This window comes from Oncorhynchus mykiss, chromosome 3 (genome assembly GCF_057628025.1).
Source record: "Oncorhynchus mykiss isolate SJ-2025 chromosome 3, ASM5762802v1, whole genome shotgun sequence".
NCBI classification, from domain to species: domain Eukaryota; kingdom Metazoa; phylum Chordata; class Actinopteri; order Salmoniformes; family Salmonidae; genus Oncorhynchus; species Oncorhynchus mykiss.
This window is the reverse complement of record NC_143024.1, coordinates 37647056-37719144: the sequence shown is the minus strand read 5'-3', so window position 1 is coordinate 37719144 and position 72089 is coordinate 37647056. Positions and strand designations below refer to the sequence as shown.

At 41.5% G+C, this 72089-nt stretch overlaps 2 protein-coding genes across 2 annotated transcripts; both read left to right on the top strand.

Moving 5' to 3' along the window:
• The first annotated feature begins 11871 nt into the window (after positions 1-11871).
• LOC110515986 (homeobox protein MOX-2) lies at positions 11872-25478 on the top strand. Its single transcript, XM_021594668.3, has 4 exons — positions 11872-12021; positions 14766-15667; positions 20636-20808; positions 24619-25478. The coding sequence occupies exons 2-4, from the start codon at positions 15121-15123 to the stop codon at positions 24835-24837; spliced, it is 939 nt and encodes a 312-aa protein (XP_021450343.2). The 5' UTR covers positions 11872-12021; positions 14766-15120; the 3' UTR covers positions 24838-25478.
• Positions 25479-26882: 1404 nt separating this feature from the next.
• On the top strand, positions 26883-66625 carry LOC110515972 (alkylglycerol monooxygenase). Its single transcript, XM_021594663.3, has 13 exons — positions 26883-27206; positions 30100-30230; positions 30554-30705; positions 39192-39295; positions 40208-40303; positions 41669-41735; positions 41855-41920; positions 42003-42082; positions 44234-44368; positions 45271-45387; positions 48817-48899; positions 49189-49291; positions 66011-66625. The coding sequence occupies exons 1-13, from the start codon at positions 27087-27089 to the stop codon at positions 66089-66091; spliced, it is 1335 nt and encodes a 444-aa protein (XP_021450338.2). The 5' UTR covers positions 26883-27086; the 3' UTR covers positions 66092-66625.
• Positions 66626-72089: the final 5464 nt, after the last annotated feature.

Below are 72089 nucleotides of genomic sequence, written 5' to 3'. Positions count from 1 at the left end.
ATTTGTACAGAACTGAAAACACGAGAGCAGAACATGCCTCAGGGCCTGAGCATATTCCAACTGCAGTGTTGTGAAAGATTGCAACCATTCCCCAGATGAAACCCTCAAAGCCTAAAGCGACATACTTTGTTATCATGGCATGGCATCATGATTTGAATTGTTTTGGGAAGAAACGACTAGTAACACACGGTTCCAGCCATCCACCCAGCCACCACGCTGTGCAGCGGAACGTCTTCGGAGAGCTCCTCTCTCAGTAGTCCTCATGGAAAACACTCTCCCTTTGGCAGCTTCCAGCGTCTCCCCGAAATGATTTACGACTCCGAATCAGTCGTACTGTTCACTTCCCCTGAGGGGAGTCTCCAGACGTCGCTCTGACTTTCCTTCTGCTGTCACGTCCCATTTAGATAGACAGCTCTGGGGTGGATGTGTCTCACTGCGTGAATGTTTTGTATCATTTAAACCCACAAGAGTTACCAATGAATCAACTTCAAGCAGTTGAAGATCCATTGATATTTATTATCTTTTCTATCTAGCTTTTGGATAATGTATTTGAGCAATTTTGAGATATATATTAGAGCCATGACTTCTCAGGCTTGTTCTAGGAGTTTGGCCCCTGCTATATGCAATGTATCATTCCATAATGACTCCATGTTGTTTTTCTTGCTGGGTAGACAACTTCAGATAATTCCAAAACTTGCGCAAGACGAGAGTTCCAGCGGCTGTACTTCAGAGACTTCAGTACGCATCCGGACCGACTGCCTCTTTTCTCCTCTTTCCCTTATTCCTTACAAATGAAGTCTGAGTAGCAGGCCATGCTCGAGTGAAATTTATTGATCTGCAACAGTCCCTGCGCATCTAATTGGCTGTTTTGGAGTTAACCCCGGTAGTGATGGTTCTCTCAGCTGGGCCCAAATGTCTTCCCGGCCACAGCAGCGCAGCCTGTGGTGCTTTTGGTCTGGGTGTGCACTTTTCATAGAACCCGGCCGTAAATCTCAATTGCTCTCGTACTTTTAACATCTCCATTACCCTGGCTGTTTTGTCAGCACACCATTGGGTGTAACAGAATCCTGTCTAACCGACATTTAAGTCATTTCCTACCCTTAAGGCCAGATATTACGGTGCGGCGGCCAGCGAAGGTACTGTAGCGGGTTGGCGGATTGGAGGATGGAGCCCAGGCAGCAGAATGGCAAAATGGGGACCCGGTTATAATCTAATTAAAGAGAGAGAGAGGGAAAGAGGCCCCAGAGGCACACAGGGCTGGCCAGCGCCAGGAGTGTTCCCCCAAACTGCACCGCAAAATACAATGTGGTAATGTCTCCAGGCCTAATTCTTCCGGAGGAGAGAAAAAAGGACCCTTTCCTGCTGCAGACGCTGACGGCCACATCCCACGCTCTGACATCAGAGAGGGAGAGAGACAGAGCGAGAGGGAAAGAGAGAGAGAGAGACAGAGCGAGAGAGAGAGAGAGGGAAAGAGAGAAAGAGAAGGAAGAGAAACAGAGGGAGAGTGAAATAGGGAGAGAGAAAAAGGACAGAAATAGAGGGAGAGGGACCAGAGATGATTTATGCCCTGCTGTGCAGACACCAAAATAAATCTGGGGACTTACACAGACAGGCTGGCCATAAAGAACAGGATAATTTCAGACGTTTTCATTTTTTAAACCCCAAATGAGCTAACTTCTCCTCCGTCGACGTCAAAGCTAAGGGTTTTGTTTTATGTCACTAGAGACATTACATGATATTGTTTCCATCCTGGGGGGGGGGGACTTACTCTATAGTTGGATGATATATGGGGCTCCTTACTCTCCTGGAGCTCATCTGGGGAGCTCCACAGTTAATTATTAGGTCTGCCGTCGTGAGAACTTTGTTAACAGTGTGTGGGCAGGCTTGTTAAAAATGCTACTAATTTGAGGGGTAGAAGTTATCGCATCACGCCTCTCTTTGCCATCAGATTACATTAGCCCGTGGGTTATATGTCAGTCGCCACTCACACATGCGCACACACACACACACACACACACACACACACACACACACACACACACACACACACACACACACACACACACACATATACACATTTGCACGTGTACACACATGCTAAGACTCACACACACTTGCATGCAGGTCTGCATACACACACATGGACTTCCAGGTGACAAAGGGCTATGATACACTTCACTCATTCAGTTCACGCCGAGATCAATTTCACTGTGGCGATTCCACTTGCATGTGTCTGGTGTGCACCTTTTAGAAGGGAGAGGGATCAGTTTCAGTTTAAGTGAACCTGATGTTGACTGTTAAAAGGACCGTGAACTGTGACCTTTGATAGCTGCAGCGAACACGTGTGCAGACGAGGAACCACTTTACATGGGCACAAAGGATTGGGGTCAATTCCATTTCATGAATTGTGTTTTCTATGTGTATATTGAATTTCAATTCAAGAGGTGAATTGGCTGAATTAGAAATGGAATTGACCCCAACCCCGCATAAATAAGCATAAATGTCCATTGAAAATGAGTCATATTTGTGAAGTAAAGTATCAACACAGCCTTTCAGTACACACAAAGGGTGGCCTATGAGACTCCCTCTCCAGTTGACCCAAACCTTGCCCCCTCCTCACCTTTCCTACATTTCTGATTAATTTCCAGCCACCAGATGCTCTGGCAAAACTCGTAAATGGCCAAACCCATAAACTCACAGCTCTATTTCTCCAACAGCTCTTTCTTGTGGAGAGCGCCAAGAGTGTCAGCCGGCATGTCCCTTCAGCATGGGATGCCCCAAATACGAATTCTGAACAAAGTGTTTACAGTAGAATGCTACACTGATGTGATCTAGATGTACTTCCTGTTTACTCTACCAGCGCTGCTGGAGCATTTGTTAGTCAGAATTCTGATCATATTGATTATCGCATGCCACCGCAAAATGGAGCCCACGTGTAAACCGCTGGAGCAGTGTGTGTGTGTGTGTGTGTGTACCAGCCTCGGTGTGAAAACCAAGGTTGGTGTGTGTTCAAGACTGTGTGTTTGCAAGTACGAGTCTGTGTGTGTATTCCAGCCTGTGTGCGTACTGTGTTTGCCTGCTGTGTGTTCTGACTCCAACCCTCTGTGTAGTGCAATTAGCACGTAGTAATCAGCTCTATAAAATGGCAATCTGGTTTAAGGTAAACAGATGGGGTTGTATGATACAGTCGATTAAGAAAGAAAATGGTGCTTGGTGCAGTGTTTGATCAGCAGGCCCTCAGCAGAACAGTTATTTACACGACTTACCACAACTATGGCAGTGTCGCTCAGTGTTAGGCATTTTAATACCAGGAGGCAATCTTTTAATATGGTTTATTTATCGAGGAGAAAGGGAAATGACGTGTTGATTGCTGAACAACAAGACTGACGTGCGTGAAGATGAGTGATATGTGAGAATGTTCCTGTAAATGCTCGGTGTTCTTTCATCTTGAATTGAGAGATGTGTGTTACCTCAATAACTACACTGGGGGACATTGTACATGTGGGAAAAGTAGTTCCATGTCTGTCAAACGTGTTTAGAGGATGTCAAAGCTCATGCTTTGTAAAATACCATAAATATGCAATGTATACGTTGTATAAATACATATATTCAAATGATGCTGAAGTTGAAGTTAAAGCAGTTACTAGTGACGTTGAGACAGTATGTATAAGAGCCTTATAGGCCTAAAGGAGCTAACAAGTGTAGGGGGACAGATATAAACATTACAACCCACAGTCTGTCTTCATACTTGCCAACAGAATTAGGGGGATTTTTCCCCACTTGATCTGGGACTTCTCTGGCAATGCATGGTGCTTTGGTGCGTCAGTGTGGGTCATTCAATATCAACAACTATAATTAGTAAGCGTAAACAGCTGGGGGAAGACACTGAGGAAGCACTGAATCAAAACTAGTCGAAGGAGAGGAGTTTATTTCTTCAAAGAGGTGTGAGGAATTTGTTAAGACAATGTGTGATTCAGGAACAGTCAGCGACAGGGCCGGCTCTAGGCATAAGCAACATATGCGATCGCTTAGGGACCCCGGCCACTAGAGGGCCCTTGACTCAACTTACTGTTGACAGTTAGTTTGTTAGTTTGTTAGTTAGTTTGGTTGTGCTTCAGCAGATTTTCTCTTATTTTTTTCAGTCATTAGTCTCAGCGGGGACATCAATAACCGGATGTTACAGTTTTCAGGGGAAATGGAAGAGAGAGCTTGAGTGAGAGTGACTAACAAAATCAATGGGGCCCCCTGGAGGTCAGGGCCCCTTGACACGTGCCCGGTCATATTCGGCCATTACTACAACGTATTTGTACATTAAAAAGGAGTGACTCCATCTTAACTCCTCCTCCGCATTTACTGGATTGGTTGAACAGTGCAGAAGAGAACCTCCCCCTACAGTTTTTGACCATACATAATGTGGGTGGGGGGGGGGTCTAGTTTCAGGCATTTATTTTACGCCTGCTACGTCAGGTTAGTCTGTCACTTACAGTCACTCAATTAGCCATGTCAGCTAACAATTTTTAGAATGGTAAGTTAGTCTAGCAAGTTAGTCTAGCATGCAGGGCACGTTTCCAGGGGCACTGACCTCCAGGGGGACCCACTCTCACTCAGATATCATTAACATGGCATACATAAGTCATGGCAAAATGTGTAGAACTGCAGAAAACTTGCTTTAAAATTGCAAAAATGTCTCACTGCCTCCCTGGAAAAATTTGTAGAATTACATGAAATTTGTCAAAACATTATATTATAATTTCTATCCGCACCATGGCAAAATGTGTAGAATTGCATTAAATGTACTTTAAAACTTGCCGCGTACATAGATAATCACTTAGGGCCTCTAAAAGGCTAGAGCCAACCCTGGTCAGGGATATACTAACCCAAAAAGTTTTGAAAACATTTTCACATTTATGAACTAAATGTTTTTTATTCATTGCTTACAGTATGAATGATTGATTTACCATTGTTTTCTAATAGCCCCATACAAACAATTAATGGTGAACTAATGTGGGTATTAATTCATAGGTAAACAAACTACGTAGGCTACAATGTTTTTACATTTTGCAGAGGAGAAACACACTTTTGAAAGAATAGTCTCAAATACAATACTGTCCCATCCCACGCTTCTTCCTGAGTGAAGTTGTTCTGTCCTCTCTCCCAGATTGACAACATCCCTATTGTTTCCTATTGGATGACTAATAGCTGCAGCTTTCACGCTACAGGGAGTTTTCAATTCCTTCTTGAGTCTGTCCAACTCCCCCACTCATTTTCTTTAAATCGGCACACCCTGTCTTTCTGTTCCAGCTTCTTACTTCCTGCACTCTCCATCTCTCTTTACTTATACTTTTGTTTTCTCTCTCTCTCCTTCCTCAGTGTCAATTTTCCATCACAGACTTGCTGTGACATTGGTTCCTTCGCAGGTCTCCCTCAGTGCTTCTGTTTGTGCAGATGGATTATGTGTCACAGGAAGTCCCTCCCCCTTCCTTCTTCTCTGTCTTCTAATCAAGCCCCAGGGAGGTCTGGAAATCCCTGGAACTGATGCTGTTCTCCTTCCCGTACAAACCTCCTCCCCCCCTTCACTCTTCAGTCCCAACGAGCTAGCCCGATTCAACCCCCAACCTCCCTCCCAGCTCCTGCACACTGCACTGTCACCTGACGACTACAAACAAAAGACAGGATATAGGTCCATGTCTTACTGTACATTTCTCTTCCACAGATGTCATGGGGATGCATTTGATTCTTACATTGTGAATGACATGCCCCTGTATTCAATCCCATGTATTTCATGTTCAACTAATACATAAAGAGTAAAACATGTTTGATGTCCAGGGTTAATTAAGCTACTGTATGATCTAAAGGATTCGGATAGACGCAGGACCAGAATGTGTTTTCTCAAACACCAAATCACAAAACAATAAAACATCAGAGTCTTTTACAATCTGAGACTGTGCTGGACGATCTCCAAACGAGCCTCCATAACATCACCTGTGCTCTTTATTAAGCCAGTAGTTCTCAAACCGCTGCTCGGGGACCCCCTGGCGCATCACAATTCTGTCGCAGCTCTGAACTAGCTCACCTGAATCCCCTATTCAAGGGATTCATGTTTGTTGACAAGTTGAGTCAGGTGTGCTAGCTCCAGAATAGATTAAATACATGGAACGACTGGGGGTCCCAGAGGAGAGGTTTGAGTACCACTGCTCTAAGCCCTCACTATCAGCGTTGGTGTCTGAAATGAAATCGCCCCTCTTACAGTATGTCTCAATATCCTCCTATTGTCCTAGACGGCTGGTCATGCGTCATCTCCACACCGCGTGGACTCAGTAAACGGGTGAAGCCAGCTACTAGATACTCCTGATTGGGAAGACATGGGATTGTTCTGGAGGAAAGAAGGGAAATGCTTGGGAACTCCACTTCCCAGCTTGAGAGGAGACAGAGAGGATAATGGCTCCCCGGAGACCAGCCAATGACCTCACTGAGTGCAAAATATGCGAAGGTCACAGAGTTCCTATTGGGCCGCTGCTAAATCTGACTGACACCGGGCAGCAATAACCCTTGACTTCAGATCTGCTCTGCACACACTAATAATAGATGAATAAATGTCAAGAAAATATGTCTGAACTTTAAAAAAATGTTTACTTGGCAACATGGTCTCATCAGATTATGTGAGAATATGGATATTTAATCATTGAAATTATGTCACTTTCAGCTTCATGGGTGACATACTACAGTATGGTTAATACAGTATGTCAACAATCTGAAATAATTCTAATGACAATCTGTAGTTGTAGCCATTCTTTTAAAATGTTTTGGAGTCATCAATCTAATGATTGCTGGTAAGGGATGGGTAAAAAAAAACGTTGATACTTTCCCATCTGGTACGTTGTCCAGTATATGATAATTACCATAAATAAAACTATAATGATGATTGTGATTACCATCTCTGATTGCTATTAGTATCGTGTTCCCCTTAATATGCTTGTGTAATGTAAGTGAGATCAGCATAACCCCATCGGCACCAGAGGTCAAGTATGCGTTAGCATTACTCATAGCTACAGGTCAGTTGGGATCACTTGAAGCATGACTGTAGCTATTCCCCCCCCACCCCCTCCCCAACACTTACCAGTAGAGGTCAGCGTTCACATAGCATAGCATAACATACCTCCCCACCATGAGAGAGTTGAGAGTCCCAGACCATGGTATTGTTTAAACCACTTGGAAACACCTTCACCGATCACTAACAATTCAATGGATTTTGATAGTTGCATTGGACCTGCCACTGACAGGGTGGTATGGTATGGCAACGCCCTGAGAGCAGATCAATGGTGGAGACTGGAGAGCTAGAATAATGTGCTAGGTCGAGCTAATGAGGTTCGACAAACACTTTGACACGTTGAGTGTTAGTCAGAGCTTTGAGTCTGTGACTAGCGGGAGAATCTAGCGCTCTGGGAATATGCCAGACACCCCCAGGAACCTAAAGAGAGAAGGAAGCCGTTAAATCCCAAAACGTTGAGCTCACTCTTCTGAATGTTTTGTTTTGTTGGAACAGCATGTTGTACTGGATGATCAGAGGGATGCTGAAGTAATGGAAGTGGCCCAATGCTGTTTCCAAGCTGCTGGAGTGAATGAGATTTGTGGGGGTCAGTAACAAATTGTGAAAAAAGCCAAGGGTGAGGCAATCGCAAAAACACTAAGGCCTAATGGCACTGAAGGCATCATTCACAGATTGGAGTCTGGACCAACTCAATGCCTTCTGGCACCCATTCACATCTGAAGTATGAAGCCTTCCAGGGCTCACCAAGTGTGGGGGGCAACATGGTGGAGGGCATTTACAAATGTAGCTAGGAGGAAAGTGGCTTTGCGCTATAGTAATGCGTATGGAACCCGCCAACCTGGGACTTTGGGTGTTGGTGTTTCTTTTTCATTTTTTATTTTTCATTTCACCTTTATTTAACCAGGTAGGCCAGTTGAGAACAAGTTCTCATTTACAACTGTAACCTGGCCAAGATAAAGCAAAGCAGTTCGACACATACAACAACACAGATTTATACATGGAATAAACAAACATACAGTCAATAATACAGTACAAAAAGTCTATTTCTCAGTGTGTGCAAATGAGGTAGGATACTAGGTTGTACTAGGTCCAGATCTAAATGGAGTTTTAGTGGGTGAACCTGAGCTGTTTGAGGTGTGGTCTGCCTGGTGCTAGGCACTGCTCATTACCACACGAGTCTGCAGCCGTGCAGCCAGCCGGGCTCTGTCGCCCTGTTCTGAGAACCTAGCAGGACCATCACGCTATCCACAGCTCCAAGCACCACCTGCTGTCAATAATTGTTCAATCAATAGACAATGGCCACCTCACTATTACCGCCTTCATTTCTCTGTAGTACAGGGATATAGGCATGAATCAGAATTTGTTAGCTGAATTTTGATTTCCATGCATTTTAGATGTTAATTATAGCTTCTGAAAAACTATATGAATTCAACTAAAACCAGAATCTCTAGCAGATAGATAGGTAAGCTACAATGAATGTGTATAAAAACCAAAAAAACATTAGATTTCTTGGATTTATTAAGCGATCATTATTTTGGTGGCAGGTTTAAAAATCCTAGTCATCATAGTTATCATGGTCATCATAGTCAACATAGTCATAATAGTTATCACAGTTATCAAAGTCATCATAGTTATCATAGTCACCATAGTTATCAAAGTCATCATAGTCATCATACTCATCATAGTCATCATAGTCATCATAGTTATCATAGTCATCCTAGTTATCAAAGTCATCATAGTCATCATAGTTAGACATGTCTATTGAATTCCTAACAAGATATGAGATCAAATTTCTTTACATAATGCAATCAAAAGTAATAAAACAAAGCTATGTTACATTTCATTACATTTTATCCAGAGCGACCTTCACTCAGTATATTTGGCAGTTCATATTTACAGCATGATAGATATTGCCTTAACTATGCAAGGTCATTCAGTAATAAACATTAGCTTTATTGTACAGTACTTACTCAAAAGAGAAAATATACAGCATATTCAAGTGCAACCAACATCCCACAAAATTCAACAAGACCATTGCAATCCTATTCAACATATCAGTGTACACCGAGTGTACAAAACATTAGGAATGCTTGCTCTTTCCATGACATATCAGGAGAATCCAGGTGAAAGCTAGGATTCCTTATTGACATCACTTGTTAAATCCAATTCAATCAGTGTGGATGAAGGAGAGGAAACAGGTTAAAGAAGGATTTTCAAGCCTTGAGACAACTGAGACATGGATTGTGTATGTATGTGTGTCATTCAGAGGGTGAATGAGCAAGACAAAAGATTTAAGTGCCTTTGAACGGGGTATGGTAATCGGTGGCAGGCGTACCTGAGTGTGTCAAGAACTGCAACACTGCTGAGTTTTTAACGCTCAACAGTTTCCCATATTTGTCAAGAATAGTCCACCACCCAAAGGACATCCAGACAACTTTACACAACTGTGGGAAGCATTGGAGTCAACATGGGCCAGAATCCCTACGGAACGCTTTCAACACCTTGTAGAGTCCATGCCCTGACGAATTTAGGCTGTTCTGAGGGCAAAAGGAAAGTGTTCCTAATGTTTTTTTACACTCAGTGTATGCTGAAACACAACAGCAGCTTCAAAATACTGCATAAATAAGTTCATAAATAAGATAATAATGTAGAAAAAAGTCTAACTCTATATTTATAAGGCATAGATGACAAGATAGGTTTTTGGATAAGTACTTTTTATTTTAAAGATATCCACAAAATGCTGAGTGTAAAGAGACAACAGTTAGTGCCTAAGAGCACCATATACATGTACATCGTTTTCACGTCCGCAAGTATTTTCCTGACAACGGTCATAAATCTAAAGCTGAAATTCAAAGTAAAATAAGCAGTGATTAACATTTCCCTGCCACAGTCACCAGGATTTCCCCCACACAATAATTTCAACAGGACAAGCTTTTAAATGCCAAACTTTATTGTGAGGAATATATAGGATTTTTTTTACGGTCAAGAAAGGAATGCATTTCCTTTGTATTTTAAATGAGCATATGTATGGTGTAGCTAAATTATGTTCAAGTAAATATTTTGCTACCAGTTGTTTTGTGAAGTAGGACATGAAACAGCTTGGTGTTTAAACACTACAGCAGAGACCATGTGAAAAACAAGATTTAAATAAGAATTGTATTAAGTTGGATTCAATCAATTTTACACACTAAATATTGTCTTTTATTGCTGTCGAATAATTCATTAAATTAAGTAATTAACAACCTCATTAATATTCAATTCGCCTATGGACATGAAAGAAGCATAATTACATCCATCTAATAATTATGGTTGTGTATAAATTGCTGTCCCTCCTAATCAGTTCTTAAATATGGATGATATGACAAATCAGGTTTGAAAAATCACAATAAGTGTTTTCTCATTAAAACGTATCCAACTTGCCACGAATGAGAAAACAACTGTCAATATACGCCCTTTATATTTCTCGCCCGATACTTATATTCATGTATTCATTTGACATGTGTTGGATTACTGCTTGTTGTATTTTAACAAACATACAAGTGTGAGCCTGCTTGTGCTTAATGCGTCATATTCCAAGGTTTAAACCAGATTACATATGTGTATATTTATGCATCCTGATTGAAAGTTTTTATGCTGTACTATCAAAAACTCGATATCTGTCAGAAAAACTCTTTCTGACTAAAGCACTACATTAAAACTCAGCTAAGTAAGAGGCAGATGATCAAGTGAAAAGAAAGAGCTCATGGTGATAGCCGGGCCTCCGTTACACATTCGATTTTTCATCTAATGTTAAGAACAAACGCATAATTATTCTTCAGTCAAATACATTTGACTTAAAATATTCAGTTAGTATGGTCAGTTATACACAAACACTAAATTGCCACATCAATTTGTATACAAGACAAAACAGACACAAAAAAAAAACTGCAAAAGGATTTGACAAAAGTTTTTTTTTTGTACACTTCTTCTACTGATTAGATTTTGGGAACCCATCAGATCTACAGTCAGACCAAGGTCTTCATTGAATTTTTCTGTCCGTTAATCCCCAACGGGGGAAATGGGATTGCACCAGCCAATACATACAACACCAATAACTACACAATAAATACACACAGACTGAAAGCACTATACTATAATTTCATTGTGTTTTTTTGTTGTTGTTACACATCATCCTCTGTCTATAACCTCATTGTTTGGACGTATTGGGCCTCTCTGACTGACAGGGACAGGTTGGATGACTAGCAGCAGGTCTCTATCTAATGTCTACAGCACTGTGCCATCCTGGCCTTGCTCTATCTGCCCTGTCACTGCTAAAGCCTCATTAAACACGCTCCAAATTGGTGCCATTTTCCCGGCTTAATCTGTAACATCACTGACCCGGGGCTCCTAGTCACAGCAGAAAATCTGTGGATTACCCATCACCCCACCACCATCCCCACCTGTGGGGGGGTTTTGACTCATATCACGGCGGCTCGAGCAACACACCACACGAGGGGCAACAAGAGTAGAATTCACTGAGACACTCTCGCCACAGGGTACTAATGCTGCGAACAGAATGTCCAGAGAGTGAAACCACGTGTATTAACACCCGAAGGAGAGCTGAATAAACATCTAGCTTTCATACACTGCTATTAGCCTTCATTTGAAAGGTGAACAGTAGAAGGTTCAAGCTCACCTAAGGAGTTTGTAGACACGGTGCTGCTCCCTTCGAAAGGCACGGTAGGAATGGGGAGAGCGATAGCGCCCAAGTTACAGCCTGCCCCCTCTCTATCTGCTAAAGTCATTTTCTCTCAAAGTGTAATTAGTTTCCTTGCTCAGGCAGGCCTGCATACATGTGGCACAGCCGGCTGCAGTAGCATAGTCTCTGAAGCTCTGGTGTGTGTGGTACTGACCATGATGCCTAAGCAATAAGCATTAGCCGTACATCAGGTGAACACATGCAGCTATTGGAATATCTTGATTGATCGAAAAAGGTTGGATTGTTTTATTTTGCTAATTTAATAGTCTAATGTCATTTGGTCTGTTAATTTGTCATTTGTAAATTCATGAGCCACTTATAATTTCTGATTCTTGCGGTGAGATTTGAATTTATTGATCTAATTTGGAATATAATGGTATAATTTTTTGTGTGTAGGCAAATCATTATTTGTAAAAAAAATTGCACACAAAAATTCAAAAGTTATCAAAATTAGACTTAAATCTGATTGTAGGCTTATTTGTGTTTTATCACCCCTTCATGCTACTAAATTTAAATAATCAATGATTGGATTCAGCTTTCATCCAATTTAATCTGTTAAATATATGTTAGATACAACAAACTATTATAGAGCTAAAAAAAATGTTATGTATATATCTGATTATGACAAACTTAATACTTTTAATACTTCTGTCTCACTGAAATAGGACATAAGATAAGAGAAATACCTTCTCCTCTAGGTATTTTCATGCTTTATAAACTCCTACTGGTCATATTATACTCTATAGTATATAGTAGTATCATCATCGCCTCTGTAAAGATAATATAGGATCTTTATATTTAGCTATTTTTAAAAGCTAATGTTTACATATATATACATACAGTACCAGTCCAAAGTTTGGACACACCTACTCATTCAAGTTTTTTTTAAATTGAATTACTATTTTCAACATTGTAGAGCAATAGTGAATACATCAAAACTAGGAAATAACACATAACACCAAAAACTGTTAAACAAATCAAAATATATTTTATATTTGAGATTCTTCCAAGTAGTCACCCTTTGCCTTGATGACAGCTTTGCATTCTCTCAACCAGCTTCATGAGATAGTTACCTGGAATAGTTTTCCAACAGTCTTGAAAGAGTTCGCACATATGCTGAGCACTTGTTGGCTGCTTTTACTCTGCGGTCCAACTCATCCCAAACCATCTCAATTGGGTTGAAGTCAGGTGATTGTGGAGGCCAGGTCATCTGATGCAGTACTCCATCACTCTCCTTCTTGGTCAAATAGCTCGTACACAGCATGGAGGTGTGTTTTGGGTCATTGTCCTGTTGAAAAACAAATGAGACTCCCACTAAGTGCAAACCAGATGGGATAGCGTATTGCTGCAGAATGCTGTGGTAGCCATGCTGGTTAAGTGTGCCTTGAATTCTAAATAAATCACTGACAGTGTCACCAGAAAAGCACCCCCACACCTCCTCCTCCTTGCTTCACAGTGCGAAACACACATGCGGAGATCATCCGTTCAACTACTCATCAGACCAAAGGACAGATTTCCACCGGTTTAATGTCCATTGCTCGTGTTTCTTCACCCAAGCAAGTCTCTTCTTATTATTGGTGTCCTTTCGTAGTGGTTTCTTTGGAGCAATTCGACCATGAAGGCCTGAATCACGCATTCTCCTCTGAACAGTTGATGTTGAGATGTGTCTGTTACTTGAACTCTGTGAAGCATTTATTTGGACTGCAATTTCTGAGGCTGGTAACTCTAATGAACTTATCCTTTGCCTCAGAGGTAACTCTGGGTCTTCTTTTCCTGTGGCAGTCCTCATGAGAGCCAGTTTCATCATAGCCCTTGATGGTTTTTGAGACTGCACTTGAAAAAACTTTGGTGGACTGTCGTTTCTCTTTGCTTATTTGAGCTGTTCTTTTACCAAATAGGGCTATATTCTGTATACCACCCCTACCTTGTCCCAACACAACTGATTGGCTCAAAAATGTACTTTCTACAAGGCACACCTGTTAATTGAAATGCATTCCAGGTGACTTCCTCATGAAGCTGGTTGAGAAAATGCCAAGACTGTGCAAAGCTGTCATCAAGGCAAAGGTTGGCTACTTTGAAGAACCTCAAATATAAAGTATAGTTTGATTTGTTTAGCAGTTTTTTGCTCACAACTTGATTCCATGTATTATTTCATCGTTTTTTTTCTCAAATCTCAAATATATTTAGATTTTTTTAACAGTTTTTTGGTTAATACTTGATTCCATATGTGTTATTTCATAGTTTTTTTTCTCTCAAATATAAAATATATTTGGATTTGTTTAACACTTTTTTGGTAACTACATGATTCCATATGTGTTATTTCATAGTTTTGATGTCTTCACTATTATTCTACAATGAAGAAAAGAGTAAAAATAAAGAAAGACCCTTGGATGAGTAGGTGTGTCCAAACTTTTGACCGGTACTGTATATATATATATATATATATATATATATATATATATATATATATATATATATATATATATTATGTGGTAAAACGTTTTTTGGTGTATACCAACTACGCATACAGAGGTATACTAGTATGAGATGGCTTTGCAAAGGAAACAAAGCAACACGTGCTTTAACATAACTAACCTCACAACGATATCAACAAAGGTAAGAGAATACATATCGAGCTATCCCTGGACACCCATCTCTTATGGTGAGTATGAAATGGTACAACCCTATCACATAACACCATCATCATCTTAAACATTATGGATTATTTTTCTAAGAAGAAAAGGGGCCACCAGGAGACAGACAGCAAAAGTCGAAAAAATAAATGGCCTTCTTTCCTGAGACACCAGCCATTTTAATAGAGCTGCCATGCTTTTTGGAGGGCGATCATATGCATGTGGTCAGTAGTACGCAGTCTGTGACCCAGCCTCCCTCTCACGTTACAGCCTATTTATAACGTTCCCTCTGCCGGCTCCCCTCTTACTGCAGTTCTTTGGAACCACCTTTCCCTCCACTCCACAGGTCTCCAGTCTCCTCTCTCTCCTGTCATCTGAGAATCTCTCCGGCAGCTTATCTAGGGTTCACTGTTTATCCTGCGCAGCCTGGCAACTGTCCGCATGCCCAGGATTATTACTGGAGCCCCCTTTCAACACACACACGGACATACACACAACTTTTTTATCGAACTCTTATCAAGGAGACGAATTTGGGGTGAGCTAAGGAAAGAGCACAAGTTGTGGATTTTGGATCTTCTGTGTTTTGTTTGACCCTTTTTTTTTATATATATATATTTTTAACTTAGTTGGCTTACTTTTTTGTTACGTTTCATTTTTTGTCCCCCTCCTTATCTTTCTGGAGGGCTGTGTGTTTGCATGCGATGGATCACACACTCTTTGGCTGCCTCCGCAGCCCCCATGCCACTGTGCAGGCCCTGCACCCTGCCTTCACCCAGTCTCCGCTGACTCTCCACGGACGCACGGACCACGTCTCCTACCCTGACCTGGCCTCTTCCACCGCCACCTCCTCTCCTTCGGCCTGCATCATCTCCGGCTATCCCGGTGACGAGGGCCTGTTCGGTGGGCATCACCACCATCACCGTGGGCATCACCCGGCACAGCAACAGCAGCATCACCCGCCTCAGCACCAGGCTGGCTGGCACATTCCACAGATGCCCTCTCCTGGCAATGCGAGCTCCCGCCACAACCTCTGCCACCCCCACCCCCACTCTCACTCGGCCCAGGACAGTGCCCTCGCACCCCCAGACCTAGGCACCCCTGGCAGGAACAGTCTCTGTTCCAGCACCCCCAACCTGGGCAGCAGCACCCCCACAGGGGCCAATTGTGTGCCTGCAGACTTTGGAAGACAGACACTGTCACCTGCTGAGGCAGAGAAGAGAAATGGCAAGAGGAAAAGTGACAGCTCAGGTAAGACCAGAGGAAAGATCAACTTTTTGGTTGACATTTATTTTTATTTGTCTTTTTTCTTCCTTATTTTGTGAGCCGCATGTAAAAATGGGTTGAGTATAATGTTGCACAACTTAACTGGGAAACTAAAGCTACATATCTTTATCTTATTCATAAGTTGTCATACATTTGAAATACTAAACATGATATAATACACTTGCAGAGTATTTATTCAAGATGGGCATAACTTAACTGTACCTTAATGGTGTGGTTTCAAGAATGCCATAATCACTCAGACTTCTAAGGCTTTCCGTGGAGATGGATTGAGGGAAGTTTATGTTTCATTTGATGTTTATATTGTCTGAAGAGAGGTTTGTAGATGTTGGCTGACATGAACAGGGGCAATTACAGTATGTTGACTAAAGGGGAGAGCAAAGGCTAAATCCCATCGGTTTCATTTCGACACATTTTTAGGGGGCAGAAAATGAGGCTCACTGTAAAATATTAATGTCATGGATTGTAAAAGACTACACCAGTGCTTTGCATGACAATAAACACCCGAGAAGATTTAGGCTTTTCTTACTGTGGAGTGCGCTTAGTTCCAGGATTATTGTTGATGCAGTCATTTTTATAAATTGCACTGACTAAAAGAGACTGGGAAGTTGAATCAATAAATATATTCAATTGAACGATTTGAGTTACAGTGGCATTATGTATACCATTTGATATACAGTTTAATAGATTTGTTGCAATGTTAATAGTCTTTAAATAATTTTAATTTTTTTTTAAACATAACTTTCAAACGTCCAGAAAAACGTACTCTCTATTTCCTACCAGTTTGTTCAATGGTCCTAAAACATGTATGAACTATACAACCAACCTTACACATTTTTACTGCTAAGTATTTGGTGCTTCGCTCCTAAACATCTCAAATGAAGATCACTTTGTCAGTCACTATTGAGCCGTTATTAATATACAACGTTAGAAAGAGAAGTTTTTCCAGCATTACAACAACACACGTGAAATTATGGTCTAATTGCATTGAGAAGGTTTGGAATAATGAGTTACTTACCTCAAGTAGATACTGTACAGGCGTGACTTTCATAATCATTGAGATTTCCTACGTTTGTGAAAAGGACCATGGACTTTATACACAGCAAGTGTAGAAATATCGACAAAATATAAACAATACAAATATGGTAATTTATTACATTAAGATAACTGGAACATACATTTCTACATTATTACATAGCCTAGCAGTGTATTTATAACTCTGAATATACCAATATCTCTTTAATATATCAACTTTTTACTATTCAACCTTTCTAATCGATATTAGGCACTTTGTAAGTGTTAAAGTGTTTTTTTGAAGGGAAGATTTTGTTGTCAACGTATTAGTAGGGACGGATCGGTTTCCCATGGAAACGTTATACCGGGTCACTGGAATGTCATCCTGCAGCACTGGGCCTGGACGGACCTCTGTCTGTTTCAACACCCTCAGTGTGGGTCACCTGGCTGTGGTTCTGTACACACCACTTGAATACTTGATTGATATTTCCCTATGTGGTCAGTGCCCTGTTTCGCTTGACTCACACAGGATACTGTTTGCCACTTCAGTCATGGATCCCTTCTGACACATGACTCATTCAAACAGACGATGAAACATTTTCACAAAATCACAGGGACTTAAACTACTTAAGTGTGCAATTACATGTGTATTCTTTCTGTTTGAAATGAATGGACAGCATAGAGACAGACATATAAAATAGGTTTCTTTATCATTTTTCAGAAGCTTATAACAATCCTATTTAAAAAAAAAAAGTAGTTACCAAAATAAGGACTCATGGTATTTGGATGTAGAGGAATATCAAAAAGATGCATAGAAATGATTAACACACCTGACTATGCAAATCGTTGTACAAGTAGCAGCACCACGCTGAAATTGCCAGAGAAACGACAGAAAGTTACTAAACTAAGAGAGCGCAACTTCGAAGGCAGTCACTACTATTTATAATACTGCTCTTGTTTTGACCATACTAACCTCTCATATATTCACACATTTAGAACTCCATCCTCTATTTCCTGTTCTCCTTGGTCAAATCATTTGGAAACTAACACTTGGCCCCCAAGCTCCATTTCAATTCCCTAGTTCCAATGGTTATTGCAGCCTCATTACGTGGGCCTTACATTCTCTTCACGCTAACACCAATCATGCTGATTATTGAGCGTAGTTAGCTTATCCAATCAGCTGTCCAAATAGCATCGTGTTGCCAATTCGATGAGATAGGCCTGATTGGGTTTCACCATCTGGATTGAAACCTGAGTAAAATCAGCCTGTGAAACTTTACATTAGATACGAAAACAATAATAAAACACTTGAAACCAGATTTCCATGCAAAACATTCTCCTGGTCAAGAAATACAAATCATTTAGTGTGATTTTTCCCTAAAGGTGGACTGCACTGTCACGTGATGAGTGGTCCGGCTGATATTTGGGTGTCTGGTTTCCGTGAAACCTGCTAATTTCAAGGGTCCCACCTGGAGGGAATATGGCCGTGCCGTTTGGTGTAACCTGGGCTGGCCTCTTGGAGTATTCTGGAACTCTGAGGGAGTTAGGGGTTAACCTGGCAGATTTTAAAGTTTGGGAACACTTTAGCCCGCAGGTATAGTGCTTTATACATTATGTTATGCACATCGACATAATGTCTAACAATAAGGCTTATAATGTTCCATATCACTATGACTCAACGTTTTTACTGACTCAAAAATGGCTGTTTTTTTGTTGTCAGGATCATTATATAATTATATGACATTGGTAGAGGGTCATCATACATGCTCATGTCAAGTCTCCTACTGTGTATTATAGGTGAATTATAATGCAGTATACATGTAGGCTTTAAGTAAAGTGTAACCAAAACATATTTGGAAAGTGCTAATAGATTTTAAACATGAAGTAATAGTAATTGCTTGAATCCTGTTTTGTTATTGTGGAGTGTATTTTTGAGTGCTGCCGTAGCAAGTGATGCTCAGGGACTAACTCAGTCATGGCTTTGCCATTTTCGTTATTGACGCTGAGGTTATTTTTGGTAGATCTAGCATTACACTATTCTATGTCACAGTGAAATTGTGTTTGCCCTAGATAAGAATCCTCAACAAAATCTACAAAATGATTGGCCAATGAACTGGAAATGTCACACCGAAAGGAGTGAAAAGTATAACCATTTCATTTTGAAATCTCTGTCAGAAACGTCGGCATGGACACCAACATTATTTTTGAAAAGGTTCCCTGATCTGGCTTCAGACCATTTGGGAGCCCTAAAACAACCCAGTGTCTGGGCTCTGTATTTTCCTCCCATTATTCCCTTTTGTGTGGAGAGATGAAAGTTCCAGCAAGGACCTAATTGCTGTGGTGTAGTGGCTGTGTCGTAAAACCTTGGGACTCTTTTTAAATCGGCTTTGCGCTGGTCTCCAGCAGCTGGCCATGTTATTCTTTATTCTTACACAATGGCTGTGTTTACCAGAGAGTAAATACATCTAAGAGGTATGTTTGAATGAGGCCTGCTCTCTGGCACACCGACAGTTGGTCAACCCTGGTGAAATGACAGACATGTTGAGACATTTTCTATTCACCATACAATGATGCACAGAATTTCAGCTACTTTACCACACTGTAAGGAAAGTCTTATACTTTATGTTGGAATAACTAGATTATATATTTGCAGTGTATTCCTGTCATGGATGCCAGTTGCGCACTATGACATATCACCATGTGCTTGGAATTTTCCTTTCCTTTTTCCCACAATATCAATGATGAATGGCTTTTTGCAAACAAAAGTTGCATAATTTTCCATTCTTCTATATTTTCTATGACACGAAAAGAAGAGTAAGAGAAAGGAAGCTTTTTTTCTGTGAGAAAATATTTTGAAAGAGACACTCTTTCAGTAAGAACTTCTCGGAGTGTCTCCAGTGACGTGGCAAAGTGGGGTGCCTGGTCTGGTCCTGGCCTGTAAACTCCCAGCCTATTTACAGTTTGGATTTGGGACCGCCTGTTGGGATTAACGCGACTGCAGAACAGAACCGCAGATGAATTAGCATGCAATCGCTGTTGCCTTGAAGTGCAATGTGCAACTGAAGCATATCCAAAAGGCTTAACCACAAAGTCTGGTCACAATAGGAAAGTTTGGGAACCAAATTAACAAAACATGTTCCTTCTGAGAAACAGTGAAAAATAAAAATGTAACAATATCTTCTCCTGAGGTTGGATTTTTAATCCACATTGGTTGTGGATTATTTCCTCCCATCACTCCAGTTAATCAACAGGTGGTAGACTTGCATATCTTTGCAAAAAAGGGACCTGCATTGCTTCATGTTCATCTGGGGAATCGTAACAGTTTGTCCTTATGTGTATGAGATCATAATCATAGGTCAAATCCAGACTGACATACGTGCGTGCTACTCTCCCTGTAGTCCATCTCATAGTCTAGCCATTCTCAGTAAGTTAAAAAGTTTGATAACATTGTTCAAAATCAAACAACACCAAATCTAAATGAGAGATTGGAAAAATACGCTTATAAAATTGAGGTAAATAAACTGAGGAAATATAGTTTCTCAAATCCTGCAGCGCTGTTTCGTTCCATATTAAAACTACAAGGGTAGCAGCCGATTCCATTAACAGTAAGACAAATGAACTCCACATTGTAAAGAGTAGGAGCCAGCCCACTGTGTGTGTGAGAGCACAGCTGCCAGAAACAGGCACATGTGTAGACGCTTCTGGGTCCTCCCAGCCACTTACAGTGTGCATAAACAATGCCGCAACAATAAAAGGTGATTGGCAGCTCCCATTGTTTCCCATACCTGACTCCTTCTCTCCTCTGCCTGTATTTGTGTCTCTGGCTCACACCTGCCATATAGTACTCTTTTTATCATTATTTTCTTTGAGTATAAATCTCCCTGACTGGAAAGAAAAAATGAGTGCCGTGTTTGATTTCAGAGTCCCAAGACGGGAATTACAAGTCAGATGTGAGCAGCAAACCCAGGAAGGAGCGGACGGCGTTCACCAAAGAGCAAATCCGTGACCTGGAGGCCGAGTTCGCCCATCACAACTATCTGACGAGACTGAGGCGCTACGAGATAGCAGTCAACCTCGATCTCACAGAGAGACAAGTATGTAATGTCACCACTCTAACCTCATTCTCCCACTTATCCTTTTGGGTTCAAACATATTGACCCCATAACGCATTAATGCCGGGTGGTGGGAAAAGTTTGCCTCAGTCGGACCATACAGAGGTTTTCGGAGATACAATGTTTTCCTAACTTTAGAACTTCTGGTTTGCGTGCTGTTGTGCTCCAGCTGTGACTGTGAAGAGGGACTATCATATTCCAGATATTTGGGTCTATTCTTTCAGTCAGCCTACAGTCAAGTAATGGAGACAGGCACAAAAGCAGGAGGTGCTGTCTAGCAAGTCACTTCCTGTTTCCCCCAGCTAGGACAAATTAGTCTCAGAGCGCAGGCAGAAGGGCCGCTGTAAACACAGTCACGTGAAATAAATAATGGAAGACAAATTGCGGGGAAGGAAACATCGTACAGTGTTCTGTAACACCTATTTGGGGTGTCAGAGAGAAGCGATATGTCACATGTGGCATACATCTGGCTGTAGGTAGTTTGTTATGTACAGCAGGGATTAAATGGATAGAACAGACTGATTCCTGACAGTATATGTTCCTTTACGTAACATCGGAGACTCAAAACCTTCAACCTTAAGTTTTCGATTTTCGACAAAGTGCTTCAATGTAACACTTCTAAAAGTCATTTCAAATGCCCAAATATACAAATAAACTAAGATGAAAAATATTATGCCTACCATCTAAACATGAATGTAACATTAAATAATGGCCACACGTTACATCACCCTTACCACAGTGAATACCATTGGGTTATTCCATGAAGTATTTATGTAATTACCTTATAATAGCCTAGTAATTATGTACAGTTCTGGAGCACTTATATTGCGCTTAGAACATCCAATATTTTTCTTATGTCAATTTCAAATTCATAACCAACTCTTAGAGAACATGAACCGACCTGCTATACCAGAGAGCCAACACGACCCCTAAAGCATAACATGACTCGGACAGGCCTGTGTCTTACCTTCAGTAACATGGAAACTCATATCTTGTAACAAAACAAAACAACCCATACAAACCAGTCATAATAATAACATTATAAGTAATTGAGTCATTAGCCCACTGATGATAGCATTAGGTGAAATGACATGGACTGTACAGTACTGTACAGCCTTGCCTTACTGCACTATCAATAACAGGAGTGAAAAGTGCAAGCTTGCAGATGTATTTTAAGGATGATCCACTTACAGTAATGACAGTAGGAAATCTGGGTGGCCGGGGTTGGATCTCTACCCGTCAACCTGATAGGGATTTTATAACTATGAAACTCAATTTTGGTCGATGAACTAAAATACCTTGATAGGTGATATATCACAAACATGTACAGTACCAGTCAAGAGTTTGGACACACCTACTCATTCAAGGGTTTTTCCTTATGTTTACTATTTTCTACATTGTAGAATAATAGTGAAAATATCAAAACTATGAAATTACACATGTGCAATCATGTAGTAACCCAAAAAGTGTTAGACAAATCTAAACATATTTTAGATTTTAGATTCGTCAAAGTAGCCACCCTTTGCCTTGATGACAGCTTTGCACACTCTTGGCATTCTCTCAACCAGCTTCACCTTGAATTATTTTCAAACAGTTCCCATATATGCTGAGCATTTGTTGGCTACTTTTCCTTCACTCTGCAGTCCAACTCATCAGTATTATTCTACAAATTTGAAAATAGTAAAAATAAAGAAAAACCCTTGAATGAGTAGGTGTGTCCAAACTTTTGATATATTTGATTTGATATAATATACTGGTACTGTATATTAGGTAACATAGCAACAAAATACCAACAAAATGCATGCATCCCCATTGAGCTATAGGCTGTATTCAGGTGGCAAAGGCTTTGAAGGCGTGCTTGTGCAGGTGTGCCACAGCTCACACGTGCCCTTCTGACGTGCAATCATATGGGCCGAAAAAATATCCATCACCACCACTGATGTGATCGTCAGCATGGCATGTATCGCTGAAGGTTTAAGACAAACATTGTGTGTAAAATCAAGTGACTTCCTGCCCATGTGACCCAGCTAGGCCCCACAACATGACACCCTCAAAATAAACCATCCGAACTAGAGGTCGACCGATTATGATTTTTCAACGCCGATACCGATACCGATTATTGAAGGACCAAAAAAGCCGATACCGATTAATCGGCCGATTTAATTTTTTAAAAATGTATTTGTAATAATGACAATTACAATACTGAATGAACACATATTTTAACTTAATATAATACATCAATAGAATCAATTTAGCCTCAAGTAAATAATGAAACATGTTCAATTTGGTTTAAGTAAAATCAAAGTGTTGGAGAAGAAAGTAAAAGTGCAATATGTGCTATGTAAGAAAGCTAGCGTTTCAGTTCCTTGCTCAGAACATGAGAACATATGAAAGCTGGTAGTTCCTTTTAACATGAGTCTTCAATAATCCCAGGTAAGAAGTTTTAGGTTGTAGTTATTATAGGAATTATAGGACTATTTCCCTCTATACTATTTGTATTTCATATACCTTTGTCTATTGGATGTTCTTTTAGGTACTTTAGTATTGCCAGTGTAACAGTATAGCTTCCATCCCTCTCCTCGCTCCTCCCTGGGCTCGAACCAGCAACACAACGACAACAGCCACCATCGAAGCAGCGTTACCCATGCAGAGCAAGGGGAACAACTACTAGAAGGCTCAGAGCGAGTGACGTTTGAAACGCTATTTGCGCGCTAACTAGCTAGCCATTTCACTTCGGTTACACCAGCCTCATCTCGGGAGTTGATAGGCTTGAAGTCATAAACAGTGCAATGCTTGATGCACAACAAAGAGCTGCTGGCAAAACGCCCGAAAGTGCTGTTTGAATTAATGTTTACGTGCCTGCTTCTGGCTACCACCTCTCAGTCAAATACTTAGATACTTGTATGCTCAGTCAGATTATATGCAACGCAGGACACGCTAGATAATATCTAGTAATATCATCAACCATATGTAGTTAACTAGTGATTATGATTGATTGTTTTTCATAAGATAAGTTTAACGCTAGCTAGCAACTTACCTTGGCTTACTGCATTCGCGTAACAGACAGTCTCCTTGTGGAGTGCAACGAGAGAGAGCCAGGTCATTTTTGCGTTGGACTAGTTATCTGTAAGGTTGCAAGATTGGATCCCCCGAGCTGACAAGGTGAAAATCTGTGGTTCTGCCCCTGAACGAGGCAGTTAACCCACCGTTCCTAGGTCATCATTGAAAACAAGAATGTGTTCTTAACTGACTTGCCTAGTTAAATAAAGGCATAAAAGAAAAAAAATTATATAAAAATAAAATATCGGCAAATCGGCGCCCAAAAATACAGATTTCCGATTTCTAATCCAATCGCAAGGAGAGAAAGAGAGACTCATCTAGAACCCAGTCAGTGTTGACTTTCAAGTCTACTCGGACCCGATCCTCTACGTAAACCCTTTTAAGCAACAGCCTAATCATCATTTTGGGAGACGTAAATACTGGAGGCGTTGTCGAGTCAGGGAAAAGAGGAAGCAGCGTCTTGATGCCAAGGAATGTGACAATACATCAGCACATAATCCCTGCTGGAGTATAGAAATAGCTGCCAAACCTTTACAGCAGCGCCTGTATCAAGTGTCAGGCTTACCATTTGATCAATATCCACGTCTTTTAATAGTCTTTTAATAGGACTCTACTCAGTATTCGTAACAGTCTCCAGCTATGCAAAATGTACCCCGCCCCCACTCCCACCCCACCGCCATTTTGCTGTTCTTTTTAGAATAACTCAGCTTGTCTTTTGTGGTTGTTCCACAGGTAAAGGTGTGGTTCCAGAACAGGAGAATGAAGTGGAAACGAGTAAAAGGAGGTCAACAGGGGGCTGTAGCGAGGGAAAAGGAACTGGTGAACGTGAAAAAGGGGACATTGCTGCCGTCCGAATTCTCCAGCATAGCGGCTCTTCATCACTCCACAGACTCCCTGGCCAATGAGGACAGTCACGAAAGCGACCAGAGTTCTGAGCATGCTCACTTATGATGCACAGCAGCAGGCCACTCCTACACAAAGTGGGTTCAGCCTCACATCTCAGGAACGTCCTTAAAAGGACATGTTATCTGGTCGTCATTAGCAAAGTTTAACGATGCTAAATAAATGTGTACAAATGTACAAAGAAATGACGTGTGTTACTTGATCTAAGAAGATACATGTTAGGACGTTGGTTAAACCAAACTAAGATCACCAATACGTTTCAAGAACTGCGAACCCAACGCAGGAATATGAGATATTGCAAAAGGTCAATGCACATTAAGCATACGTTACGAACGTGCCTCCACTCAACACTGCTCTTGGAAGCAGAACATATTCTTTGAATATTAGGACAGATTCAGAATTGGCCGAATTGTTATGAACATTCCATGTTGTGTGTCTTACATTGAAAAAGGGGCAAGTTCATGCTTTTGATTTGCACTGGTGAACACTTGCCTCAATTGGTTTCTACTGTTTGTCATAAAAATTGCGATGTAATCAAATTATTATCAAGTGTGCGGGAGAATCAAATTTGCTCAGCTAATATACAGTATACTCTGAACTTAATTATCTGTCATTTTCTTACCTTTTCTCTAGCAACAATTTCTAATACACACTATACCACTCACACAGTAATAAACATTTATGATGTTTCTTAGTGATCATTTTCTTCTGCCTGACTGGTATTTGTAAACAAAACTGACTGAATATTGCACGAACAGAGGTTCTACTGAAATGCTTCTCAGATTGAATTCACGTTGGGTTGAATAACTTCATGATGCCTCCCATCCACAGGAATCCAGGGTAATGTAGGACTATGCTGTGAACTGAGATGACATGAATTAAACATTAGCCAACGTGTAGAGAGCTGTTGATGGGGTGCATGCCTAATTCACCTTTTCCTCAAGGCAGAGTCGGGACTTAGGACGTTTGCCAAAGCCCCACAGGAGAACCTGCGAAAGGATCATATTCTATTACAAAATCACAGAATAATTTCAAGACTTGATCTCCTTTTCAGCACAATGTGAGTGTGCATTCTAATTTGGAGCTAGAACAATATTTTGGAGACTGTGAACTTATTAGTGCAAGATAGCAATAAAGTGCAGTTTTATCAAAAGCTAACTGTGTGGTAAACATGATGAAACAGTGTGAATAAATTATAATCATACTGTACCTATTAAAGGCACAGTGCAGTCAAAATTCTGTTTAACTTTGTTTTGTATAATATTGTACAACAGCTGATGAAACTAACACTGTAAAAGTGTGAATAAATTTGATCAGTGTTATTTCCTGATAGTAGCTGGTTGAAAATACAATCTACACAGACTTTCTAATCAGCAGGTTTACATGGGCAGGAGTTTAGGTTGGTACGTTGGTTAATAGACCAATAGCAAAGAGCATCCCAAACCTTTCCCAATAACAGCTATTTTTCAGTTTTCCCCTCCCCACTCAGACCAGACAGTTCTCAGACAGACCAGACCAATCCCAGACAGTTCTAGCAAAATACTACTTTTTTAAACTAAAAAGCTACTTAATTGTTACCCAGAAATTATTTGATATTTTGATTTAAAAAAAACGGCTGCATTGGACCTTTAAATTAAATGCGCAATCACCCATGCAATCATTTTTTCCCAATTAGGATTTCTAAAACTGATAACTGCTCCCAGTTGGTACACCAAATGTCACCCATCTCTCCATTATCTTCTTTATGCGCAGTTCATAATTTAATTCTCTCTGCCTTCTTTTCATGTCAAGTGATGCAACATTCTCCTTTTCGAAAATGCCTCTCCTCTCCATCAAGAAAAATATTTACATATTTTAACATCAATTAATAGGCTAATTACATTTCATGTGAACTAATAGGGCTTCGCTATTAGATACCTAACCATTATCCATGACCTGCAAATCAATGGAACGTAAGAGACACAGACAGAATGGTCTGACAATGTCATAGCTGGTTTGTTCATAATATATATGAAAGACCACCAGACTTATTTGTTATTATCTTTTCATTTATGGAATTGATACGATGGTAAGATGTAATGGCAGCTGAAGGCATTGTCAGTCCTGAGACAAAACAACCAACCCCGCACCTGACCTATGATCCACTGTATCCCGCCTCTGGAGAGTGAAATAAAACGACACAATTATCTCGCAGTTCAAATGACGTTTGATGACTGTGCGAGTATCACCCGGTAGTTAAAATTCCCCAGAGGATCGGTTTAGCATCACCTTGGGTAGAGGGATTGAAGGTGCATACAATGGCGCAATTCATGGATGTCGTCTCATTGACCAAGGGAATTCGGTCCATGTTTTACATTGTCACACCGAACGAATCATCATTTGAAAATGTGGAGGATGTCCCGCCATATGTTCAACAGGTGAGTGAGTTCGTTGAAAACGCTGGAGCGCTTTGATGTGTTTTATGTTTTTTTTGTTGTCGTTGATAATCGATTTTGTGCCGCTCATGCTAGGAGTGACACACTTGACATGTCTAAACATAGCGAAATAAAGTCTGCACACTTAGTTTGAATGATATCATATATGCTACGGTATATTCATACATCTTCACAAAGATGGTCACAAACAACTCACAAACCCCGTAGGAACTGTCAGGGAAGTGGTGCTATAGGGTGACAAAGTCGCTACACTGGTTTCTGCAGTAGCCTAGATGAGCCTGTAATCTCTTCATTTCACAGAGCTATTGCATAACATTGTATAAACGATACAAACACTTTAGAAGTTTATTTGCTGTTATTGTTTATGTCATATATGGACTTGAGTTTTGGCTGTATGGTTCATATTTTCACATGATATGATATTAGTACATTTATTTTCAAATTCTCTAACAAATCCTTAGTTTTGGACAAACAATATGTATTTGCTCATGAGTGTGAGGAGGTGTGCCCTTTTCAGTCCAATGGGGGAATGTCTGTTAAATATTGTTGAATTTTAGGACCACTTTTGACTCAAGAGCACCCAGTGCAAAATAACTGAACACACCAATACTTTTTAATGGGACATCTGGATGATAAAGGTTTAACGAAATCCTAAAATCAGCACGGTTGTTATTTGGGGGATAAAGCTCACATTTTAACAGGCTTCTATAAAGCCATATGAATAGAGAAAAAAACAATTACCCAAACAGCAGGACTCCTCAGTGTCTTAATCCTGCTCCAAACAAACTGTAATGAAACAACCTAATTTACTACAGTATTGTTACAGAGTTTAATGTGATGTTTGCATGGGTGTGTCGTTGTTGTTTCGGTGCTGGTTGTTGTTTGTGAGGTAGTCATCACTCCGTGCACTAGTCTGTGTTTTGGTTGACTGTATGTACAGGTGTAGGATCTTAATTTGATCACCATGTTGCAGAAGAACGTTCATGCAATGCAGGAAATGTAACACTGGCAGTGTATATGAGACTTAAAAAGGCTTCTGAAGTTTGTCAATTTCCACTTTGAAATTTAATTATTGATTTTCCCTTACGAAAAATGTATCAAACCCTACAGAAATGGGCATGAATTATAATCCACATTTCCTGTTTCCTGTTTCCTTATTTTCCTGCTGTAGCAAACTAGCTCACCTGTAACCGTCTTGCTTCCATCCCGTTCCTTGTCCCAATCTGGGCTCAAACGCAGGACCCTCTGATCACATTGACAAATGTCACCCACAAAGCATCATTGCTTGTCCCTCTACAAAAGCCGCTGGTCTGTTGAACCCCAGTATAGCGTGATTATCATCATGGCATAAATAAAAACACTGCATCAACATTGCTTGTCCGATTGAATTCCTGCCATAGTTGAATTGGTTATGCAACAAGATACACTCTACCTGTTACTTTAGGACAAAGTGGACATACTCTCATAAGAGAGTGTACAGGGTTTGTGTCTTCCCCCTCACAAACACGTGGCTAACTTCACTCATCTACAACCTGACAAAAATGGCCCCATTTGGGATAATACCAACATCTGTTTCACAAATGTCATTTGCCTTGCAAGATCGAAGACCAAAAACAGAGATTTATATACAACTCCCTTGACAATTTTCACAAGCCCAAAGTATGTTACAGCCTTCATAGGACTTGTTTTCATTTGTCCTGTTGTTTGGAGGAAAATGCCACACAGAGTAAACACAGTGATTGTGAAGGTCAAACACACACGTTAAGAAGGATTTTTTTTAAAGTCCAAAACAACCCATTCCCTCGGCATCCGCTTTTTCACATGGCATGAGAACCTGAATTCCTTCCCAACTAAAGTGGAAAGCTGTCAAGAACACATCCCTGACGAGGTAAAACAATACTGTAGACATGAGAAAAAGAGGGTGCGTTCAAGCCAGAATCCAAAATGATAATCTCTCTCTCAGTCAGTGGGTTTGGAGAGAGAGTGCTTGCGCTCTGAGCCCATTTGTTAGATGTAGTCCGTCAGTCCTCTGCCAGATGTTGGAGTGTAGCGTGTGATCGTCGGTCCCTCGTGGTCCTCCAGCTCGCCCCAACACACACACACACACGCATCCTATTCCACCTCCAGGTCTACACCTCGCGATCCACATTCCACACACACTCCCTGGATGCAGTCATGTGACCAGATGAAGGTTTAAGTGACCAGGTTAGGTCAATCACAGGAGTGACATGGTCAGTACCTCTCATTCTGTTCTTGCATACTCCACGCCTACGTAATACCTACTGCAGCAGATACTGTATGTAGCATACTTATATAATGGAATAGAATAGAATAACGTTATTCAAAAAGGGCCCTAATCGGATAGACAAAATATTAACTTGTGTTTATAAAGATTGTTTTTGTTTGTTTTCTCTTTTGTTACATGAACATCCTATATACACATTAAAGACATGGTCCACTTGTTTACGTGACTTATTATATATGGATGGATAATATTCAGACACATCAGGTATACATGTTTTCAGTCTGAACTGTCATGTGATGTAACGGGACCTATTGAAATGAAAGGTTCCTCCAAATATTATTTGTATGGGTTGTTCGAGTGTTTTCTTCTCCACTGGAAGCTGAAATAAATCCTCAGAGAGAGATGATATGTGACTACCCCTGTGTAGCTTCACCATAGAGCCATCAGGGAAGCATCATGCATCACAAGACATGAAAGCCCTTTTTACCACATGTCCTCTTGTTCATTTTCCAAGTCAAACATGTGAGGTTACTGTAAGCGTTCAAGGAAACACAAGACATAAAAGAGGTGCAGTTTTGATTGTGCTTGGACTGTTGATTCGTATTTGTTCTCCTTTGCTTGTGACTACAGGCCACCCCGTTCTTTATGGGCTTGATGGTTGTCGAGCTGGTGGTGAGCCTGCTGAAGGATGGAACCCCATTGGCCTGCGTCAGTGATGTCGTCACCTCAGTGTCAGCTGGTATCATTTCCAGAATGCCCACGTGAGTAAACTCTAACTTTCTGTTATGTTTAGAGAATTCCTATAGGGAAGCTTAAGCCTTGTGCTAAACTAAAAATAATGATCAATGGAGACTGTCCATAGAAGTAGCTTTTTAGTCCAGGATTTGGCTTAATTTGTGTCCAGGCATCTGGCTCATTGAGTTCTATAGACAAGTAATAACAGCAGTGCATCTCTTATGATAATGTATGGCTGTATATGTACCATTTATTTTTTGTATACTGTAAGATCCTCTAACTTTGCACCTGAAATGTATTGTGGAGAATCTGTGTGCCAATCTAAACACATTTGTCCTTTTTTCCCCAGGCTATTTGCAAGAGGTTTTGAAATAACGACTTACATCTACGTGTGGGACAACTTGCGTCTCCTGGAGCTACCCTGGGACTCTGCCTGGGCATGGTGGCTGGCTTTCCTAGTGGTGGACTTCAGCTACTACTGGGTCCATCGCTTTGCTCACGGTATGGCCATCAGTCTGGGTTAGCTCCTGACCTGGGTCAAATCCATACAGTATGTCAAATACTTGAGGTGCACTTGATTTAGCTTGCCAGGTACAATGGAACCAATGAGTAGCAAGGGTCGACACTTTACTCGAAGAGGGTTATACGTAAGACATTCACCACAGTCATAACAGTCCTAGATTTGTTATGACTGGTTTCATAAAGGTGTTATGAATGCCTTATGTACACCCCCTTCAATTACAGTGTTACCGAAACAAGCTGGTCAAGCTAAATGAAACACACATATTTAAAAGTATTGGGAAGTAGTTGTACTTGTATTTTTGGGTAAATATTGTATGGTATGCAAGGTTTGATCAAATATTAAATCTCGTCTCATAATGAAATTCGCAAATAGTCTTGCATGTATTTCAATTCTACATGTCCATGAGGATTGAATTATCGGAAACAAAAGGTTTTGTCTTTACTGATTTCTCTATCGATGCAGCGTGATTCTATAATGCGCACATCTTTTTTTCTTTTTGAGAGGAAGCAATTATTTGTGAGTTACGTCCAGATGTTTTTGAACTGACCAGATGTGAGAGGCTGTGATCTCTTGAGACATGGTGTCTTACCTGGCACTTCATTGGGAGAAAGCTGTAAGTAGTGATGGCTCAATAGCAGCACGGTTCTGGAGCTGCACCAAAGAAGCCCTCTAATTCTTCTCCCCATGTAGGGCTGTCTGTAACATCCTGGGATCTCAGCCCTTATCACTTAAACTGCAGTTTGTACTGGACAATGATAATCTTAGCACCCAGAACAAAATCTCACAAGTTCCACTGGACACAGATGTCAAATCAACGTCTATTCCACAATGGTTTAATGTCATTTCAGTGAAATGACATGGAAACAACGTTGATTCAACCAGTGTTGAATGACAATGCAGTAATAAAAATGTTTTTCTCAACTTGCTTGGCAGCAGCAACATTGTGTTTGTGTGCTAAATTGTAGCTCTATTTATGTCAGAGGTACATCAAAGCCTGCTCCAGATCTTTCTCTATTTCAAATATGTCTGGCTTAAAGTCCAGACTGTCCCTGTGTTGACATTTGAGTCATGGGTAAATATAAACTGTGTTTTTGAAGGTGGGTAAGACCAACTGTATTGTATGATAGAAAATGACCCCTGCCAGTGCCAACCTGCCTGATTGAGTAGTCTGCCTGTCTATAAAACATGTAAACAAACCTCGGAGGTTTATTATCCTCAATGGAAGGTCGTTAACCTTAGCTAAGCAGGTTTTTATTGTGGCATATGAAGGTAGATGGCACTCTTCTCAGGCTAAGTGGATTGTAGCGATAGGTCACATAAATATCAGCCGCAATTCTGCCTATTTTACCTTATTTGTATAGTCACCATGGCGATTGATCTCAATAGCATTTCACTAGTCCTGAATTAGAATTTGTACAGTATATTGTAATGAAGTGCTTGTGTATGTCATTCTCTCATTCTCTCCATTGTTTAAAACAATTCTTCATACAATATTATATAGCTCTGGTTTATGTGGTCAGATTTTATTTTTGAAGTGTGGTATGATATTTATGTCTCAAAACTTTCCACTTACTTTCATTTCCTCCACTCCAGCTTTGACTTGCTTGTATGGAACTTAGTGGGATCACAGCTCATTCTCTGGTGCCTGGCACTGCACTCAGTCAGGATAGAAGGACAGGAGCTTTTCCCCTTCGCTACCAGAGAGAGCTACCTCTCTCACCGCAGGACAGGCCAGACCCAGTCTTCATTCACTCTTCATTCTGGCCCGGTGAGGTCATCTTGGTTAACCAGTTGTTGACCTCCTGGCCTACTCCAGGGTAGAGTTTGACCAATGCAAAGTTCTCATTTCCGTATTGGTTGTTGTCTGTGTAAGTGAATGTCTACAGTATATAAGGCAGTAGACATGTATCTGTGTTTAGTTGTAATAGTCACTAAGAGACACGGATACTTTAGCTCTTGTAATTCCACAAGTATGAAAGCTAACAATGTGTATCTAAATTTAATTTCACGACTTTCCTCTATTTTACAATGTTCTGGTATGACACATCAAACAGTTTAAATCGTAAATGTCTGCATCAATTGAGCATGTGAAAATGTATCTGCAATTCTATTCTGTCAAAACACATGACCTATAAATCTCAATACTGTGTTAAAAGTGAAAGCTGTGAAGAGGGCAGAGTGAAATCCTCCATTGGGAAATGTGAATCCTAATTAGTAGAACTGTAAAATACCAATGTGGATTTGAAGAGTTTTATGGCCATTTCATAGTTTCCCCTCATGTCACTTGAAAGGACAGTCTCATTATAATTGAATGGAAAGAGCTTTGAAAGTAAAAAGTCGGCCTCTCTTCGCTGATGCCGTCTTTATTGAGAAGACATTACTTGCCCTTGCTCTGGGCAGCCAGTTAGCTCTTGGGGATAGGGACCAGATAACAAAATGGCCATAGTCTCCAGGCATTTAAGGTTAGAGGCCCTCTTAAAACTGTCTGTAGGCATTCTTTATGACAGAGTTAATACAGAGTAAAGTGAATGGCAAAATAAAGCACAATTAACATGTAATATATTTTATTCAATCCCCTAGTCAAATCTTGGTTAAGGTTCAATGAGAGGCACTGTCACAGGGGAGCTACACAGGGGTGTCGCGAAAACAGTAGGTTTTTAGCTGCTAAAACGCATACAGTAGTTTTTGCCGGCGTGAGCAGAGAGCAAGCCACTGTTCTCGGGCATTGAATAATCCACAAATATAACCTTAGAACCATTCATAGTACTCCCAGTCCCAGTCTCACCACTATTTCCTCACTGTGCTCTGCCTTTCTGTTAGGTAGTTCTGCATTTCTTACCCGGTGTCATTTTCCACTCTGTTTTCTCAGTAAGTCTATGCTGGCATGTATCTCTGCCAGTAGTCCTGTCAGTGCAATCTGTTATTACTCTAACTTTGTTCTAACAGCAAGGCCTCTCTCCTCATCAGCAGACTGGCAGACCATTGAAAATATATTATTTAAGGATGCTTGCATCCTTTGTATGCTGACTCACTGCTAGAAATATCTTCTAAGGTAAGCTGCATAGGGAAGCATGTACTGTACTGTGTTTTGTTTTTCATTTCACCTCTCCCAACGTGATGACATTTGCTTATTATTGATTGTCTTTCACAGTCTTCTTTCCACCCGAGAAATTATACAGTCCAGAGGCAGTTATGTTCAGAAGGCAATATGCTTTTTGGTGGTACAGAGTTGAAATGGGAAGTTTTTTTTGGAGGACTTGACTTGTTGACAGTCCTGTTGATTCTGTTTATTCTCCTCTAACCTACAGATATAGGATCTTAATTTGATCACTCTTTTGTTACTGACAATTTTCAGAGATTTGTGTGATTTACATAAATTCACTGAAAACCCACACTAACACATGGTTATTTTAACAGTATTGCACTTTTCATGTAGCCTAATTTTGGCCAACTAATAGCCTAACCACCCATCAAGCAACATTATGGACTAAACATTCAAATCCTATTGCTGTGGGATTATAGGTGAAATTAAAATCCTACATCTGTATAAATCACACTAATAGCTAGTATCATCCCAGAACACATCTATATCCAGCCAGCTTTCCACAGATCAGAACCACAGGTCTCCCTCACATTGGTTCTACGTGAGATCATGGATATAGAGGAGTTTCACCACACCAGCATTCGTCTGTGTACATCACCAGCTCATTCATATCAAAATATGTCCCCATCGGAAGATCTGTTTGCTCTGTTCTCATCCATTAGTAGCTACAGTAGTATTAACACATACTCATGTTACTGTACAGGGACACTTGGTACAGTACTCCAAGTATGCTGTAAAAAAAAAAATGGACTCAAAAGCAGTTTAATTCCTATTTACCTGTCACATTAGTCGCCATTATATGGGGGTTATATTACTGTAAATATAAAAAATCTTCCTCCACATCAGTTCTTTCTCATCAAAAAAAAGCCACGACTCATAGTCTACACTGTACTGATGACATCCTTCACCTGAGATAATGTTTTCCAGTGTGTTGCACCTGGGTGCCTGCGTTTCACTCTCTATAGCATCCTGTGGTGTGTGTGTGTCCATGCGTGTGTGTGCGAGTGTGTGTCTGGCCGGGCCGTCCTCTCTCTACAGTACCATAGCCTAGCCCTACGGCCAGCAGCAGTTGTCAAGACAAACAGATCTGGTCGTCGCTGCGCTGTACTGGGGCTGGGGTTGCTGGGGCTGGGGCCTCCCTGAGGAGGCTCTGCTGATCTGAATGTTATTGTTTTAAAATGAGCTCCTTTTGGCCGTGCGGCGGGGCGGGGGTTAACGTCCTGGTGGCCAGGGCTTCATAACTATTCTCTGTGACTGGAAGTTCCTGGCCCGGCGCAGGTTGGAGGGTTGGAGCACGTACAAAAGAACCAAACCCGGTCGGTCAGGATGTGGGCCGTGCTACAAGAGACCCGGGCTTCTAGCACCTCTGGGACCCAGGGATAATATCAACAATGGCTAGCAGGCCACGAAGCTCAGCTCAGCTCAGCTCACTGTCTGAGAGTGCGTGTGTGTGTGTGTGTGTGGGGGGGGGGGGGGTTATTTGTCTGTACAGTATGTGTGCTTAGAGGGGCTAGACTGGGCTAATTAAGGAAATTCAGTCTTCCTGATGAGCTAAGTGACTGAGCTGAGCTAAGCGCTCTGTGGCCCAGGAGTCTACTGCCCTCATGTTTGGTCATTTGCGACTGTCTGTCACTTTTGTTTTTGTAGGACAGACTAGTTTCCCTAATGATGTTGGCAGGAAAGGTGAATCATGGTTTAGTGGGATACCTATCAAAACAGAGCTTGGACACGTTGGTGATCAGGTGTGAATAATGTACTGTACGTATACAATAAACATTTTCATGAATATGTCGTTACTTTAGCAAGATTAGTTTGGATTTAGATGAATAGACTTATTTTGAAGACATGAATTACAGGTTATGAATCGTATGTGCTTGACATAGAGTCACTCACAAGTCACTGTTGATTGGGAGAAAATTAAGTAAGAATTCCTCCGAATTTAGAATTCTCTTTAAGTGGGCCTGACTTTGTGTGTGTGTGTGTGTGTGTGTGTGTGTGTGTGTGTGTGTGTGTGTGTGTGTGTGTGTGTGTGTGTGTGTGTGTGTGTGTGTGTGTGTGTGTGTGTGTGTGTGTGTGTGTGTGTGTGTGTGTGCGTGCGTGCGTGCGTGCGTGCGCGCGCGCGCGTGTGTGTGTGCGTGCGTGTGTGTGTGCGTGCGTGAGACTGGGGATTGAGGACAGCATGAAGTATTGCAGTGACAGGGGGGAGCCAGTCGGCTGTCCCAGGGTAGGGGTTATTGTGTTATAGTTGGCACTTCATGTAAGGACCTCCAATCCAAACACTGAAGGCCCTTTACAGGCCATTACGAACATGATTGACAGGGCACCCAACCACTCGGTGGACTGCCGATCAAAGACAAAACATTATGCCAAGGTCTGGTCACGGAGGGTGGCAATTCAAGCAGTCGATTATTATTGCTTTAAAATAGTCTGTGTTCTATTGATAGGCTATAACAGATGTCCCACTACAGCTGTAGGTTACCTTATTATCTTGCTGTATGTTGATAAACTAAAGGGGGAAAAAAGAAAAAATATATGTTTTATTGTCACCTTCTGGATAGGTGCAGTGAAATGTGTTGTTTTACAGGGTCAGCCATAGTAGTACAGCGCCCCTGGAGAAATTTTGAGTTCAGTGCCTTGCTCAGGGGCACATCGACAGATTTTTTCCCCTTGTCGGCTCAGTTATTTGAACCAGCGACCTTTCGTTTACTGGTCCAGTGCTATTATTAATACATTACTTAGTAATCACCTGTTGTTGCATCTTTCTGGAATTACACAATGTTTAAATGGGACCTTGGATTGCAGTACTCTGTGTTTATGACATATCTTACATAAGCACAGTCCCTGGAACTGTAGTTACAGGTTAAATATGATCTTGTTTGATCGAAGTCCAACTCGCTATCACCTAGAGCTGGGCAATATGGACTAAAATCCATATTGCGATAAATTGCCTGAGCAATAAATAGAATGATACGTATATAACAATGTGCACTGCATTTGTTTTTTGTATTGTCCTTTAAACTACTAGTTTGATGGTTCAATTGTACCATTAACAATCACCAATAGCAAACTTATTTCATTTCACATTTCTCTAGCCTAGGCTACTTATCGTTATGAACGACATCAGCAAAATCATTTGTGGTTTATCGTCTTAACTCTACTCTCACCTCAGTCCACACACCCGTGGGACTGATGCACATTGCAACACGTTAGTAGCACGTGTTCATTTGACTACAGTGTAAATGTCTGATCTTAACCCACTACCATTCAAACCAAACCTACAGAGATTCTTCCCTGAAAAATACGGGCCTGACCATGTTATTATTATTTCCATGGACTGTCTCTGTTCCGTTTGGCATATTAGCGCGTCATTATCTACTTATCACTGATATTCAAAAAAGGTGCAAAGCCCTACTTGAGACCTGTGGATGTGCAGTCCTCGGCGTTTCTGCTCTTGGTGGGAAAGGTTCTCTGTGGCATTCGTTCTCATCATTAAAGGAGTTCCCTCCTGAATAGGGCCTGCCAAACTATGCGATGTCCTGCTGAGTCGCAGGATGAGGACATGGCTTGCAACGAAGCCTAGCAGTTCATACTTCCTACTAGTGACACCCAGCATTAATCTTAGCCCGCTCCGGCCCCCCAAACCAAAAAAAAGGGGGCTAGCAAAATTCGAACAATGGCTGGATTATAACTTCTTCTGTGTGTTTAACAGTTGATCTAGTTCCTCCACGGGCTCTGACAGGAAGAAGTGTAAAAGCACACGTAAACGACTGGAGTTATTACACATGTCGATTACTCCTTTTCTCTCCTTCTCATTCCTCTTTACCTTCCTGTTAGGTTTATAGTGGAACCACCGATTGAATTCTGTTCCGGAGAGTCGGGAAATGAAGTTTGAAATCCAGTCCAGTAATGTCATTGAACTTTTCAACCAAAATTGTACTCTCACTGTTTTAACCATCTGTCCTCTCACACAGGCTGATAGCTTGTTGACGTTACAGAGGTGTCGAGTACTGGCAGGCAGTTTTTCTCTAAGAGGTGAGAGGGCTCTCCCTGTCTCCTAGGCTTTGGGAGTTCCTCATAGACAAGGCTGGCTGATTTTGATGGTTAGTCCACAGCTTCTTGGACGTTTCATTTTTGGCATTCGAGGACCGATCATGGCATTCCTTTCACAGACACCTACTGTACACACCTTCACACACACTTTCTACACGGTGTGTTTGTTCAGGTGGCGTCTCTCGACCCGTTGGGTTTTATGGCTCTCTGTTTCGATAGGATTCACACGTTTATTAAACACTGATAGAGCCATACAGTACCTTCAAGATGTCTCTTTAGAATGAACTCTCGTAATAGAATGGATGGAGAGCTAGCCCAGTGAGAATCTGCTCATCGAACGCATGTCTATATTTAGCAGGCAAAAAAATTTGCCTCCCTACATTTTCAAAACTCAGCTTTGTTGTCAACTTTAATTAGAGTTGAATTAGTCGTTTGTGTTATCATTTATCGTGTAATCATAGCACAATTGCACATCAGGGCTACCACATGGGATTTTAATGGGCATTGAGTAACTTTCACTGCTTTTAATGAAAAGTATACGTTACTATAGATAGCCTATATGGGGGCTTTGTGGTCCAGACTTCGCAAAGGTTCCTCTACTCCCATGTAGATGAAGCCAAAGCGTTTGAGGGGTGCCACTGCCAAAGAGCACAGAGAAATGGGTGGTCCGGAAACAGCTCGGAGATCCAGTGAAACTTAACAAGCGTGTTGCTTTGGATGTTAAAATGAAGTGTAATAGTAATATTAATGTAGCAAGTATCACAACACAGCAGAGGAATGTAAACTGCAGCACGGGGACATGGCTGGATGGTCAACAGCTGTAGACGAATGCTTTTATATCCTTGTTGTCATAATATCGTAATGTCCTCCTATGGTTTGCTAGATTCTTGTTTTGCTATATTTTCTAAAGACTGGCAATGAGTGTTGTTAGTTGTTTTAAAAATGTTTTTTTTTTATTCAATTCAATTATGCAATTCATTCCATTCATGAATTCAGTTTCTTCATTTTTTTATTCAATAAATTCAAAGTGTGTGCAAGCGGAGTGCAAGCGATGACATGCGTGTGTCAAAATGCAACTTTTTGTGCGATTTCTACATAGTGCACCTTTAATCATGTACAGTACTGTTTGCACTTTGCAATTGCTCCTCATGGTCATTAACAGATTAAAAGCAGGTCACTTTGTAACAGTATGAGATTAAGAGATTTAATTGTCAGACAGTGTTACAGTATGTGATGCCCTGTCTATCTGTTGCTAACTCTGTGTGTGTGTGCGTGTGCGTGTGTGTGCGCGCGCACGTGTTCCCACGACAGAGTTGAACTTCCTGTGGGCTGCCCACCAGGTCCACCACAGCTCAGAGTACTACAACCTTTCCACAGCCCTCAGACAATCCCTCACACAGCAGTTCTCATCATGGGTAAGAGCCCTACTTAACCACTGGAACAAATACGCTATTTTATTCTATTGTATTGTGAACAACATACTTTTGTGTGATGCTGGACATGGCAAAATTTGATAAAGAAAATCAGGTTTTATTGTCACACAGAAGATAGATGCAGTGAAATGTGTTGTTTTACAGGGTCAGCCATAGTGAAAATTAGGGTTAAGTGCCTTGCTCAAGGACACACCGACCGATTTTTCACCTTGACGACTCGGGTATTCGAACCAGCGACCTTTCGGTTACTGGCCCAGCGCTCTAAACGCTGGGCTGCCTGCTGCATTAGAAATGCAGATAAGTCCAACATTTGCTCCTTCACCACAATGAATGCTGTGTTATGCACGAAGTATGGTATACTGTTCTTTATCCATAGTCATTGAGTACGTTTACATGTACGCTAATAATTTGATATTAAACTGATTAACTGATTATGGCAGTAGGCTGAGTTTGACATGACTCTGCTTGCCTTAATCGGCATAAGTATACGCAATCTTTTGAATTATTAGGACATGTAAACACCTTAATCATAGTTCTAGTGGTGGATTTGATATGCGCATGTGCTAGCACCAGCCAAGCGTGCCTCCCTCGTTAGAGCGAGTGAAGTGTATTCAGAACAACTGAAAGTATGCATCTTTGAAGTAGTTTCACATGCAAACTTTATATGTCCGAAGTCAGAATCAAATAGGCTTCTCAAAAATAACATCGTCGCTGTGGTAGAATGTTTATTTTGATTGGTGATTTCGGATGTGTCCATGTAAACAGGATTATTAGGGAAATAGTTTTTCTTGCAAAGCATCTAAACGATTAAATGGAACTATTATATTAATCTGACTATCCACAATGGTCATCTTTTTGCGTCCTTTTAACGATATTCATTGTGTCTGTCCTCAGGTGTTCTATCTCCCCATGGCGTTGGCAGTACCACCCTCTGTGTTTGCTGTTCACATCCAATTCAACCTGCTCTACCAGTTCTGGATCCACACTGAGGTAGATGCAGCCCACAGTACCACCCAGTCTCAGGTTACCATTATCTCTCCTCATTTCGGCCCGCTTGCTTATTTTCATGCCTAGTGAATGCGTCCCTGTTTAATGATGATTATTCATGTAGTCAATATTCTACAAGATTCATTATGCATATTTCCCAATTACTGTGATAGCGTAAACTGTAAAATAATTCAGAGATAAAGCTACTTTGACTGAAAGTTATCTCACTCTAGTCCCTATACTAACTGCTGTTAAGGGGAGCTCAAGTCAAACCTGTGTTTAATTAAAAATAATGAGATTTTATGAAATACTCCAAACAGAAGCAAGACCAGTCGTTCTCCTGTAAAGTGATTGGTAGTATCATTTTTACAATCCCCAATCGTTATCGGAATGAATGGAGTTGGAATCACTTCCATCTTTTAGTACACTATTAGTGAAAACAGTCATAAAATCACCATTTTCTGAGGGCTATAATTTATGATTTCTTTATAGACTTTTTTGATGGTGAATAATTTATTGGCACACGATTCCCAGACCTGATCTGGGAATGAAAAAGTTTGAGTGAAGCTGCAAAAAACGTTTTCATTCAAGATGAAACTCTGGCTGTTGCCAGACCACTCATTACATGGAAATAATGAATCATTTAAACATCATTTCCCAGACTGACTGTACGATCAGGGGTAGACTTTAACATCAAAATGTCTGTCAAAGTTGCACCCAAAGAAAAATCGGATTCTTCTGAAATATGTGCCTTATGGCATGATCTGTAATGATTTTCTGTGTGTGAGGGTGTGTGTGTGTGTGTGTGTCTGCTTAATAGAGTGATTGAACAGCCATACGTGTTTGATTGTGAATGACGGAGATATTCTTTTGGAATGCTTGTGCATGCATTCGTTTGTTTGTCTGGAAGGAAGTGTGTGTGTTCATATTAGCTAGTAGCTACTATTACAAGCATGCCTGTATGCATATGTGTGTGTTCAAGTGTATGTAAGAGCATTATCAACAGTGTCAACTGCTTTTTGGTCTTGGCACCGCTCTCCATCCTAGTGTTGCTTTTACTTCCATTTTATAAATATTGTTCTCTCCATCTGGGAATTTGGCCACCTCACGATTTCTGTCATTAGACCGAACTCATCAAATAAGAAAATGCTTTAGTCTTAAAAAAAAGGGTTCTAGCCAGATACATTTAGTTGCTACTGTATGTTAACCAAATTGCTCAAAAGTACCCAAGGAGTGCACTACCAGTTAAAACATACATTTGCGAGAAACCCATATTAAAATCGTTTTTTAATCCAGGACTAGGTTTAATCTATGTCCGGGAAATCAGCCCAAATTGTGTATTATTTATGTACATTCTCTGTCTTTCAGCTGATCAGAGATTTGGGACCTCTGGAGTGGGTCCTAAACACCCCCAGTCACCACAGAGTTCACCACGGTAAGAAAGAAAGCCTCTTCTTCTATCTAAAACAAACACATTCTTACCATATTTGACGTGAGCTGATCAGTGCAGTATTGGCGAAAAAAGAAACATGATGTGTTGCATTTCATTGGCAGGGCGAAATGAATATTGCATTGATAAGAATTACGGGGGAGCTCTGATAATATGGGACAGACTATTCGGTAAGTAAAGGTTCACAGGGTGATTGCTTGTTGTAATATGGCATTGTCATTATAACTACATTCTCTTATTTTGATTGATCAGGTACCTTTGCTCCAGAGGGCAATAAAGTTGTCTATGGTCTCGTACACAAAATAAACACATTTGAGATCTTCCATATTCAGGTTAGTCCTAAGAGAAAATACAAAATACAAGATAATTTTCTTATTTGCTGCGTTTTATTTTGCACACTGTAAGATATAAACTACTAGACTATAAAATGCATATACAAGCTATCAAAGAGCAAATTGTCATAGTGTTTAGACTGAGCTGACGCTGCATGCAAACTGTCTGATTGTCCCTGTATTACATCAGTGGAATCAAACCATTTGTAGAGCAGTTACTCTCAATCAGTATATACAAGTAAATGTTACCACTGGAACAGCCATGCTGTAACCATAACATTATTACGCAACCTTAAACAAACCGCCCAGCAGAGGTGAAAGAATCCAATAAAATGAAATACTAGAAGTTGTGTTTGATTATTTTCACTGCCCTTACCGCTGGCAACCTACCGCATGAGCAATGCCTCCCAAATGGAGGGACATTCTCGGCACAGTATTAATTAACGCACAGATTAGCATTGACAACCATGAATATGTAGTAATATCAGGGCTTTTATAGTAAAACTGCTTATGTTATACAGTGCCTTGCGAAAGTATTCGGCCCCCTTGAACTTTGCGACCTTTTGCCACATTTCAGGCTTCAAACATAAAGATATAAAACTGTATTTTTTTGTGAAGAATCAACAACAAGTGGGACACAATCATGAAGTGGAACGACATTTATTGGATATTTCAAACTTTTTTAACAAATCAAAAACTGAAAATTTGGGCGTGCAAAATTATTCAGCCCCCTTAAGTTAATACTTTGAAGCGCCACCCTTTGCTGCGATTACAGCTGTAAGTCGCTTGGGGTATGTCTCTATCAGTTTTGCACATCGAGAGACTGACATTTTTTCCCATTCCTCCTTGCAAAACAGCTCGAGCTCAGTGAGGTTGGATGGAGAGCATTTGTGAACAGCAGTTTTCAGTTCTTTCCACAGATTCTCGATTGGATTCAGGTCTGGACTTTGACTTGGCCATTCTAACACCTGGATATGTTTATTTTTGAACCATTCCATTGTAGATTTTGCTTTATGTTTTGGATCATTGTCTTGTTGGAAGACAAATCTCCGTCCCAGTCTCAGGTCTTTTGCAGACTCCATCAGGTTTTCTTCCAGAATGGTCCTGTATTTGGCTCCATCCATCTTCCCATCAATTTTAACCATCTTCCCTGTCCCTGCTGAAGAAAAGCAGGCCCAAACCATGATGCTGCCACCACCATGTTTGACAGTGGGGATGGTGTGTTCAGCTGTGTTGCTTTTACGCCAAACATAACGTTTTGCATTGTTGCCAAAAAGTTCAATTTTGGTTTCATCTGACCAGAGCACCTTCTTCCACATGTTTGGTGTGTCTCCCAGGTGGCTTGTGGCAAACTTTTTATGGATATCTTTAAGAAATGGTTTTCTTCTTGTGCAATATAAGACTGATTGTTGTCTTATGGACAGAGTCTCCCACCTCAGCTGTAGATCTCTGCAGTTCATCCAGAGTGATCATGGGCCTCTTGGCTGCATCTCTGATCAGTCTTCTCCTTGTATGAACTGAAAGTTTAGAGGGACGGCCAGGTCTTGGTAGATTTGCAGTGGTCTGATACTCCTTCCATTTCAATATTATCGCTTGCACAGTGCTCCTTGGGATGTTTAAAGCTTGGGAAATATTTTGGTATCCAAATCCGGCTTTAAACTTCTTCACAACAGTATCTCGGACCTGCCTGGTGTGTTCCTTGTTCTTCATGATGCTCTCTGCGCTTTTAACGGACCTCTGAGACTATCACAGTGCAGGTGCATTTATACGGAGACTTGATTACACACAGGTGGATTGTATTTATCATCATTAGTCATTTAGGTCAACATTGAATCATTCAGAGATCCTCACTGAACTTCTGGAGAGAGTTTGCTGCACTGAAAGTAAAGGGGCTGAATAATTTTGCACGCCCAATTTTTCAGTTTTTGATTTGTTAAAAAAGTTTGAAATATCCAATAAATGTCGTTCCACTTCATGATTGTGTCCCACTTGTTGTTGATTCTTCACAAAAAAATACAGTTTTATATCTTTATGTTTGAAGCCTGAAATGTGGCAAAAGGTCGCAAAGTTCAAGGGGGCCGAATACTTTCGCAAGGCACTGTATAATGTGACTGTAATGTGATGGTATATCTTTTATATTTTTCCCTTTAGTTCCATTACTATAAATACTTGTGGAGGAGGTTCAACAGATACAAGAAAATCTTCAATAAATTGGGCGTCCTCTGGAAAGGACCCAGTTGGAAACCTGGCAAACCAAGGCTGGGGGATCACGCAGAGGTGCCCGAGGTACTGCCACGTTCAAAATGAAGTCATGTTTTGTCATTAGAGGGAGAAAGAAAACGAGAGAGCGATAGTGAGAGAGGGTGTGTAAGACGTGTGGAATCATGGAGAGACAGAGAGTGTGAAGAGGGAGTTGAAGACAGTGTTCTAGCATTTTTGGTGTATCTGCATTCTCAAAAGGGACACATTTGACACTTTCATACTTCATTACCTTTCACTATGACGTAAAGAAGAGAAAAGTGTGTGTGTGTGTGTGTGTGTGTGTGTGTGTGTGTGTGTGTGTGTGTGTGTGTGTGTGTGTGTGTGTGTTACTATAGTGCCAATCAGGAGCCCCAGCGGTTGGCTTTGAAATAGCGCTGATGGTGGCACATATTTAGGCCCTTCACACTTAAAAAAAACGTTATGATTAAATTGGCCCCTAAACTCTTGCATGGTGATTCTAAACATGTGGAGGGTGCTGGAATTTGCCTGAAATATCTTGAAAGGCCTAGACGAGTGCGTTGATATTTTCTAAGGGGAGAGTGAGAGAGAGAGAGAGTGAGAGAGAGAGAGTCAGGGTCGAATGTGTTGGCTTTTGAGGCTAAGCAGAGCTGTGGGCTGGAACACCTACAAGGGTAGTGAAGTGAAGGAAACTCACTCACCCAAGACCCCTGGAAAACCCCTGCAAGATACCTGTACCAATTCAACATGTAGTTCTCTACAATTTGGTGTTTTAAACAAAGTTTTAAAGTACATACAGTATAGAAGTTCTGTAGTGAATCATTTCAAAGTATCTTATTATGTGCCATGTTATTATTAAAGCCATGTTAAAAAATTGCAGCATTCAGGAATCATGTTATATTGTCTCATCTTTTGTGTAGCTGTATTAAATTGCTGTTTTAACATTTTTTTTATTATGTCATTGATAGGTTACTGGAGAAGAGCTGCCATTCAATCCCAGTTGGCCTCTGGCTCTGAAAGTCTATGTCTGCATACATGGTCTAATGTTGTTGGGTGTTTACCAGGATCTGTTTGAGTCAAGGCTGGTATGTATTATCAATTCCAAGAGTTTTTTGAAATGTGTTTTACCTTTATTTAACTAGGCAAGTCAGTTAAGAACACATTCTGATTTTACAATGACGGCCTAGGAACAGTGGGATAACTGCCTTGTTCAGGAGCAGAATGACAGATTTGTGCCTTGTCAGCTCGGGGATTCGATCTTGCAACCTTTCGGTTTCTAGTCCAACACTCTAACCACAAGGCTACGCTGCCGCCCCAAGTTACCAGTCATAGATAATCAACTGGGATTGAAAACACATGGGCTCTATCTTATTTTAGCCATTTTAAATAATGTCATTTTCATTTTCTCCGAAGGAAAGAAGTCACAAACATTCTGTTTATTTTAGCTTATGACATTCTTCATTGGGTTGTTTTTCTACTACAGTATTTATCCAGAAAAATAGTGACTTGGCTACCATCAAGTCAGAATGACTCACTGTCAGTCCACTTTAAAATAACCTTTGTCTATTATTTTCCACTCTCAGAGCCAAAATCCCCCCCCCCCCCCCTTCAAGTCAGGTTCCTCAGTAGTTATCTTTGGACTGCTTTTTTCCCCAGGCATAGTTTTGGTTAGCCAAAATGTGCTGTCCCACCCAGCCCTTCAAACTGAGACAAAATGGCCTGTCTTCATGTGATTCCTACCTCCATGGTGTTCCCTTAGTTGTGGTCCTCCCTCCACATAGGCCCACAATCAAAGAGTTCCCTCCTCGTATTGGCCACCAGCGCATGAAACAGCAGCATAGCAGCTGGTGGTCTAACAGTGAACACAAACGCCTTAATTGCCAAGTCAACCATTTCCCAACCATTTCCCAACCTAAATAGCCTTTAGGATGCTGTAATCAGAATTTCCAGGGAAAATAACAAAGTTAGGACCTTGGCCTGGCAATAACTCATGTCAATGTATGTATGTATACCTCCCTTTTCACTAGGCACTCGGAACGTATTTACCGTGACTATTGATGATGCAGTGTAGCACAATTTATGGTCTTAGTGTTAATTCAAAGATTTTAAAACATTTCAAACAAATTAACTTAGCCTTTAATTACACTATGGGTATAGATGCACAGCCCTCGTGTCGCTACAAGATGCACGGCCCTTGTGTCGCTACAAGATGCACGGCCCTCGTGTCGCTACAAGATGCACGGCCCTCGTGTCGCTACAAGATGCACAGCCCTCGTATCGCTACAAGGTGCACGGCCCTCGTGTCGCTACAAGGTGCACGGCCCTCGTGTCGCTACAAGATGCACGGCCCTCGTGTCGCTACAAGATGCACTGCCCTCGTGTTGCTACAAGATGCACAGCCCTCGTATCGCTACAAGATGCACTGCCCTCGTGTCGCTACAAGATGCACGGCCCTCGTGTCGCTACAAGGTGCACGGCCCTCGTGTCGCTACAAGATGCATGGCCCTCGTGTCGCTACAAGATGCACGGCCCTCGTGTCGCTACAAGATGCACGGCCCTCGTGTCGCTACAAGATGCACGGCCCTCGTGTCGCTACAAGATGCACGGCCCTCGTGTCGCTACAAGATGCACGGCCCTCGTGTCGCTACAAGTTTATTTCAGGTTGGGTAATTTTACGATGAGAACAGACAGGTAAATTGACCAAGTCGAAACACTAATTCCTCAACTCAGAATCCAACCAATCTCTTGTCCTGAAAATAATAATGGTGGTGATGATAACCATAATAATAACGAGTTCATCTCCGGGTCTCTGGGGATATAGAAAGAATAACATTATCAGTCCAGTGCTGGAGTCACTGAAGCACCAACAGATGGTGAATTTCATTTATTTTCACTCAGTGTTATCGTTGAAATATGATATGGGACAAAATCAAAAATGTGCGCACTGAGCCGGCATGAAAATCCAATCATTTAAGTTGTGTCTAGGGTCCATTCCCCCAGGGTAGAGATAGCCAAAGTAAAGATCATGTAACCTCACTGACCTGCTTTGTCTCCTGGGTAACAGTACCAGTGGGTACAAGACAGCATAATAACCTAATAAAATGTAATAAATAAATCAAATACAATGACCAAAAAATACAATGCTGAATAGATTGGTAATTAGCTTACAACAACTGTGTAGTTACTGTATTACTGCCAATTTAGACCTCGCCTTAAGCGTTACTGACTCTAGTGATGGTTAAGTTTACTGTGTGTCTTTGGAATCCATGTAATGGAAACATTTTAGTATAGTTGATCCAGAACCTCTTATTTGCCCCAATTGAATACATACAGTAGCGCCCCGCCTAAACTTTCCCACGTGTGGGTTAGGGGAATATGGGGTATAACGATTATAGGGCCTGTACCATATAAACATTAAGAAATACTACTTTATTGCTTCCTGTTGATATGTTGATGCCATATATGGCCTATTGGGAATGTACATTGTTGTGTATGCACTGCATGGAAGGAGACCAGTGAGGTTTGCATGTCAGGGCCTCTGGGTGGAGTGTTGAAGATCCAACCCCTGCTCTGGCAGACCAATCGAGTCCCTTAGGAGAAGCTAGTCTTACAGCTGTCTTTTAGGTTAGGAACTTAAGGCCATGCATTTTCACCACTGATGTATCCATCCACAGGTTGGGGTTGTGTGCGAACAAAACGCAAACAGCTCACCAAGGTCAATGTCAATGTGTACAGTATAGGACTAGTGTTCTTCATAGTGTTTGCTTTGGCTTGATGTGCAGCGGTACTGAGAGCTATGTACCGCAACGTCTTCCACTCTGGTCAAGTCCCTTAGCGGGACTCAACAGACATGGTCAGAGGTAATATCCCTATTATATTGAGCGTGAGAAAGGGAAAGGGGATACCTAGTCAGTTACACAACTTTAATGACTTCAACCGAAACGTGTCTTCCGCATTCCACCCAACCCTTCTGAATCAGAGAGGTGCTGGGGCTGCTTTAATTGTGTGAGTCACAGTTACTGGCAAGACTCTACACTACATTGTGTAGAGGACCTAGATGTAATATAAATGCATACTGTGTATAGATGTGTAGTTTGGGCTATTAAAAGGGACATGGTTCATGACTTCACTCGTAGTCAAATCTCCTGTGCCCATAATTCACCATACAGATGCAGGATCTTAATTTGATCCAGTTTGCTTCAACAGAAAAAGAATCCTACAGCAAGAGGAAACGTGAATTATTATGTTGATTATAATTTATGGACATTTTTGTAGGGGTTGATACATTTTTTTGTAAGGGAAAATCAAGTCTGAAATTTCAACGAGGAAAGACAAACATCAGAAGCCTTTTTAAACCTGAAATACACTTTTAAGTTTCATAAATCCCGCATTGCATGAAAGTTCTCCTGACACAGGGTTTTCAAATTAAGATCCTACATCTGTACTTGATGTTTATTGTATTTTTCCCATAACTTTTTCTCATGATAAGCATTATTTTTGTGTTTATGTTATAGATGCTATCCCAGCTGACTGTTCTGATGATGACTGGCTATATTCTACTCAGTCTGACCTCCATTGGCTTCATCATTGACCAACGGTACTGTACTGTCACATATCACTGTTACTGTACTGTTATCCATCACTGTAAATAGCTTGGAATTTGCACACACAGATTGGTCCACTTCAAGGTTATGTGGGCCAACCCAATTTAAGTCTAACAATTTAGAAAATTGACATGGAAAACACTTCAATAATGACTGATCAATAGATTCTCTCATATCTATTGGATTTCAATACCATGACTGAATTAACTTGAGTCGAAATGAGTCGAAATGCCACTTCAACCAGTTCCTTATTGGCGGTTGTTACGTTCTTTCCCTATGCAGGCCAACGGCACCCATGTTGGAGTTTTTGCGCTGTGTTCTGATGATGATGCTGCATCGATATGGCTACATGACTGCACCAGCACCACTGTTTGTGCCCATTGAGGTAGGAGACTGACCATGCTGCTACTACAAACCATTTTTAGAAAACCCTTTTGGAGAATGATACGATGTGCTAATCTATCATTTATGCCTTCGTCTGAGGGCATAGAGGTGTGATAACGGTATCCTACTGTAATGGAAAGCTAGAGATATAAGTAGGCATTTATCCACACCATTTCATTGTCCCAAACATTTTACTAGAAAATACAGACATACTGTACGTGACAAGGAGACCGAAACATACTTTCAGAGGTAACAATTAGTGTAATACAACCCTATTAACCAATCAATAAGAATGTTGTTTTTAACGACGACCATGTCAAAGAGTGTCAGAAAGTAGTGCAACTAGCAGAATGCCCTCCAGGCGATGGAGGGATGGGTGGGGCGTGGTGTGTGGGGGGAGTTGCCACTTTGATGATGAGCGGAGTCGACAGCCAATCTTTAGGGGCCATTAGGCCTAGTTAGAGCATTGGCCCTTCCTGTAGCCAGCCATGCTCTGTGGATGAAGCTGCACTGTGTTTAAGTGTAACAGTAGGCCAATACAGTAGTGTGTGTCCCTGTATGTGTCCAGTGTGCCTCATTGTGTTTGTGTGTGTGCGTGTGTGTGAGAGAGAGAGAGACTACGTGTGTAGGTGTGAACCGTCACTGGCCCCACATTTACCTGCGATGTATGACACTTGCGGTGGAGTTCTAGATCATGGCTGACCTTTCATTACTGGCCTCTCTCTCTTTCTCTCTCTCTCTCTCTCTCTCTCTCTCTCTCTCTCTCTCTCTCTCTCTCTCTCTCTCTCTCTCTCTCTCTCTCTCTCTCTCTCTCTCTCTCTCTCTCTCTCTCTCTCTCTCTCTCTCTCTCTCTCTCTCTCTCTCTCTCTCTCTCTCTCTCTCTCTCTCTCTCTCTCTCTCTCTCTCTCTCTCTCTCTCTCTCTCTCTCTCTCTCTCTCACTCACTCACTCACTCCCTTGTTCCCTGCCATCCCAGGCAGTGCGAACTGCAACACTTCTGGAACCAATTAGTCTAGTCTGCCGCTAACCAAAGCTGGCTGATGAGATTCGCACGTGAGCACTGCGGCTGAATCGCTACTTTTATTGCGTGACTCCACATCTGCACACTCAGGTGTTCAAAAAGGAGACTGGAGTTTTTTCCCCAGACCCTTTTTTTTTTCAAGATGATAAAAACGAATAAAAAAAGTTGAAAAACGTTTTCATTGTGACGTATTCACTACATGCTACACGGCAGTACTTTCTCCATGACATCTTTGTTTTATGTACTCTTTCTGAGAATGAGTCATTAGGTCCTATTCAATGTCTCAGTATTTCAGTTGGAGCGTAATAAATGTCGCCTATGCAAGTGGTGCCCATTGAAAAGCGTTACGATTTTCATGAAACGTTTCCTGACTTTGTGCCTCGTTCCCCATTACTACAAGTGAGGCAGCAAAGAAACCGAGGTACAGTAATGATATATTGTCCTGACGTGTGAGGTGAACGGCCAACTCAGTTGCAGGCGGGAGGCATTTTGAAGTCGCGCCGATCAATTAACGCTGGGGACTGAAAGTTATCACTCATTCGATTCCACTATTAAAAAATAACTACAAAAAAAATAGGTTGAGTTGAAGCACTTAAAGCCCACTGGCGTGATATACAGCACCCTTAAAGCTCACTGTGGTATTTATAGTGGCTCTGGAGATTTCCCTTGTAAAGCTGCAGGCTTGACCTGTAAACCAAGGCTGGGGTACCTCTCACCCTCCCTTCCCCACCCACACCCACTGTCTGAGTGGCACACATGGAGCCAGGCTGTATTAGGTAGAATGGTGGTGTGTGGGCGGGCGTAAAGTGTTTGTGTGTGTGTGAGAGAGAATATATATGTGTGTGTGTGTGTGTGTGTGTGTGTGTGTGTGTGTGTGTGTGTGTGTGTGTGTGTGTGTGTGTGTGTGTGTGTGTGTATACACTACCGTTCAAAAGTTTGGGGTCACTTAGAAATGTCCTTGTTTTTGAAAGAAAAGCAAAAAAAATGTGTCCATTAAAATAACATCAAATTGATCAGAAATACCGTGTAGACATTGTTGATGTTGTAAATGACTATTGTAGCTGGAAACGGATGATTTTGAATGGAATATCTACATAGGCGTACAAAGACCCATTATCAGCAACCATCTCTCCTGTGTTTCAATGGCACGTTGGGTTAGCTAATCCAAGTTTATCATTTTAAAAGGCTTAATTGATCATTAGAAAACCCTTTTTCAATTATGTTAGCACAGCTGAAAACTGTTGTTCTGATTAAAGAAGCAATAACACTGGCCTTCTTTAGCCTTTATAATAAAAGCTGAAATAAATAATTCTCTCTACTCTTATCCTGTCATTTCACATTCTTAAAATAATGTGGTGATCCTAACTGACCTAAGGCAGGGCATTTGTACTGAAAACTGAGTTTAAATGTATTTCGCTGAGGTGTATGTAAACTTCCGACTTCAACTGTATTTATATTGTTATTTACTGTTTGTGTTTGTGTGTGTATATAAATGTGTGTATGTGTGTGTGTGAGAGAGAGAATATATATGTGTGTGTGTTTATATGTATGTGTGTTTGTGTGTATGCGTGTGCCTGCAAGCTTGCGTGTGTGTGTATGTGCGTGTGTATGCCCGGTGATGTACACCGCATGTGTGTGTGTTTGTGCGTACATGTATCCGTGTGTGGTTATGATTAGGGGCTGAGCATTGAGACTTGGGAGGACTGGCCTGTAATGATGTAACATATGTTTTTTAGGCTCATGGTCTGTCTGCCTAAAGGCCTGAAGGTGTAAGGGAATGTGCTGTAGAGCCAGGTTGGACTCACAGTCATTAAGGAGCTACTCTCCCAACAGGTTAACCCCCTGACTAGTGAAGTCATAGCAATTTAAGAGAGCTAATAAAAATACACCTGTCCTCCCGTGGACCAGTGCATTGGAGAAGGAACCTGTGATGGGCTCTTCTCAGCCCTGCTGTATTCAAAATGAGTCACTCACTGCACTATCAATGAGAAAAAGGTTGTTGTCTGTAGTCGGATTCAGTATCATGAGCAGGCTACTTTGCCAATGAGGGTCTGTTTGCAGTTGGCACTTTTCTCTGTGAGCAGGGCTCATATAACAGTATATAACTGAATCCACAAGTATGCCAGAAATCGTCATAAATTATTAATTCATCATATTTGATCTCCTCCTCTATTTTGCGTAACACTTATTTAGATTTTCTCAATATTTTTGAGGGGGGAATTTTTTTCTCCATTGAGTCAGAACAATATTATCAAGTTCACGTGAACACCAAAGCTCACCTCAGCTTATGGCAGCTCTTATCTAGCCCAACACCTGACCCATATACAAAAACAACATGTCCCATAAACCCATAGTTCCACCCATTGTTGACACCCCAACCCTGAATGAAAAGATAAGACAGCAATCAGTGAAAATCCACTGTTATCTGAGAGATCTGTTTCCACTAGCTCATTTTCAGGTGTGAGAGGTTAGCGTTAGAGCCCTTTGAGAGAGAATGCCTGGTAGCAGAAACACACTGAAACGCCTGAGGTTAAGGGATCATTTGGGGCTATGGAAAGTCTGAGAGAATGACATCATCTGAATGCTCCCAGGGATGGAAAACAAATCTCCTCTTTGGCAAAAATGAAGGGATTTGAAAGAAGTGTGGGCTAATAGTGTTTTCTCTAAGTAAACAGTCCAAACTACTGCCTGTGTGAAATAGTATCCGTCAATGTGCTGGGGTTCACGTCACTCAACAGTAAGAAATGGTTTATATGTGTTGTCAAGGCTCATGCCAGGTAAGGCCATGGAAATCTAAATAGATTGCTTGTTTTTTGTGGTAATTCCTGAAAGCCATTTCTGAGTAGGAGTGCTGATCTAAGGATCAGGCGCCCCCGTCCATATAATATTATTAATTATGAGCTAAAGGCAAAACTGATCCTAGATCAGCACTCTTGCTCTAAGACACTTGATGAATAATGACTTGATATCCTCAAAAACCAAAGCACACCATAATGGTTGTCTTAGGAGTTTAAATAATTAATTAACCCTTAATCGTAAATGATTCATCAATGAAATACAAAACCATTACCAATAATATACAACATGACTAGATGTCAAATTTACAATCCAAGGAAACACTTATGTACTTATGTACTTACAGACTCATACGCCATTTCTCCTTCAAATCCAGCTGTTGTCTAACTGGTCCAAATTCCATGCCGCAACAACAACAACAACAACGCTCTCAAAACAAGTTCTGTATGTATTAGTCACAATATAATAAACTCAAGCCGTAGATACAGACAGACAGGTGCTGTTTAGAACCTAAAAGGTTTCTTCGGCTGTCCCCATAGGAGAACCCTTTAAAGAACCCTTTTTGGTTTCAGGTTGAATCCTATTTGGTTCCAGGTAGAACCCTTTCCCCAGAGTGTTTTTACATGGAACCCAAAATAGCTCTACCTGGAACTAAAAAGGGTTCTCCTGTGGGGATAGCCAAAGACCCTTTTGGAACCCTTTTTTGTAAGTGTAGAGATCCTTGCTCACAGTGAATCATATAATGCAAGGCAATCTTTGTTGCAGGGGAGCTTATCCCTCCCAAAAAGAAACAGAAACACAGACATGCACACCCACAAACACACATACTCACTTTCTAATTTACAGTGCCTTGCGAAAGTATTCGGCCCCCTTGAACTTTGCGACCTTTTGCCACATTTCAGGCTTCAAACATAAAGATATAAAACTGTATTTTTTTGTGAAGAATCAACAACAAGTGGGACACAATCATGAAGTGGAACGACATTTATTGGATATTTCAAACTTTTTTAACAAATCAAAAACTGAAAATTTGGGCGTGCAAAATTATTCAGCCCCCTTAAGTTAATACTTTGTAGCGCCACCTTTTGCTGCGATTACAGCTGTAAGTCGCTTGGGGTATGTCTCTATCAGTTTTGCACATCGAGAGACTGAATTTTTTTCCCATTCCTCCTTGCAAAACAGCTCGAGCTCAGTGAGGTTGGATGGAGAGCATTTGTGAACAGCAGTTTTCAGTTCTTTCCACAGATTCTCGATTGGATTCAGGTCTGGACTTTGACTTGGCCATTCTAACACCTGGATATGTTTATTTTTTAACCATTCCATTGTAGATTTTGCTTTATGTTTTGGATCATTGTCTTGTTGGAAGACAAATCACCGTCCCAGTCTCAGGTCTTTTGCAGACTCCATCAGGTTTTCTTCCAGAATGGTTCTGTATTTGGCTCCATCCATCTTCCCATCAATTTTAACCATATTCCCTGTCCCTGCTGAAGAAAAGCAGGCCCAAACCATGATGCTGCCACCACCATGTTTGACAGTGGGGATGGTGTGTTCAGCTGTGTTGCTTTTACGCCAAACATAACGTTTTGCATTGTTGCCAAAAAGTTCAATTTTGGTTTCATCTGACCAGAGCACCTTCTTCCACATGTTTGGTGTGTCTCCCAGGTGGCTTGTGGCAAACTTTAAACAACACTTTTTATGGATATCTTTAAGAAATGGCTTTCTTCTTGCCACTCTTCCATAAAGGCCAGATTTGTGCAATATACGACTTTGTTGTCCTATGGACAGATTCTCCCACCTCAGCTGTAGATCTCTGCAGTTCATCCAGAGTGATCATGGGCCTCTTGGCTGCATCTCTGATCAGTCTTCTCCTTGTATGAGCTGAAAGTTTAGAGGGACGGCCAGGTCTTGGTAGATTTGCAGTGGTCTGATACTTCTTCCATTTCAATATTATCGCTTGCACAGTGCTCCTTGGGATGTTTAAAGCTTGGGAAATCTTTTTGTATCCAAATCCGGCTTTAAACTTCTTCACAACAGTATCTCGGACCTGCCTGGTGTGTTCCTTGTTCTTCATGATGCTCTCTGCGCTTTTAACGGACCTCTGAGACTATCACAGTGCAGGTGCATTTATACGGAGACTTGATTACACACAGGTGGATTGTATTTATCATCATTAGTCATTTAGGTCAACATTGGATCATTCAGAGATCCTCACTGAACTTCTGGAGAGAGTTTGCTGCACTGAAAGTAAAGGGGCTGAATAATTTTGCACGCCCAATTTTTCAGTTTTTGATTTGTTAAAAAAGTTTGAAATATCCAATAAATGTCGTTCCACTTCATGATTGTGTCCCACTTGTTGTTCATTCTTCACAAAAAAATACAGTTTTATATCTTTATGTTTGAAGCCTGAAATGTGGCAAAAGGTCGCAAAGTTCAAGGGGGCCGAATACTTTCGCAAGGCACTGTAACCAATGTAATAACATGTACAGTGAGCTCCAAAAATATTTGGACTGACAATTTGTAAAATTATTTTGACTCTGTACTCCAGCACTTTGGATTTGAGAATGTTAGAGATGCACAGATATCATACCCCGACGACATGCTAACCTCTCACCATTACAATAACAGGGGAGGTTAGCATTTTATATCACACTCCCAAGACATGCTAACCTCTCACCATTACAATAACAGGGGAGGTTAGCATTTCTGGGATGGTATATTTGTCCATCTGTAACTTTCTCCTTATGTTGTTCTTGGGAATTCGTCACAGATGTTTGTCATTTACTCATGAGGAGGTAGATGAGGAAAAATAGGATGACGAGGAGTAAAGGAGGACCACAAAGCCCTACGCTAATCTGTCATGCTATTCCAACCCCAGTACTAAATCAAATCAAATGTTATTTGTCACATGAGCCAAATACAACAGGTGTAGACCTTACAGTGAAATGTTTACTTACAAGTTCTTAACCAACAATGCAGTTTTAAGAAAAATAAGGTAAAAAATAGATAAGTAAGAAATAGTCTGCGTAGCCATTTGATTCGCTGTTCAGGAGTCTTATGGCTTGGGGGTAGAAGCTGTTTAGAAGCCTCTTGGATCTAGACTTGGCGCTCTGGTACCGCTTGTCATGCGGTAGCAGAGAGAATATCTATGTCTATGACTAGGGTGGCTGGAGTCTTTGACAATTTTTAGGGCCTTGCTCTGACACTGCCTGGTATAGAGGTCCTGGATGGCAGGAATCTTGGCCCCAGTGATGTACTGGGCCATACGCACTACCTTCTGTAGTGCCTTGCGGTCGGAGGCCGAGCAGTTGCCATACCAGACAGTAATGCAACCAGTCAAGATGCTCTCAATGGTGCAGCTGTAGAACTTTCTGAGGACCCATGCCAAATAAGTTCAGTCTCCTGAGGGGGAATAGGCTTTGTCGTTCCCTCTTCACAACTGTCTTGGTGTGTTTGGACCATGCTAGATTGTTGGTGATATGGACACCAAGCAACCTGCCCCATTACAGTCCCGTTGATGAGAATGGGGACTTGCTCGGTCCTCCTTTTCATGTAGTCCACAATCATCTCCTTTGTCTTGATCACGTTGAGGGAGAGGTTGCTATCATGGCACAACACGGCCAGATCTCTGACCTCCTCCCAATAGGCTGTCTCATCGTTGTCGGTTGTTGTGTCTGTGACTATCATTAATGTGATGACGTGCTATTTTATCAAATTGATACCTAACATTTCATTGATTACGTGATTTAATTAAATCATGCAACAATTAACTTATTAATAACCTGGGACACCACGGAGAAGTTTATTTAAGGAGTTCCGTCTTCCGAATTAACTCTTAGAGATCAAAAAATCTCTTACATTTCAGTCATCAATCAGTCATGAATTATTCTTTACCTTCTATCAGTCTCATCTGCACGAACCCTAGTTTCCATAATGAATCAGCAATATACAAATTGTCTTAACTATTTATTTACAAACTAAATAGTCACGGAAATACATCACAAACAAACAGTAGATATTGGTTACTAACAATGACAGAAAAGTCCCTAGTGGGCTAAACCGGTATGACGGCTTGGTAGTCAAAGGAAAGGGGTGAGGACTGGGAGAGCGGGAAAGACAAAATGGATTCACTACACACAGTCTATAATTATATTCATTGAAATGCTAATCCTTTGCACGTGAACGTCCGTTCATTCGAGAATAATTGCAATGTGTATATATATTTACGCCCGTATGTTGTTGTTGTCTTCTCTGTTGGAATCCTCGATCGTCCTGTAGGGTTCATCAGAGTCGCTGGTTAACTTTCCCAGAAGTCACAATTTCTTTCAGGGTTGTAAGTGGTTAGGATGGATACTACAGAGTATCATTCAGAAATGTTATCATGGAATAGATGCTTCGGCTGTTGTCGGTATTCTTGTTCTAGACTTAAGTAACTTCTAACTCCAGACTAGTAATTATACGTCTAAGATTTGCTCGTATTCTGTAGTGATCGATAGTCTCAGAGTTGAACCATTTCCAGCCGTGTAGCCAATGCTCCACGTGGTATGGTCTTGTCCTTTGGTAGAGTTGTAGTGCCAACTATTTAAACATGTTGTGTCAGCTGCATGTTTTCTAGTCTGATGTGCATTTCTTCAGGAGTGGGTTTTAACCTCTGTCGAAGAAGGGGTGGTTCTATGACGCCTAATGTGATGTCTGGACTCATGGGGGTGTGGCCACTGACTAGTTCATCTTTATATGAAAATCCATACTCTCATTTAGAAGGTTAATATTTCATTACACACAAATAGTTGTGTCATGTTTAATCATGTTTAATCACATACGTTTCACAATATTTTAGAAATGGGAAATGTACACTTTAAGAGATACCATTTTGTGTGTTTCCTGTCCTTCATGAAATCACCAAATGAAACGCACTCGTCATAACTGTCCCTTAAGTGTCCATGGACCATTTCCACATTCTCAAAAGTGGAAATATTGTTCAATTTTCCCATTTTGGGGATTTAGGAGTTTGTCCAAGTCTCTTTGTTCTGGTAGACTCTCTCAACACTGCATGGCAGTTTCTAACAGGTATTTATGACCTGTCGTAAAGTCATAAAACTGTGGAGAGACAGAGAGGGGGGGGGCTATGATCCTCCTTCCAGGGCACGTAATGATACGGTGATCAGGCCTACCACTGTTGTGTCGTCGGCAAACTTAATGATGGTGTTGGAGTCCTGCGTGGCTATGCAGTCATGGGTGAACAAGGAGTACAGGAGTGGACTGAGCATGCACCCCTGAGGGGCCCGAGTGTTGAGGGTCAGCATGACACATGTGTTGTTACCTACCCTTACCACTGAAAATGTCAGGGAAGACACTTGCCAGTTGGTCAGCGCATGCTCGGAGTGCACGTCCTGGTAATCCGTCTGGCCCTGTGGCCTTGTGAATGTTGACCTGTTTAAAGGTCTTACTCACATCGGCTACGGAGAGCATGATCACACAGTCGTCCGGAACAGCTGATGCTCTCTTGCGTGCTTCAGTGTTGCTTGCCAGTAATTTAGCTTGTCTGGTAGGCTCGTGTCACTGGGCAGCTCACGGCTGTGCTTCCCTTTGTAGTCTGTAATAGTTTGCAAGCCCTACCACATCCGACAAGCATCGGAGCCGGTGTAGTACGATTCAATCTTAGTCCTGTATTGATGCTTTGCATCAAGGGCATAGCAGGATTTCTTATAAGCATCCGGGTTAGAGTTCCGCTCCTTGAAAGCGGCAGCTCTACCCTATAGCTCAGTGGGGATGTTGCTGTAATCCATGGCTTCTGGTTGGGGTATGTACGGTCACTGTGGAGATGACGTCATCGATTTTATTGATGAAGCCAGTGACTGATGTGGTATACTCCTCAATGCCACTGGAAGAATTGTAACCTTTATTTAACTAGGCAAGTCAGTTAAGAACAAATTCTTATTTACAATGACGGCCTACCCCGGCCAAACCCTAACTCAGACGACGCTGGGCCAATTGTGCGCCGCCCTATGGGACTCCCAATCACGGCCAGTTGTGATACAACCTGGAATCGAACCAGGTAATGTAATGATGCCTCTAGCATTCTAGAATCCCGGAACATATGCCAGTGTGTGCTGGTAAAACAGTCCTGTAGCTTAGCATCTGCGTCATCTGACCTCTTATTGACCGAGTCACTGGTGATTCCTGCTTTATTTTTTGCTTGTAAGCAGGAATCAGGAGGATAGAGTTATGGTCAGATTTGCCAAATGGAGAGCGGGGGAGAGCTTTGTATGTACGCATCTCTGTGTGTGGAGTAAAGGTGGTCTAGAGTTATTTTTCCTCTGGTTGCACATTTAACATGCTGGTAGAAATGAGGTAAAACGGATTTAAGTTTCCCTGCATTAAAGTCCCCGGCCACTACTAGCCACTAGCCAGGATGGTTGAATGTGATCATGCTCCAGGTTCCTACAGTACAATACGCTAACAGAGTAGAGGATGAGAGGGAGGAGAAGACAGAGGTGGAGGTGGAGCGAAAGAAGGGAAGGAGGGAGGGAAGGATTGTTCTCTCTCTCTCTTACAAGCCCCTGGGGTTCCATCCATCTTCGCCCTTCTCTGTGGAATCCCATTGAACTGATTTACAGAACGTCCACTGAGACTCTAGTTCTAGGGCTTTGTCTTGGCCTGATTGCTCCATCAAAGCACACCGGGCTTGATTTTGCAAGGCAGAAGTCTCCCCCTCTTTCCCTCTCTCTCTTTCTCGCTCCTTTGTTTTTTCATCCCTTGTTTCTGGACCCACTCCCATCGCGCCGCGGCTGCCAACTTTCCGCCTGCGCTCTCCGGAGTGGGCCGCCTCAACGCTGGAGCCACCCAGAGCATTATGGGTATTAGTAAGATCGAGACTTTCATGGCTGAGGCTTACAATGTGTATCCCAAATGGCATCCTATTCCCTATAAAGTGCACTACTTTTGACCAGAGCCCTATGGCCTTATGCTCAAAAGTAGTGCACTATAAAGGAAACAGGGTGCCATTTGAGACATGACCCTAAACTTCCATGGCTGAGGCTTTAGAATGTGCCAAGCCTATGGCTTTTGCAGTAATGACAGTGTAATAGTGTGTAGACACACAGCCAGGAGGTCGGGATGGTGAATTATCCTTCACTTTCGCTGACCCCAGAACAGTAGAAAGGGGAAAGGCCTCATGGACCAAATAGGTTTGTAGTGACCTTGGATCTGTCCTCTGACATCCTTGGAGAAAATAGTGCTGATAAGAGTGGAAAGAGTAGACTGAGACACTGAAGGAGTCCATTTGTGACTTAATCATGACTATTTTGCTACATTACTACTGCACAAGCTATATGTGCGTTATGTGGGTGTCTGCGCATGCGTGCATACGTGCATTTGTGTGTGTGTCCCCGTTTATCTGTGTTTCTGTATGTGTGTGTTGGAGAGTGTTTCCCATGGCTCTTGTACAGTTGTTAAGCACCAGACAGAGTAGCCTCTCTGGAGAGACATTAACCTGCTCAGCATCTCTCTGTTGACTGGGTTCAAAGACAGGAGTCAAGTGTGTCTGCTTATAGTGAAGAGGGAGGAACTAGACCCAGCAGGAGAGGAGCATGTGTGTGTTTGCTACATATATGTCCATGTGCCTACCTTCGAGCATGTGTGTGTATTTGAGTGCATGTACAGTACATTCGGAATGTATTCAGACTCCTTGAGTTTTTCCGCATTTTGTTAAGTTACAGTCTTATTCTAAAATAGACTAAATCGTTTTCCCCCCCTCATCAATCTACACACAATACCCCGTAATGACAAAGCAAAAACAGTTTTTTTTACATTTTAGCAAATGTAATAAAAAATGTAAACTGAAACATCACGTTTACATAACTATTCAGACCATTTACTAAATACTTTGTTGAAGCACCTTTGACAGCGATTACAGCCTGGAGTCTTCTTTGGTATGATGCTACAAGCTTGGCACACCTGTACAGTATTAGTTACCCAGACTATTTGCACCCCCCCCCCCCCCCCCCTTTACACCACTGCTACTCTCTGTTGTTGTCATCTATGCATAGTCACTTTAATAACTCTACCTACATGTACATATTACCTCAACTAACCGGTGCCCCCGCACATTGACTCTGTACCGGTACCCCCCTGTATATAGTCTCGCTATTGTTATTTTACTGCAGTTCTTTAATTACTTGTTACTTTTAGGAAGCATTGTGCTGTAAGGTTATTATGCTGTGACACCTGTTGTATTCGACGCATGTGACTAATACAATTTGATTTGATCTGATTTTGATTTGGGGAGTTCCTCCCATTCTTCTCTGCAGAATCTCTCAAGTTCTGTCAGGTTGGATGGGGAGCGTCACTGCACAGCTTTTTTCAGGTCTCTCCAGAGATGTTCGATCCGGTTCAAGCCAGGGCTCTTGCTTGGCCACTCAAGGACATTCAGAGATTTGTCCCGAAGCCTCTCCTGCATTGTCTTGGCTGTGTGCTTAGGGCCGTTGTCCTGTTGGAAGGTGAACCTTCGCACCAGTCTGAGAACCTGCTCCAGAGCACTCAGGACTTCATCATGGATCTCTCTGTACTTTGTTCCTTTCATCTTTCCCTCGATCCTGACTAGTTTCCCAGTCCCTGCCGCTGGAAAACATCACCAAAGCATGATGCTGCCACCCCATCCTTCACCGTAGGTCGACCGATCAATCGGAATGGCCGATTAATTAGGGCCGTATTTTTGGACACCGATTTGGCCGATTTTTTATTCTTTTTATTATTCTTTTTTACACCTTTATTTAATCTTTATTTAACTAGGCAAGTCAGTTAAGAACACATTCTTACTTTCAATAACAGGCCTAGGAACGGTGGGTTAACTGCCTCGTTCAGGGGCAGAACGACAGATTTTTACCTTGTCAGCTCGGGGGATTCAATCTTGCAACCTTACAGTTAACTAGTCCAACGCTCTAACCACCTGATTACATTGCACTCCACGAGGAGACTGCCTGTTACGTGAATGCAGTAAGCCAAGGTAAGTTGCTAGCTAGCATAAAACTTATCTTATAAAAAACAATCAATCAATCACAATCACTAGTTAACTACACATGGTTGATGATATTACTAGTTTATCTAGCGTGTCCTGCGTTGCATATAATCGATGCTGTATCATTGCTCCAATGTGTACCTAACCATAAACGTCAATGCCTTTCTTAAAATCAATACACAGAAGTATATATTTTTAAACCTGCATATTTAGCTAAAATAAATCCAGGTTAGTAGTTAATATTAACCAGGTGAAATTGTGTCACTTCTCTTGCGTTCATTGCATACAGAGTCAGTGTATATGCAACAGTTTGGGCCGCCTAATTTGCCAGAATTTTACCTAATTATGACATAACATTGAATGTTGTGCAATGTAACAGGAATATTTAGACTTATGGATGCCACCCGTTATTTAAAAAACAGAGCGGTTCCGTATTTCACTGAAAGAATAAACGTCTTGTTTTCGAGATGATCGTTTCCGGATTCGGCCATATTAATGCCCTAATGCTCATATTTCTGTGTGTTATCATGTTATAACTAAGTCTATGATTTGATAGAGCAGTCTGACTGAGCGATGGTAGGCACCAGCAGGCTCGTAAGCATTCATTCAAACAGCACGTTCATGCGTTTGCCAGCAGCTGTTTATGACTTCAAGCCTATCAACTCCCCATATTAGGCTGGTGTAACCGATGTGAAATGGCTAGCTAGTTAGCGGGGTGCGCGCTAATAGAGTTTCAAACCTCACTCGCTCTGAGACTTGGAGTGGTTGCATGGGTAACGCTGCTTCGAGGTTGGCTGTTGTCGTTGTGTTCCTGGTTCGAGCCCAGGTAGGAGCGAGGAGAGGGACGGAAGCTATACTGTTATACTGGCAATACTAAAGTGCAAATAAGAACATCCAATAGTCAAAGGTATATGAAATACAAATGGTATAGATAGAAATAGTCCTATAATTCCTATAATAACTACAACCTAAGTCCTCTTAACTGGGATTATTGAAGTCTCACGTTAAAAGGATCCACCAGCTTTCAAATGTTCTCATGTTCTGAGAAAGGAACTTAAATGTTAGCTTTCTTACATGGCACATATTGCACTTTTACTTTCTTCTCCAACACTTTGTTTTTGCATTATTTAAACCAAATTGAACATGTTTCATTATTTATTTGAGGCTATCCAAGTGGGCTTTCATGTGTCTTTTACTGAGGAGTGGCTTCCGTCTGGCCACTCTACCATAAAGGCCTGATTGGTGGAGCGCTGCAGAGACGGTTGTCCTTCTGCATGGTTCTTCCATCTTCACACAGGAACTCTGGAGCTATATCAGAGTGATCATCGGGTCTTTGGTCACCTCCCTGACCAAGGCCCTTCTCCCCCGATGGCTCAGGAAGAGTCTTGGTGATTCCAAACTTCTTCAATTTAAGAATGATGGAGGCCACTGTGCTCTTGGGGACCTTCAATGCAGCAGAAATGTTTTGGTACTCTTCCCCAGATCTGTGCCTTGACAAACTCCTGTCTCGGAGCTCTACAGACAATTCCTTCAACCTCATGGCTTGGTTTTTGCTCTGACATGCACTGTCAACAATGGGACCTTATATAGACAGGCGTGTTCCTTTCCAAATCATGGCCAATCAATTTAATTTACCACAGGTGGACTCAAATCAAGTTGTAGAAACTTCTCAAGGATGATCAATGGAAACAGGATGCACCTGAGCTCAATTTCGAGTCTCAAAGCAAAAGGTCTGAATATTATGTAAATAAAATATTTAATACATTTATGCTTTGTCATTGTGGGGTATTGTGTGTAGATTGATGAGGGAAAAAATGTGTTTTAATACATTTAAGAATAAGGCTGTAATGTAAAAAAAATGTGGAAAAAGTCAAGGGGTCTGAGTACCTTCTGAATGCACTGCATGCATGCATGCATACATACCTACACATGCGTGTGTGTGCACTCGTGTGTATCCCTGCCTGCGAATGAGGGAGTATGTGTTTGTGTCTAAGAATCTCCTAGCCCTGTTATGCAGATGTTTGAGTATTGCATCTCTCTCTCTCCCTCCCTCTCTCTCCTAATGTGTACTGTAGGCAGGCTAGCCATATGGACGGGAGGGGAGCTCTGGAAACATCCCATTACAAGTCATATATCACACTCCTGACAGCACCCATTTTGTGCTGTTTTCATTTCAATCATGAGTGCAGCTGCATGGGAGAACTCAGGGCGCCACCATGTTAACCCCCTACTGCCCAGGACTGCCACAGGTACCCCAATGTAGGGAGGTTGGGAGTCAAAGGTATGAGAGGAAAGGCTACCGTCTCACCTGGTGGCAGCTTTCTTGACTATTCAATATATCACTTTATTTATCACATGATGGCCGAATAGTCAATGCAGTCTCGACATTACTGTAGAAGTGTATCCTCCTTGGTCAGAAACATATCTTGATTTGGACCCAAGAAAACAGAAACTACTCAGAAATTAAGATCTACCACATGCATTTCTATTTGTCCTGCTCTGAGCCCATTTGTTTGACTCATTGGTGCTCTAACGAACTACCCTCTCTTGAAATCAAAACAAAGTGAGTGAGAGTGGATTTGTTGAGATTCCTACTTGGTGAACCAGTGTTCTCTGTTCGTAGTGCTTATTTGCAGACGATCAAACCCCCGCTTCCGCATGTAATCTATCCCACATGCAGTATTTTCCCAGAGAAGTCTATTAAAATGTAGCTTAGTACGGCCAACAGAGAGATGGGAGTAGAACCAATACTGTACTCCCGGTCGATCCAACAGACAGCTCGGCCTGTTATGTGATTTGTGGGGTACTCCTGAGGCCTTGCTTCACTTTCGATCCCAATCCATCTCCGGGATGGGTACAGCTCACATCACAACGTCATGTCTCTGTAAAGTGCTGCAGTGTAAAAAGGTATGTCCGCCCTAGACGTTGAGGCTTTGGTCTCAGGCCCAGGTTGCCTCCCTCTCCTTTTCTCTTTTCTTCAACCCCCCCTCCTCCTTCCTTCCTTCCTTCCCTCCCTCCCTCCGTCCTCTCCTTCCCTCCCTCCGTCCTCTCCTTCCCTCAGTGGGGAACCTGTTGCCAGGACAGGTAGTGAGGGGCGGAAAAGCGGGGGTACATTCCAGGCCCTGTTGTGCTCTCTCATTCCCTCCCACTCTCCCTCTCGGAGGAAAACAGCTGTGGCGTCCAGAGGAAACGCTGCTTTTTTCCCATCAGGCCGTTGCCTGTGATGGACAGGGGCCTGGTTTGGCTTGCTCTGCGAGGTAGGATGCAGTTTATGGGCCAGATCACAGAGGGAAAAGGGGTCGGGGGAGGAGGGACAGGCGCCACAGGACAGCTTTTGGCAGAATGTTCTGGCATATTCCCCCGTGGCGTTCGACTTCTTGACCCCAACATGAGAGCATCATGGGAGATGATTTTGCCCTACTCCTTAACCTTTGCCGTTCCTTATGTGTCCCGCGCTAATATGTCTGGCTCACAGTTCTTCTGTGTCTTCTTTCAATCATGTATTAAGTGAAAGATGATGCTGTGTTATTATTCTCCTTTATCAATTGTGGGGCAGATATAATATCGATCGATACTTCCTTACTATCCTATGTATCTAGATCTGTCAGTCTGACCATCATGTCCAGTGAATGAATGCATACAATGGTACACCAAAAATGAGGGTAAGAGAATGAAGCAAATCAAATCTACTTTGAAGCAATCCAGAGTATTTTGGAAACATACGTTTAAAAAATGAATGTTTGTTTGGGGTAAGTGCTCACGAACAGCATCTAGTCCCAACAAGATGTAGGTGTAAAATGAGTCAGTCAGTACTCACAGACACCTAATAAAGTAAAGAACATATTGGCCTAACGCCTTTCTCTCTCTCTCTCCCTCTCTCTCTTTCTGTAGGCCTTTGTCTCCATCTCCCTGCTGTACTGGGGCCTGCAGACATTCAGCCAATTGATTTCAGTCAAGAAGAAGACAACATGAGATTGTCAGGTCCCATTGGCTTACTGTACCTGGCTCCATCAAATGTTTGAAGGACTTTAGCCATGACTTTAGGTAGCCACACTTTCCCACATATTAACCAACATACAAGCTTCTATGAATCATATAATATATGTAATGTGCATATCTTGCCTCATAATAATATTTGTTAATGTTTTTAATCGGACAAGCATAGTGTGTATGAATGGCCATAGGCACTATACCTTTATGGCCATGCTTAGTGTTTCTACGTTTCTTATGGAAGGTAGCTTTTCTGATTTTGTTCAAATTGTACTGTTATATGGTGCTATTCAGTGATTGATTGATGACAATCAATGTAATACATTCCTGTTTAGTGAGCCATTGAGAATATTATGAACGACTTTTAAAACTGTCTTCACCTACACCTTTACCTGTACAACAAATACCTCCTAAAACTGCAGGGTAACTTTTCCTAGGATCCCTTTTTTCATGAAATGTAATACTTCTTAACTCTATATTTTTCAGTTCCATTTTTCACTAAACAGTTTTCTGTTACCAGTCTCACTCATCATTTTAGCTGGTCTGTAGGCCAGCAGTACAGCATGCTGGACTAAATTAGACAAGTTTCAGAAAAAAACTATGTATTAGATATTCATGTATTTTATATAACTAAAACTGTGATTCATTCGTATTAGGGTATCTAAATAAGTAACACTATAGAAGCATTCTCTACCTCACTACCATGGGCTGGAAAATAGTTTCAGGATTCTGCACCAGGTGGCACTATTGTTGCCTTAAGACTGCATTCATTTTATAGATAAGGTTGCCCCTAGACTCTGATCTTGGGCCAGCTTTGTATTTTCCCAAATAATAGTTAAGGTATGGATTGGAGGAGGAAGATCTGTACCTGGTGTTGCCTAATACAGGTAACTGACAAAATAATAGAAATGCTTGAGTAAACAAGGGATTCAAAGTATATTGAAAACAGGTGCTTCCACACAGGTATGGTTCCTGAGTTAATTAAGCAATTAACATCCCATCATGCTTAGGGTCTTGTATAAAAAAAGCTGGGCTGCCCATTATTTTGGCTTCCATGCCCCCATAGGATGACAATGCCCCCATCCACAGGGCAAGAGTGGTCACTGGAGCGGTTGTGTGGGCGATACCAGAGAGAGTGTTTTCCACCACCATCGACAAAACACCAAATGATGGAATTTCTCATGGAAGAATGGTGTCGCATCCCTCCAACAGAGTTCCAGAATCTATGCCAAGGTGCATTGAAGCTGTTCTGGCTCGTGGTGGCCCAACGCCCTATTAAGGCACTTCATGTTGGTGTTTCCTTTACTTTGATGGTTACCTGTACATCACACTGTGGGAAGCTGGCCTGGTCATAGAATAAACATTTTTTTAAAAACTGTAGGTAGCCTACCCAATAGAAGCCTAGTTGAACTGCAGAAACACGTGAGTAGACTCGTAGGCCTACAGTACATATCTCTGGTGCCTGTTATTCGATGTCCAATGAGCTGTTCACTTACCATTGGGCATACGGTATCGGAGTATGAGGTCTGATACCTACAGGCTCATAGACAGTTTCTACCTACAAGCCATCAGACTGCTGAACACTTGAACTGGACTGGCCACCTGCTCTGATTCTCCTCACCTTAGCACACGTACACCCACACAGGCATACACTTTTGTGTACGAAACATTTAGAAAACACCTGCGCCTTCGATGGCATAGACTGACCAGGTCAATCCAGGTGAAAGCTATGATCCCTTATTGATGTCACTTGTTAAATCCACTTCAATCAGTTTCAATAAGGGGAGGAAATAGGTTCAAGAAAGATATTTTAGCCTTGAGACAGTTGAGACAAAATATTTAAGTGCCTTTGAATAGGCTATGGTAGTAGGTGCCAAAAACTGCAACGCTGCTGGGGTTTTCATGCTCAACAGTTTCCCGTATGTATCAAGAATGGTCCACCACCCAAAGGACATCCAGCCAACTTGACACAACTGTGGGAAGCATTGGAGTCTACATGGATCAGCATCCCTGTCAAACACCTTTGACACCTTGTGGGTTGGGGTGGAGGGGTGGGGGCAACTCAATATTACGAAGGTGTTCCTAATGTTTGGTACAGTACATTCAGTGTACATATATCCACACAGACACACACATATATTCATGCTATACACACACACACACATCACAACCGCTGCTACCAGACTCTTACTATGACTGCTGAATACTGCACAATTTTGTTAGGGTTTTCTTCCGATGAAGGAGAGGCGGACCAAAATGCAGCGTGGTAATTTTTATACATCTTTAATGAAGATTAAAAAAACAAACAATACAAAAACATAACACAAAAACCTAACAGCCTATACTGGTGCAAAACAAACACCCACAAAACACTCAAAGAATATGGCTGCCTAAATATGGTTCCCAATCAGAGACAACGATAAACACCTGCCTCTGATTGAGAACCACTTCAGGCAACCATAGACTTTCCTAGAAAACCCCACCATACCACAATCCCAATACCTACAAAAAACCCAAGACAAAACACACCACATAATGAACCCATGTCACACCCTGGCCTGACCAAAATAATAAAGAAAACACAAAATACTAAGACCAGGGCGTGACAAATTTAAACACTTTCCCCCCCTTCTCCAAAACACCTGTAAATATTGGACTATACATTGTGCCTTCCTGTATTATACTTATGCAAAAATTCTACTGAGCCATTTACTTTATGTACATGTTCTTATATTTTATTATTTCTTATTGTTGCGTTGTTGCGTTCGTATCCCGTACATACAACTAATGACACTTGAAACAATGTCTCTGGTTGGTAAAGAAGTGTATCAGAGCCACTAGAATCAAGCAGCTGAGCCCTGGTCCCCTGATGCTACTGTTTGTTCTGTTGTTGTTGTGTGAAAACACTGTGAATTATTCCAAAACATACAGGATAGTAAACCGTCAGATGGCTTCTGTCTCACATATTCCCTCAGCACTGTTTGATATTGCACGGTCGCTTTTCAAAATGCCAGTATGTTACACAGCATATGCCAAATAAAGCTAAATAAAAGATGTGTTCAACTCAGTCAGTAGTATTTCCTGCAGGTTGTTTTGGTGTAGGAAAGGATATTACATGCACTGTTATTTGGAGATACACAGTTAATAGGATTTTGCCTCTTACCTGGAAGGTAGGCTAGGCCTAGCCTAAGATGTACAGTGTAGGCAAGTCTACTTCCTTTTTTCACCTCCAAGGACTTTATTTGTTATGTAAATACATTTTTGCCCTGTGTTTTGGTTGGTCATGTTACTTGACCTGGATTTTAACCTTAATTTGAAGTCTTTTCCAGAAATGATCATTGCACAGAAAATGTCAGCAAAAGTCATAGGATGGGGTCAGGTCATGTGACATGATCAACCAAAACACAAGGCCCTTGACTTATGTTCAGAGGTAAACTGTCTCTGGCAGCCAAAACAGCCAAATGCTACATCTAAATGTGAATTGATTCTCATTGAGATACGGTTCTAGAAACATAAAGCCCTTTACTTTCATATCAAATCAAAATAATTTCACAAATGCAAAATATATAGTTACTGTACACGTTTAACACTGTTTAACAGTACTTTTCAGTTACAAAACTTTTCTGACGTCCTTCCATTACATACAGGTGTTCAGAGACGCTAGATATCTCTTAAGAACAGCTGGTCGTCCCTGCTTTTGTTAACATGCGCTGTAACATGGACATATGGCCATGTGGGGACCTAACCATATAAAGGTGTGCAATAATTTAACATTTAGTTTTTTGAAAATGATTTCTCGTCGATATGAAAGTATCAACATTTAGACAGAGCATTTGGGCAGCGTCAGACCTCTCCCCCTCCAGCATATAGGTACTTGAAACAGCCACATAGGCACGGAGGGGCTGGGCCCACCCAATCAGATTGAGCAAAAATAAATAAATACATAATATTTTTTTCATGCTCTACTTGTCAGTGTTCCAAATGGGACATTATTTTTCGTTTTACCTAAACATGCGGGTCAAGGTAGGGGATGGGGTTAAGGATAGGGTTTAGGGTAAGGTTGTCTCAAGGATCTCTCTTAGCATCTACCGTTTGAACACATTTTACCCACAATGCATTTCGCTTTGGAACATGCCATTAGCCTAATGTTCCCCAATTACCATCTTCCCACAAAGCCGGCTTGCCTGTCAAAATCTCTGACCAGAAAACATGAAGGACCTCTCTCTATAATTAAGCGGGAAAACAATTAAGCATTAACATTACTTCAGCTTAACTATGTGTGTTTTAATTGATAAACATGATCCGTTTTGGTGGCAACATTAAATCATAAAATGCATGAACAGGAAGGGTAACCTATTTGTACTGGGGGACTTGCAGAATGTAGTTTGGCAACAATCCTATTGCCGGCGTTCCGACCACAAACATACATTTCTTCTCTTTTCACAGGGGATCAACAATATGCAACTTCGGGAAAATATCGGACATTATACAATAAGTAAATGCCTTTCTCATATCCAATGAACAGTTTTAATAAATGGCTCATTTATCAGCAATCCTCAGTTGAAACAAAAGCAAAGAGCGCTCCCCCGCCCCTGTAAAAAACGTAGGGATGGGTCTGAAGTTGCCAGAATTCTGACCTGAGGGTCGCAGGAAGTAGGCCTACATTTTTCCCTACAGGTCAGAACGCTTGGCTGCAAAAATTTTATTTTATTTTTCGATTTTTTTCAATTTAGTCTTATTTATTATTTTATTCTGATGGGGTACAATTATTGAACTAAACTCACGAAGCATTTCTAAGTTATATTCTTCAAGAATCAATTGGTACATATAATTAATTTATTAGTCCAAAAGTTGCATAACCGGTGTCAGTGTGCTGGCTTAGCATGTAGAGCTTCCTCCCTGAACTTGAACCAGGGTCCTCTAACTCGCCAACACACATGACCACCCGCTTGACAAGGTACGAGTCGTTTGCGCTATACAAAAGCTCGCTGTGGAGTGATGTTACGATAGGCTCTGAACTCTGTTGCAGTAGCGTAACCTTTTAAATGAGTAGGGCACAAGCTCTGTGACACCCATCAATGTCTCTTTAAGATAGAAATAAAGCTACAACCATAGGCTTCAGAATCCCATTTGACAGGATTACTTCTCCAACTCACTCCACCTATCATCACTTCATGATTGAGACGAGCCAAAGCATGCTGTCTCATTTCTAAGAATTTCTCACCATTCGGAGGCTCTATTAGGAAATAAAGGCAAACAAATGCCAGGCTCAATGTTTGAATATAATGTGTCAAGCACAATGAGTCTAGAAGAAGTGTTGCAATTTGTTCTACGTTATGTACAGAGCGTGTAGGCTACATAAATTTGCGAGGCTGTTGGTTATGCTGCTTCTAGATATGTACTGTTTGACTTTAAATGTCAATTAAGCCTGTTGTCTGTGTATCGGTCTATCGTGTATATCTGAAATAAAATCCTAACTATAGGTAGTAGAATTGGGCTTGTTGCATCTCAACACAAAGCATTGTTAGTTATACGGGTGTGGGAGAATTCTCCCCCTGGGTTTACCCTAATGAAAAAGGAAAGACAATAAGAAAAAGCTCTCACAAGGCATGTCAGTTGTCACACGTTTATGATCGAAATTTACAAAAGCCTTTTCTCTGACTAAAGGCAACATTGTTTCCTCTCCATCTCAGTCTAAAACGATCCAAACAGCTCCACAATAGCATCCAACAAATGAAGGTCTTCCACAGGCCCCCGTTTATCACTCGCAGACAGAATTAGAGGGTGAGTAAAAGCATCTCTGCATCTTCCGCGGGGAACACCAAGCCTTCAACACAAGATCTCAGCTGTGACATTCTGCTCAAGACATTTTCCAACTCAGATATGTAACCAGGGTAGCCTAGTGGTCACAGCATTGGACAAGTAACCGAAAGGCTGCGAGATTGAATCCCGGAGCTGAAAAGATACAAATCTGCCCTTC

Excerpts from the sequence above, each read along its gene's own strand:
- LOC110515986 (XM_021594668.3), top strand. The coding sequence starts at position 15,121 with ATGGATCACACACTCTTTGGCTGCCTCCGCAGCCCCCATGCCACTGTG. Across the intron at positions 15,668-20,635 it reads GAGGAAAAGTGACAGCTCAG|AGTCCCAAGACGGGAATTAC; the intron begins GTAAGACCAGAG and ends GTTTGATTTCAG. Across the intron at positions 20,809-24,618 it reads TCGATCTCACAGAGAGACAA|GTAAAGGTGTGGTTCCAGAA; the intron begins GTATGTAATGTC and ends GTTGTTCCACAG.
- LOC110515972 (XM_021594663.3), top strand. The coding sequence starts at position 27,087 with ATGGCGCAATTCATGGATGTCGTCTCATTGACCAAGGGAATTCGGTCC. Across the intron at positions 30,231-30,553 it reads ATCATTTCCAGAATGCCCAC|GCTATTTGCAAGAGGTTTTG; the intron begins GTGAGTAAACTC and ends TTTTTTCCCCAG. Across the intron at positions 49,292-66,010 it reads CACTGTTTGTGCCCATTGAG|GCCTTTGTCTCCATCTCCCT; the intron begins GTAGGAGACTGA and ends CTCTTTCTGTAG.